Here is a 72,089-nt window from a genome sequence, read left to right as displayed (position 1 = left end):
CTTGAACTATTTGTTTTTTAAAAAAAAAAAAAAGCTTTAGGTACTGAACAATTTAAGTAGTCTTAAATCTATGTTATGTTTAAGATATACTTGACCAACAAAAATGTAGAAATACACTGTGCCATCAATGATCTTCTTAGTGGTACATCATATATATATATATATATATATATATATATATATATATATATATATATATATATATATATATATAGTTGATTTAACTAATTAAATTGTCTGGCGGTTATCTACCTTGACCCAATGACATGAAATAAACAATCTCATAATAACACAAGGGTATAATAGGAAATATTTTTTTTTGTAGAGTTTTGAATCAAACACAAGATTAAGTGGAAAGTAATGAACCAAACACTAGACAAAAAATAATCCTTGCACTACTAATCCCTGCATTACTAATCTCTACATTACTAATCCCTGCATTATCAATGTTTGTACCAAACGACCCCTTAGAATATAAAGACTTATGTGTCCCATTACCTATCAAATATAAGGTATTTGAATCTTTTTTCCAACGTCACCAGTTTTGCGTCAATCTGAGTTCCGAATAGAAAGTTATGACAATTTTAGTAACCTGATACTATGCAGCAACGAATTAGCCAACGGGAAAACATTAAAAATGGTCGTTTTGTCTTCTTACCTCTAGGAAAACCTTTAACGAATTCCTTGACTTGTTAATGGCCCAAACTAATTAGATTTTCATCTCTTGATCCCCTATTCTCTTCTCTCTCAAACCCTAAGGTAAACCCCTAAGGAAAAATCAAAGTTGAAGACTTCCATTCAAGATTCTTTTAATCTTTTTCAAGATTCTTCTTCAAGGTAAGTCCTTATCCAAGAATTTCATTCTTTCCAACTCAAATTCATCCATACAATTATGAATCACTAATGAAAATCATAATTCTTGGCCATAGATATTTCAAGAAACGAATTCAAGAATCTCAAGAAAGATTTTATTGATACGCTCAAATTTCACTTCCCTAAAGAAGTATAAGCGGTCATTGTCAAATAAAGAACCCAACTTGTAGGTTGGGATTGATCCCACAAGGAATATGGTTCAGACTTAAACTTAACTCATGATTATATTCATTTAGTCAAACTATTTCTGAAACAAGTAATTAAAGGCGGGGGGGAGGGGGGTTGTAAGCAAATAACCGATTGTTTTTTAAGTAACAAGTGAGCAAGATTCAAACTTTGAGTTATCAATAAGAAAGAGAAACTAGGGTGTATGTGTTCCCCACAAGCTCTTGACGCAGTAATCCTAATAAGAGTAATTATTTCCTAGTGTTTTACATGCAAAGTTGGTAAGATAGGTATCCCTAAGTAACTGCTCCTCCAAATAGGGAATTTCACCCCGCACCTTTGTCCGGCTACGTATGTATATTTTACTAACTCCTACCTTTACCTCATGTTAGACATCACATCAATGTATGACTAAGTTTTCACCCTCGCACCAATTGACATTATACTATTCGATAGCATCCCACTAAATCTCCGTTGATAATTCGTTTCTCATTAACTACCTCCTTGATTCGGCAAGTAGCAACAAGGTGATATCTAACACGTGCACTCTTTAATAAGACTTCTAAGCGGAAGAATTACCAATACATGCATAAACACTATTCAAGATTTACTTAATTATTAGTCATACATTGTTAATTGTTAATGGTTCTCACAACCCTAGTTGTGGATTTAGCTACTCATGCTTGAAAGAACACAATTCATGTTTTGATAATAAGAAGTTCATGAACTTACGTTTAGAGTAGATGAAACCTGAAATCTCCAATTGAATTTCAAAGCAAAAATCTTATAAACCTAAATCCGAAAATCAAATTGCCAAAGTTTGCAAGTTAACTCCCAAAGAAAATACCAAGAACTAAAAGTAAACAATAATGTCTAACCCCCAAAAAGAGGTTTAGATATCCTATTTATAGAAAAAACATGTCCTAAACAAAAGGAAACAAAATAAGGAAATAAGCAGTCTGGACACGGTTTCTATCGATGACATGACATACAAACTGTGGGTCGACCTACGGTCCATAAGTCACCCTCCGTTGGTCAACACTTAGCAAAATTTTCAGCAGGTACTGGAACCTTCATTCTCTGATCCTTAAGAACAGACGTGCAGGACGGACCGTGAGTCGATCCATGGTTCGTGGGTCCTCTTCCGTGGCTCCACACTTAGAACTTTTCATCAGGTACTGGAACTTTAACTCTCCGAACTTATCGACGGATGTGCAGGACGGCCCGTGGGTCAACCTATGGTACGTCAGTTGCTTCGTAGTTCCACACTTGGTCAGAATTCCCTGATAATCCATCCACGCCTGCCCAACGATGGACCGTCACAAGACATACGGTCCGTAGGTCACTCCGTGGGTGTCTACTTCTGCAGTTCAGTTGTCATCCCCATCAACTGCGTCCCAAGCTTATTTCCTGCAAACACGATACAAAACATATAATTTCTAATACAATATGGCCCTAGACACACACAACTCTTAAGTGAAATGCATCAAAAATACCGTAAACTCACGGTATATCAACATCCTTAACTTAAACATGTTGTTTGTCCTCAAGCAACACATTAGACTCTAAACGACACTTGTGTAGAAGCAGACATACAAACTCAAGCAATCACATGGCCATTTCAATCCATTCCATTTTCTTATTGCAAATATTTTCTTTTAGACTCAACAAACCAACTCATACGGATCCAAATATGACATCGATCGACCAACATACACCATTCACAATCACCAAGGTATCAATTTTCCAACAATTTAACTAGTGCCCTCACTTCAAAAGAAATCTTTTTTCACTCACAGGAGATATGACTTTCAAGTTTTAGGATTTGTTCAACACTCACTCTCATAATTCACTTCAAGTATAGTTAGTGCTCAATACCATAGGTTTGCCCTTATTTTCACTACTTAGACTTTCCAAACTAGTTGTTAGGATCACTATAGGACTTTATTAGCTTGTAACGTAGGCTCAGGGTCAGGTGTGGTACATTTGGGTACTTTTTAGTGATTTTCTTCGCTCCTTGACATTACATTGGCTTTTTTACCTCTTTTCTCAACCTATATTTGGCATCCTTTCATTTTACTTTCTTTCCCTTGACTCTCTTTAACACAGATATGACTTTTAACTTTATGGATCTTATATTTAACTTTATTTTTGTTTATTTCTTTCAGCCCTTTTGTTTATCATCTTTTTACTTCTTTTGCACAAAGTCACATCTTTTTCTTTTCAGTTTCTCTCTTCAACACACAACTCTTTTCATACCCTTCTTCTTTTAGTTTCCTTTTTCACAGCCACCCTCAACTTATGTGTTTAGCATTAGTTGAGGTGCACAATATCCGATGTCAGACGAAGGCCAAGATAAAGGTAACTTTTGAATTAGCCACCCTCCACTTAGTATTTTGGCCTAAGTCAAGGTGCATATGTCCAAGAAGGGACCGGGGCCAAGACAATTATTTTAGGGAAGGTGAGTTAGGTGAATTAAAATAAGCAGTCTATCTTAGGCTCAAATATTTGGATCAAAGGGAACATTGATTTCATTTGGTTGGATCATTTTAGGGTTTAGTGGACTAATTTGAACAAGGGCCTTTGATCACTTCCCAACTACTAGCCTACATTATCTTAGCAGGACCAACTGGTGTTTGCGTAATCAAGACACAACTTCCGATGCAAATGTCTACGATCGTGCAATAGTTTAGTAACCCAACCAAGGGTTGGGATCGTTCCCAAGAGAGTGGTTTTGAGAATTAATAGAAAAATAAAATTTAGTTCTAACTAGTCATAGCTAAAGACATTAATGATTAAAAACATTGTTAATTTAAGGGGGACACAAGAGTGTCAATTAACAATGGGGGGGGGGGGGGGGGGGGATCACTAGTAAGTAAAAACAACAAAATAAATGGTTTCTAAGAAATGAGAGGGGATCCTTGGGATGTGACGGGAATACGGGTTAAGCTAGATTATTGGGTACATGCTTTCGATAGAAGATTCATTATATAATTATGACTAGGCTAGACTTTAAGTGGGATAAGCTCTCTCTTGATCAACTTACCTTGTTTCAAGCGGGTTCCTCTTAGACACCCATTTGCCGCATGAAGAACAACCTCCACCTTAACCCACTCACTCTCTCGAGCTGAACCTCATGTCGACCCACGGTTCATTAATTTAGTGGTCTTAGTTTTACGACCTCTCTCTCGAGCAAGCCGAAAACACATATATGAGATTATATTTGCAACTACAACCTCATTAAGTTCATCAACAACCACTAAACGAAATCACAATTAAACTACGATTAAACTATCATCAAGCAACACCGAACAATTATCTTAACCCATATTCGCTAAATCAAACCCCAAGAATTGGGGGTTTTAGCCACACATGTTTAAGACATAGAAATTTATACCAAATTGAGATTGCATTCAACTGGGTATGAAGATTTAAGTCTTGATACAGGCCAAAATCAGAGAATCCAAGAGACCCAATCCAAATCTTGAAGATGAAACCCTTTGGATCTTCAAGTTTTCAAAACCCTCTCAAGCTTAGAGCAAAAATATAAAAAAGTACTATTCTATATGAAAATTTATAATAATTGTTCGACTCTTAAAACTACAACTCTAACTAGTATTTATAGTTTTCACAGATTTGTGTTGCAGCGGATCATTCGGCGTCGTTAGTCGGAATCGCCGATCAACTCGACGATTCGCCCTTTGGTGTAGTTCATCGCCGTATTGCACCAGCCTTCAACATCGTCATACTCTGGGTCATTCGGTGACATGGTACTGCTTCGTGGAATTTCTCGGCGATGCGCCGACTACTCCCTTTTTCTGCCGACTTGATCCCTTCCTTCAGGGCTCAACACACTGGAACAAAAGGCGAAGTAGGACCCTTCGAAGACTCACCAAGTGGACTAGGCGATCCTCAGGCCTTCATTTCTTCGTTCTTTTCAACCTCTTCATTCCTTTTTGCGACGTAGTGTCCATGCTTTCCTTCATACTTCAAATACCTGAAACTTAAAGGTTTTCATCAGATATTGAGATAAAATAAGCATTTGAGGACACAATTTCTATTAAAATATAGCCTTAAATGCGTCCAATTTGTGGACTCATCAACACCCCCAACTTAAACTTTTGCTTGTCCTCAAGTAAAACTCAAGTTCAGTAGTTCAACAAGGATGTCTCAAACAGTGCTACACAAGACTCAATTATGAATGTACATAACAAGACTCAATTTACTTATGCAAGGATCAATTGTGTACTCAAAGATTCAAGTTATGACACGCCATTACCAAAGATTCTCAAGCTCGCAATACTTGCTTCAAATGCAAGTTCAAGCTCAACAAAAGCCTTCGAATGCCCTCACACAAATGATGATTCCATTTTCACATGCAAAGGTATAATCAATTTAAAGTTCAGGAATCAGATACAACGCTCACACTCACAAAGATGAACACAATGCATGCTTTCACCCATAGGTTTACCCGTATTTTCCAATCAACATTTATTTCAACTTTCTCAAGATCACAAAGGTCTTAACAAGGCTTGTAACGGGGCTAAGTGCAAAGGTATGGTCATTTAGGCTCAATGACTTTTATCCTCATGAAATGTGGTGCTCTCATTAGTGCATCATAGGTCATCCTATTATTTTTCCTTCATCATTTTCATTAGTGCATCATAGGTCATCCTATTATTTGCTTCCCATGGATTGTTCAGAACCCTATTTCTTTGGTACTTTATTCCACAACTTTTTTTTCATTTTCTTTTCCTTTTTTTTTATATATGGAAGGGTTTCATTTTTCTCAACACCATGGGTTAAAGGAGACTTTCCTTGCACTTCTTGACTTTCCCTTTTCTTGTTCACCACACCCCCAACTTAGGCTTTTGGCCTAAGTTGGCTATTCAATTAACCACAATTCAAGAGGATTATAGGTAATGGATTAAGAAAGGTCTAGTTTTCATCAAGTTTCTTCCAAATAAGGGTAAGGCTCAAAGGGTGTTGAAAAGAGAACCACACGCTCACAAGGTAGGTCAGAAAAGAGGTATATGTCAAATTGGTTCACACTCTTCGAAGTTGCCTAAGACCATATCAAGAGAAAGTCTTACTTAGTCAACCGGACTAACAAGGCAAATTCTAGGTGTTGTCATGCATGGTTTCAGGTAATCTTATCATACAAGGCATCGACACTTAGGTCAAAAAAGACTCCACACTTACGCTAGTGTGCAACGATCATCACAAGAGAATCGATTTGATAAATGGCTAATCACAACGAGATGCAAAGAGTTCACATATTGTCTATGCAACTTCATTTGGCCTCATCGTAGCCGTACATTCATGTTCGTTCGATTGTAAGCACTATTCAAGTCATCGGTATTGATCGAAGCTGAGACTCAAATTTTCCAAGGAACAACCACATTCAACACACAAAAGGTGGCAAAAAAAATTCAGACGAGTTCAAAATCAAATTAAAAGGAGCCACAAGCTCAAACATCCACAGAAAAGCAGTATTAACACAATTTTAAATAGAACCCAAATATAAACACAAAACACAAACAAAAGTAGTACACAAAAGGTGTGGGCCTCACCCCACCACAAACAAAAACATTTGTCCTCAAATGCAAATAACAAAATATCCAGAATGTAAATTTAAAAGAAGACAGAGAGGGAGGTAAAGAAGGGATCCTGTCTAAGCAGTCGCTCCATCTGCCTGGGCATCAGTGCCCGATGTGTCACTCTAGATCTCGGCATCAGTGCCCGAAGTCTCTTCAGATGATTCAGCAGCAGCTGACTTACTAAGACTGTCCAAATCATGAGCCGCCAGAAAGGAGTGGATAGCTGTGAAAAATCCACGTCTCGATGAGGGAATAGTGGGTTCTCGGTGATTTGTTTTCTTGCTTGCACTGGGTTTCTTGCCCTCATTATCTATTTTGGGAGGATCTATCACCTTTGTATTTTTCCTGAAATTTTTCGCTCTTGTTTGTCGGGGTGGCATATCTCTTTCAGCTACTTTCGGTCTAGCCATTTCTGCAAAGCTATGAGATATAGTTGTAAAGTATTCAGACAAAAGCAAGGTTGTTTGATTTCAGAATTACTTCACCGAACTATTTGGCGTAGCACTCAGCTACTTAGGCGGTGCACCGACTGTAGCGCACAGAGATAATTTAGGGTGCAGACAAAGGGCGAACAAGTAGTCTTTCGGCGAGGCGCCAAATGCGTTTGGAGACATTATGCGTGTCATTGAAAGTTACAGAATTTAACATTACCTATAGCATTAAAATAACAGCAAAATGGAGATGTTAGGCGAACCGCCGAGCAGTTTGGCGAGCTCGACTTAACTCGCCAAATGGCTCAACGTGCCTAATTTTAACCCATCTTCTTGAATCCAACCCTGTAACTCTCGAAAACAAAATCAAAGCATGCATCAGCACAATTAAGGTAGGACCCATAACGCCCAAACACAAGCCTTCAAATTTTAATCCAGTTTAAGGCATGCAATTATGGGAATTCAACAGTCACAACTACCCTAAGCAAGGATATCAAATTAAATCATGGATGTAAGCAATCTAATCCTCTCAAAGAGGAGTAGAATACTTCAACCAGATCATGCTATGGCAAATGAGTTTAGTTTATGATAAATTAAACTTGGTTGGGGCATAGAGAACTAACCTTTTGTGTCGCTAAGGAGAGCATTGAAATTCTAAGCGGCAACGTAATCAAAGTCCAAGCATAATTCAACAACTAAAATGCTCTAAAAATACAAGAAATACAAAAACTAGAGTGCCAGTGTGAGTTTGGATAGATAAAAAGTGAGGGAAAGTGAATGAAGTTGAAACTTTTAAACCTTTGGCTTGCAAAAATCGTCCAGTTTTCGCCCATTCGATGACATTAGTCAAGCTCGCCTACTCACTTGGCGGAACACCGACTATTTAGTTCTTTGCCAAAAATTATAGGACCTCTAGTTTATGGGGGGGTTCAAACAGTGGTTTCCATCGTGATCGCCGACATGGTCGGCGATTCGCCAATAATTTCCAAAGGTCGCCGAGTTTTACAAACTCCAATGTTGAAGATGTCTTGAGTCAAATGGCAGATAATGTCGGATTCACCGACCCATTTGGCGACTCGCTGACTAGATCTTGTCATCCTTCACTTTTTCAAACACTTCTCATACTTTAACCTGTACAAACAACACACCATTATTTTACCAATAAATAATAATTAAAAATTAAAGGGGTTTTGGGTTGCCTCCCAAACAGCACCTTAGGTAACGTCGTGGCACGACGCAAGTCCACCTTTAAACCTCATTCTTGGGGTTAGCCATAGTATAACTAGGCAAACCCCCTTGCTGTCTCTGATTGAGGTGAGATGAGATATGACCCATTTGGGTCTCCAACTGCTTGAATAAAAAAAAATGGGACGTGACGGTCTGGCTAGGGGTAGAAACATCTTCTTTCATGCCTTTCAGCATTTCGTCTGACCCTTCAACTTTTTTGAGGATACGCGAGAGCATATCCTCAGACCTACCACCTTCTGAATCCTTAGGCTTCTGGCTCTCATGGGGAGGCACATATCTATCTTGCTCCCCATCTTTCCAGTTTGGATTTTGATCCCTCCATTCACGATCTCTCTCCTTCTGGATGTTATCCCGCAGTGACATCATCTTCGAGGAAGGGAAAAATTGCACTTGAAATGTGGTTACCAACTCCTCCTAAGAAGTGATGGATTCATGTGGTAGCTCGGCTAGCCACTTACACGCCTTTCCCATTAATGAAAAAGGGAATAGCCTCAACCAGACCGACTCCTGAGAGATGTTTTTGAACGAGAATGGTCCGCACACATCTACAAAGTTTCTAACATACTCGTGAGGATCCTCATGAGCCAGTCCGCTGAAAAGTCCCTTTAGTTGCAAGAGTTGCAACATGGTGCTCGTTATGTGAAACACTGCATTTGTCTCGACTGGGGGTAAACGGATGGCTCCAACACCTCCCATGAGATGGGGGCCATTGATGTTGGGCTCTTGGACATCGTTGAGATTTCCGATGTCGTCTTGGTGGCCTACCTGGCAACCGTTGCTACCATCAACACTCATGCTTTCTGAAATATTCACACAACAAACAAAACTAAACTAAAAATTAGGTAAGTAGACTACAACTAAGAAGAACAAAAATTCTACTAATCTAAGGATTCTCAAATAACACCACTCCCAGGAAGCGGCGCCATTTTAATGTTTTTGTAATCAAAAACAACTTCCGATGCAAGTGTCTACGATCGTACAATAGTTTAGTAACCCAACCAAGAGTTAGGATCGTTCCCAAGAGAGTGGTTTTGAGAATTAATAGAAAATAAAATTTAGTTCTAACTAGTCATAGCTAAAGACATTAATGATTAAAAACATTGTAAATTAAAGGGGGACACAAGAGTGTCAATTAACAATGGGGGGTTTTGTCACTAGTAAGTAAAAACAGCAAAATAAACAAGGGTTTCTAAGCAATGAGAGGGGATCCTTGGGATGTGACAGGAATACGGGTTAAGCTAGATTATTGGGAATATGCTTTCGATAGAAGATTCATAGAATAATTATGATTACGCTAGAATTTAAGGGGGATAAGCTCACTCTCGATCAACTTACCTCGTTTCAAGCAGGTTTCTCTCGGACACCCACTTGCCGTATGAAGAACATCCTCCGCCTTAACCCACTCACTCTCTCGAGCTGAGTGTTTGGACATGAGACTAGGGTTCACTCTCTCGAGCTGAACCTCATGTCGATCCACTCGCACTGGCCATCAATTTAGTGTTCTTAGTTTTACGACCTCTCTCTCGAGCAAGTCGAAAACACATATATGAGATTATATTTGCAACTACAACCTCATTAAGTTCATCCACAACCACTAAAAGAAATCACAATTAAACTATCAGCAAACAAGACCCAACAATATCTTAATCCATATTCGCTAAATCACACCCCAAAAATTGGGATTTTTAGCCACACATGTTAAGAGATAAAAAATTATACCAAATTAAGATTGCATTCAACTTGGTATGAAGATTTAGTCTTGATATATGCTAAAATCAAAGAATCTAAGAGACCCAAATCCAAATCTTGAAGATGAAACCCTTTGGATCTTTAAGTTTTCCAAACCCTCTCAAGCTTAGAACAAAAATATCAAAAAGTACTATTCTATATGAAAATTATAATAATTGTTCGACTCTTAAAACTACAACACTAACTAGTATTTATAGTTTTCACAGATTTGTGTTGCAGCGGATCATTCGGCATTGTTAGTCTGAATCGCTGATCAACTCGGTGATTCACCCGTTGGTATAGTTCATCGCTATCTTGCACCAACCTTCAGCATCGTCGTGCTTTGGGTCAGTGGGTGACATGGTACTGCTTCGCGGAACTTCTCGGCGATGCGCCAACTGCTCCCTTTTTTCCGCCGACTTGATCCTTTCCTTCAGGGCTCAGCACACTGGAACAAAAGGTGAAGTAGGACCCTTCGGCGACTCACCAAGTGGACTCGATGATCTCAGGCCTTCATTTCTTCGTTCTTTTCAGCCTGTTCATTCTTTTTTGCGACGTAGTGTCCATGCTTTCCTTTAAACGTCAAATACGTAAAACTTAAAGGTTTTCATCAGATATTGAGATAAAATAAGCATTTGAGGACACAATTTCTATTAAAATATAGCCCTTAATGAGTCTAATTTGTGGACTCATCACCAACGAGGCAAGTTTTAGATTGGCACAGACTGTATGAACATTCAAGATTTTCCTCACGCTCACTTGGCAGATTGTTTCATTATCAGATTATTCGACTACGTAGTTCAAGTTTTATCTTAAGTAATGAGGTCAAATCAGTTCCAATCATGTCACATTGAGATCCAACACATTCGACTTATCAAGCCTAAAGTTCTAGCACATTTCATCATTTTTGGACATGGATCATTATTTTCATGTTTTTTGTGCTATCATGCATTCATTTTTCTGCTTACTCCTACACATACATTCCTAAACATGTCGGTTCAACAGTTATTAAAATAGTCTCTTGGGGGAAAAGAACACAGGCAAACCTTAAGAGAGGATTATGAGTTGGGTTACTGAGACTTCACCCTTTCACTCACAATCAATTTACCCCACCCCAAATAAAATAAAGTGCAATTGTCCCCAATGCACAAAAAATAAAAAGTAAAAGATCAGGTGAAGCAAACCTGTGGCGCATATACGCCGAAGACCACTCAAAAAATGGGTGGGTTCGGTTTCCTAGAGCCCGCTGGATCAATAGTCGAAACACCATTAGTAGTGGTCGAATCTCCTATCCCAGCACTCTCAGTAGTGCTCACATTAACTCTCACAGCACCCTCAGTAATACTCACACCGCTGGATGGGCCAACCCCAATCTCCCTGACCCGCTACTGTCACATATCTTCGTCTAGTATCAACAACCTTGTGGTCTCCTCCAACTGTTGGCGCCCTTTCTTCTTTAATCTCTGGGCCTCATCATCATCAGAAGTACGATCGGAGCGGGGGCACTTCCCCGCAGCACGGGAGAAATCTGGTGGCGGCATATAATCATTGAATAAGACCGTCATCACCACCTCATCAACTGGTGTCTTAGGGGAAAACTCTGGCTCAATCTATGTGAGGCTAGAGTGCATCAACATCAGCACGGAGGCTAGCCAACTCCTGATGGAAGGTGGACACATCAATGGTCGGGGCTAACCTCTCCAACACACGCAACTCAAACGCATACAGGCAATTATGAATAGCCTGAGCCTTCTACTCCATCCTTGCCTCGGACTCTTTTACGGACCATTGCATCTATGGCTTCATGTGCTAAAGCAAGGTAGTCATCTGCGTCTCTAGCTTCTGGACTCGATCTAGAGGGAATTTATGCAGCGGGACATCATGGTTATCACATATACGTTGAGGAAACTTAGGCTACATGAGCACCACTACCCCACTCATGAATTGGAGTTGGCGGCGGTATTTTTTGCACTTATAATCTAGAGGCACTACTTCTATAGAGTTCATTATGAGATATTTATTAATCACATAAGTCTTTAATACATCATGAGCTAGAGGTATCTTAATTCAAGGTAGTGTCACTGAATTGAGATTTTGAAGGGCTTTGACCTCTTTATTCTCTACCGTTCGGGCAAGGCGAATGTGGTAGCAAATGCCTTGAGTCGGAAGGTAGTATGTATGGGTAGTCTAGTCTTCTTATCTACTATAGAGACACCTTTAGATTTGGACATTCTATCCTTAGCTAATCGGATGGTACGATTGGATGTCTTAGATTATAGACGTGTCTTAGCCTATGTGGAAATTTAGTCCTCTCTACTTGATTAGATCTGTAGCCAATATTTTGAGGATGAGGCCTTGGTAGTACTTCGATATTGGGTGTTAGCGGGTGATTCCGGTCAGAGTACCTTCAATTCAGACTGGGTTTTGAGGTTTGCAGATCGTATTTGTGTCTTGAGAGTTAGAGGTTTTATTCAGTTAATACTTCGGAAGGCCCATGATTCCAGTTATTATATTCATCCGGGCACCGCAAAGATATATTGTGACTTGAGGCAACATTACTGGTGGGACGACATAAGGAATGATATTAAGGTTTATGTGTCCCATTGGCTGAGCTGTCAGCAGGTGAAGATCGAATATTTGAGGCCTGGTGGTGAGTTCCAAAGATAACCTATTCTAGAGTGTAAGTGGGATTACATCACTATGGACTTGATAGCGGGTTTTCCTTGGATTTCTAGAGGTATTAATAGTATTTGGGTAATCGTGTATCGACAGACCAAATCAGCACACTCCTCCCTCTTCATTCTTCATTCTTCATTCTTCATTCAGTGTCGAGAGGTTAACCCATATCTACATTCATGAGTGGTTCGTCTTCATGATGTGTATGTCTCTATTATTTCAGATCAGCGTGCTCAGTTCACTTTTAGCTTTTGGATCACTTTTTAGGTTAAGTTGAGCACTCACATTGATCTTAGCACAACTTTACACCTGCAGACTGATAGCCAGTTGGAGCGTACTATTTAGGTACTTGAGGACATATTACGGGTTTGTGATTTAGAGTTTAGAGGTCAGTGGGACCAGTTCTTGCCTTTGCCAGAGTTCTCATATAACAATAGCTACCATTCTAGCATCCAGATGGCCCCAATTGAGGCCTTATATGGTAAGTGTTGTCACTCATTGATTGGTTAGTTTAAGTATACAAATCCTAGACCGCATGGAAAAGACTTTATTCGGGATTCTTTGGAGAAACTGAGAGTGAATCAAGACAGACTTCAGACAGCTTAGAGTAGGCACAAGATTTATGTTAATCGTAGGTGGAAACCTTTAAGGTTTTCAGTTCGTTATAGAGTTTTCCTCTGTGTGTCACCAATGAATGGCGTGATGAGATTTAGGAGGCAGGGCAAGCTTAGTCCTAGGTATATTCGGCCTTTTGAGATCATTCGAATAGTTGTAGAGGTTGCTTATGAGTAAGCCTTGACTATGATGTTCTCAGCTATCCACCTAGTCTTTCATATTTTGATGTTGCACCAATATGTTTCTTATGAGTCGCATGTGCTTTAGTATGATGCAGTAAAGTTAGATGAACGATTGACCTTCGTAGAGAAGCTAGTTGTCCTTCTTGCCAGTGATGTGTGGATATGGCACTAGAGAGATATTATATGGTTAAGGTCTATTGGAGGCATCGTCCAATTGAGGAGGCTACCTTGGAAATCGAGCATGATATGCGAGAGAAGTTTCCCAGCTAGTTTGAGCCTCACGTACTTCTTCGCTCTTACTTTCATAGATTAAAGTTCTTTTTAGTAGTGGATGTTGTAATGACCTTCAGGTAATTTCAGTGTTTATGCCTCCTGCTTTTCATTTAGAACATTTCTGTAGCGACCCCAAGTCATTTATGACTTGTTGGGACTAACAGTTCAGTCACATGATTGTTTGCTTGGTGTTTATAAGAGTTTTAGTGTTTTGAGAGCTTATGAACCTTGAATGGTCATTTTTTCTATCATAAGTTCATGAAGATGACCTCAGAATCCAATTCTGACGATTCCATCAGCTCCAAAAGTGTCATTTTAGGCTAGTAGCATAGTTGGCTTGACTTCTAAGGCTTTCAGCATGAGTTTGTATGATTAGTCATATTAACATTCAAGTTGAAGCCTAAGTTTGACTTTAGTCAACATTCTGATTAAACAATCTCGAATGAGAATTCTATTTGCGCGGTTAGCTCCGAAATGTTGAGTTTGGTCTAGAATGACCCTTCGTTTAGGTTTCGAGACTATGGGGCTAATATTGAAGCCTTTTGTTAAATTTGGCCTAAAGTGGAAATTAGGTCTGGGGCACACCTTTCATCAAAATGACCTTCGATGCGAACTTTGATGGTTTCATTAAGTCCATAATATCGTTTTCAATGGGTAGCATATCTCGTTTACGCGTATAGGGTTCCAAACGAGTCTAGGGCACCCCATTGAAGTTTTGAGGGCCTTAGTCCTTATGATGTCAATTGATGCATAGCCGTGTTTATGCCATTTAGCCACATTCCCGGATGGCAGGTGCCACGATAGCCGCATTCGTGCACAGGCGCCACATTTGCGTCGGTTGAGCGTTAGGCCTATTTAAGGTTGATCACAAAGACAACCTTGGCTTAGTTAGTATTTTCACAATTTTTCCTCGTTTTAACTCTGATTTTAATAATTTGAAGTACCACACACTCTTTGTTGTCGGTGTTACATGGTGGAATACTTTGGATTGTGTTTGTTGCACTCTATTCAAGGTAAAAATAGCACAAAACCTGCTACCCTTTCTATCTGAATTAAGTTTTCTAGTGTCCTGTTAGCTGATTTTTTTAGCCTCAAATTTTGTTTAATTTTGGGGCATAAGTTCGACACATAGATTAGGACCTTTTGACAGAGTCAAATCTGGAATTTTCGGCATAGATCCTGCAATTCTGATTTGACTCTAAAAATTGGTTCTTCTTCACTTCAGGTGATTTTGGTATCTAAAGAACCATATTGACGTTGTGATCCTATTTTTGATAGTGTGGCAGCCTTTAGATGTCGTTCAAAAGGGAAAAGCTCCAACCTTGTGATTTAGAGCGCGTGCGATCGGCCTATAGATAGGCTACCACTTTCTTTCTATCTAGATTGAGCATGAATGTCTAAATTCATAATGATGAGCATAAATTCGTGGGGAGGGTGCCTATTTATTTCTTATTTTCTTGATAAAAGCCATGATCCAGGGTTGATGAATACTGTTTTGAGCATAGTGCCACCCTGATAGAAGGTTGTATGTGTAATATAGCATGCTATGTGATTTACTTGTTCGATTATTGGTTTTTGGAGCATTTTTTGGCATTAGTCTAGGATAGACTAGTGTTGTATTAGACCCATATACCTTATAAATATGGTATGTCTCTGATGTCATTTTGAATGGACTAGGGCCTTGTAAACCGGAATAACAGACTTGGGTCTAATAGTATGAGCCTTCGCTTAGGCATTTACGCTGATTGTTAGCTTTCTGTCCCCCTCTCCCTATTTATGTGGCTCCGATGCGTTACCGGAGGTTGTGTGCTTTCTCAGGATTGGAGTAGTTCAATCTAAGAGCCTTTTGTAATATCTTTGGGAGTGGACATTGATCCACAATGGTTTAGAGCCTATTTGAGATCCTTTTTGGAGTGGATACTCTCATGGGCACTCTTGCTGGTTGGGCATTGACGCCCCTGGGAGTGGGCTGGCTATCTAAGATCCTCTACAGAGTTGACACTCCCCCGAGGCACTCTTGCTAGCTTGACGTTTGGTGACTCTAGGAATGGATGGTTGGGCAGCCTGGGTTGATAATCACTCTTGCTAGATGGGATGGGAGTTGACTGGTTGAGTAGATTGTCTCTCTTGCTAGCTGGGCTGAGAGTTGACTGGTTGAATTGATTGTCGTTCTTGTTAGTTGGGTTGAGAGTTGACCGGTTCTTGGATTCGGATTCGGATTACTCTTCTTTCTTGCAGACTTAGCTATTATGTTTACCTGTCGGGCTTGTGGGGGTCCATTCGAGTTTTATTTAGACTTGCACAAGAGTGTACCTTTTGGGCTTAAGGGTCTAGTTAGGTTAAGTTTTGCTATACTTAGATTTACTGTCGGTATGCTAGTGTCATTTCCTCTCGTATCTGATTTGACCTCTATTTCTATCTAGTATCTATCTTTTCTGGTTATTTTTACCTTTCTTGCTCGGTCGGCCTATGATGCCTACTAAGTACCGTGTTTTGGTACTTATGCTACACTCTGCATCTTCTAGTGATGCAAATCCTAGTACCAGCTACAAGCGGTGATGGTTCATGCCATATTTTATAGCTTAGGGATAATTCATGCCATCTATGGACCATAGGAATACCTACAAGCCCTAGACAAGTTCTGAAAAAAGTGTTCCAAAATTAAGGTTTCTAAACTTTTCTACGATTGACCAGAGCAGTCTGTAGAAAATAGGTCCAAACCATAGAAGGGTATGGCAGTATATTTTAAGAGGATTTTAGGTCTTTTCCTAATTGTTTTAAACCAGTACTATCTCATTTTGTCTTCTACCCTAAGCCTTATCTAAAGCGTTGAAGTCCTAAAACAACTCAATTCAAACCCATTCTTCTAATTCCCCAAAACTTAACCAAACCAATTTCCTCTCAACCTCAAGAAAAATAAGAAAATAGGGTTTTGTAATGACCTTTAGATCATTTCTATGTTTATGCCTCCTGTTTGTCATTAATAGCCTTCTTGTAGCGATCCCAAGTCATTTATGACTTGCTGGGATTGACAGTTCGGTCACATAATCATTCGTTTGGTTTTTATGTGAGGTTTTGTGTTTTGGGAGCTTTTGAACCTTGAACGGTCATTTTGGATCAGAAGTTCAGGAGGATAACTTGAGAATCCAATTCTAATGATTTCATCAGCTCCAGATGGGTCATTTTAGGCTAATAGCATAGTCGTCATGACTCCTGAGGCTTTCAATGTGAGTATGTGTAATTAGGCATTTTAACTTTCAATTTGAAGCCTAAGTTTTACTTTAGTCAACACTATGTGCAAATGAGCTCGGAAGAGAATTCCTTTTGCGTGGTAAGTTCTGAAATATTGAGTTTGTCTAGAACGACCCTTCGTTTATGTTCTGAGGATTCCAAGGTAATTCTGAGACCCTTTGTGGAACTTGGATTAAAATAGAAATTAGGTGTAGGACCCACATTTCATCAAAAACAAACTTGGATGGCAATTTTGATTGTTTCTTTGAGTCTGGAATGCCATTTTTGAAGGGGTAGCATATCTCATTTGTGCGGATGAGGTTCCGAACGAGTCCTGAGCACCCCATTAAAATTTTGACGACCTTAGCCCTTTTACTATCAATTAATGCATGGCCGCGTTCGTGGACAACAGGCTCCATGTTCACGGATGGCACACTGGCATGTGCTTTCGCACGGTCGCTCCGCGTTCACGCCAGTCGGTCGTCAGGCGTATTTAAGCTGGCCGCAAAGACAACCTTGGCTCAATTAGTATTTTCGGGATTTCTCCCTCGTTTTAACTCCTATTTTGGTAATTCAAAGTGCCACATGCTCGTTGATTTGGGGCTACATTGTGAAGTGATTGGATTGTGTTGTTCGCACATAGTTCGAGGTAAAAAGAGCACCAAAGCTGCTACCTTTTCCTTTTGAATTGATTTTTTGTTATGTTATTATGTTACCTAATTTTCGAGCCTCAAAATTTGTTATGTTTTGGTACATAAGTTCCAGGCGTAGATTAGAATCTTTTAACGGAGTCAATTCTAGAATTTCTGGCATGGATCCCACTATTATCATTCGTCTCTAAAAATTGGTTCATCTCCATTTTAGGTGATTTTGGTGTCTAAATGACTGTATTGGTGTTGTACTTCTATTTTTGCAAGTGTGGAAGAATTTAAAGGTCGTTCAAAAGGGAAAAGCTCCGGCCTTGTGATTTAGAGCACACGTGGTCGGCCTACAGGAAGGTTACGAATTCCTTTCTATCTAGATTAAGCATGAATGTGTAAATTCATGAAGATGAGTGTGAATTTGGGGGAGGAGGGAGGTACCTAGTTATTTCATATTTTCTTGCTAGAAGCCATGATATAGGATTGATGAATATTGTTCTGAGGGTAGTACCATGAGGGTAGTACCACGCTGATAGAGGGTTGTATGTGTGTTATAAAATGATATGTGATTTACTTATCAGTTACTTAATTTTGGAGCATTTTTCGGCCTTAGTCTAGGATAGACTAGTGTTGCCTTAGACCCATGAACCTTATGAATATGGTATGTCTCCGTGTTGTTTCGAATGGACTATGTCCCTGTAGACTAGAATAGTAGACTTCTGTCTGATAATATGAGGTTTAGCTTAGGCATTTGCACTGCTTGTTAGCTTTCTATCTCCTCTCCCTATTTCTATGGCTCTGATGCGTTACCGGAGGTTGTGTGCTTTCTCGAGACTGGAGTACTTCAGTCTAGGAGCCTTTTGTGATATCCTTGGGAGTGGACATCGATCCATGGTGGTGTGGAGCCTACTTGAGATCCTCTTCGGAGTGGATACGCCCTCGGGCACTCTTGCTAGTTGGGCAGCTGACTCCCCTTAGAGTGGGCTGGGTGGCGGGTGGCCTAGATATCTTAGATCTTCTACAGAATTGACACACCCCCGAGGCACTCTTCCTAGCTAGACGGTTGACGCCCTTGGGAGTGGAGGATAGGGGGCCTGGGTTGATAATCATTCTTGCTAGTTGGGCTGGGATATGACTGGTTGAGTAGATTATCACTCTTTCTAGCTAGGCTGGGATTGACTGGTTTAGTTGATTCTCACTCTTGCTAGCTAGGTTGGGATTGCCTGGTTTAGTTGATTCTCACTCTTGCTAGCTGGGCTGGGAGTTGACTGTTTCTTGGATTCGGATTCGGATTCGGATCCGAATTACTCTTCTTTGTTGTAGACTTTGTTATTCTATGAACCTGTCGGGCTTGTGGTGGTCCATTCAGATTTTAATTAGACTTGTGCACGAGTGTACCTTCTAGGTTTAGGGTCCAATTAGGTTTGGTTTATCTATACTTAGATTTACTGTCGATATGTTTATGTGTCTTCCTTTCATATCCGTTTTGACCTCTGTTTCTATCTTGATTCTATCGTTTCAAATTTTTTTACCTTTCTTTATCAGTCAGCCTATGATGCCTACTAAGTACCTTATTTTGGTACTTATGCTACACTTTGCATCTTCTTGTGATGCCGGTCCTACTACCAGCTACCTGCGGTGATCATTCATGCCATTTTTTGTAGCTTGGAGATATCGGAGACAATGGTGAGCGTTTGGCGTTCTTGATCAACATGTCTCTTGTGTATATATGTTAGCTTGTCTTTTGCCTTTGATACAACTTTTTGTGGTCTACTTTTGGGACTTGTATTTATTCATGTAAGACGCGTTTGTACTTGTGACTTCTAGATTGTGGGAGGGTATCTATTGTATATAGTTTAGGTTTTGTTTTTTTTTTTTGTCTTTTCTTATTGTTAGTATAATTTTTTGCTTAGTTATACCCTTGTTGTCACTCCCCGGGACTACACTCTAGACATAACTGGCACTCAAGAATCATTGTTGGCCCCAAGCCAACCCTTGGCCTGACTCAACTCTCACCGGAAGACTTACTCATCATTATACGAATTCAAAAGTAAAGCTTTAACTCAAATGTCTCAAAATAATAATCTCATAAATGTATAAGAACATTCAACTGGCCAAAACAAGGCAACTCAAGTCTCAAAAATTAACAATGAAAATAAAAAAAGACTCCTCAAAACACTACTGTCTATCTATGAAGCCTCTAAAAACTATGATGGGCGTCAGTACAAGACCCACGACATCCTAACAAAACTAAAAAGTAAATGGAATCCTTCAGAAGCAAGGAGGCTCACCAAAACTAACTCGAAATGCAAGTGGTATCGACGAAGCACCTGTTAATGACTCTGGTCTCTTGTATCTGCATCATGACACGATGTAGGTCAAATGACAGAAGTACATTGAATGTACGAGCATGTAAGAGGAAAACTGAAAATAACATAAAAGCTAGAACTTGGAAAGAATGAAACATACTCACCTCATCTCCACTCAATTGTACCTCAACTCATGGATAATCAACTCAATACAGTATAAAACCAACAGTAAAAATGCATTTTATATAAGGCGTTTAAAACAGTAGATTACAACTCAATATATTTAAAAATATAATAATAACTCTTATTTGGGAGATTCTCTAACACACAACCATCACTATAAGCTATGTGATGATACAACGTCTCGTCCATGTTGCAAGAACTGTCTTATACCTTGCCAGAGTATAAAACATCCTCAACGAAGTGGATCCACTAACATATGCTTAAAAAAGCAATAAGGAATCATCTAAAAAATCTTACTCTTTCTATACACATTGGCAACATGGTTTATGAGGACTTTGAGTTTTTTGAACGCGTCCCCATATCGGTGCTCACTATTACTCCCAATAATATACTCAGCTCATTTATTTAAAAGCATTTCCTCATCCTCAAACTTTGAGATTATTACTCAAAAGGTTTCTCTTAAAAGAGATAGTACTCAAAATCTCCTCATGAACTCTTTTGTAAATCGATGTTTCCTCTCATTTTAAATGTGAAAACATTTACCCTTGGAAATACTTAGTTCTCATATATTCATTTTGAAAAATGAAACCTAACTCTTCTCATCCTCATGCTCAAGTACTCAATTCTTAAAACAACTTTTTAAAGTTTACAAAAGACTTCTCAATTGACTAAAAATAACTCCCTCGAACTCGACTCTTAACTCTATCTTTACTTTAAATTATAGATTCAAGAGTTATGGATTGGATACATAGATTTCTCAATGATTAGATGTAGTTTGGATAGTCATAATCAGTAGGAGAGTAGGATGCATTTTAGAAGGACTTAGACGGAACATATGACTGAAAACGGAGGGGGAAGGCGACCCTGGCGCATCCCTGGCGCAGGGCACCAGCCCCAAACTTTAGAAACCTAATTCTGGTGCACTGTAGGCATGTCATGCCAGACCCTCTGGCACATCTGGAGCGCGTCGTGCCAGCCCCTCCCCAGAATTTCCTAACGACTTTTTCTTCTTGATTCTTGGCCCTATTTCCCCTAGAATCAATCGTTTTCTTCCCAAACCTCTTAGGTTCCTATACCCAACATAAGTAAACAAAAATATAATTAAAAAAACCCTCAAACTCATAACGTTCACCTCAAGAACTCATCGAAACCCCAATAATCAAGATTCAAGAACGAAACTTCAAGAAACTAATCAAGAACCTCAACACATGGATTATCATGGATGAAAATAACTCAAGTAAATCATGATTGGAGTGAGGGTGAACGAATCCATCACTATGAAAGCTTACATACCTTAATTTGGCGAAACAAACCCTCGATTCGCAAGAAATCTTTGTGAACGCTTGAACTCTTCCTTGTTTCCTCCTTTTGAACTCCTTTTAAAACCCTAAGAGAATTTAGGATTTTGAAACAGACCCAAATCAGTTTAGACCCCTAAAATATTACTAAAAATGTTTTAAGCTGAAGGGGTAAGGAAAAGACCGGAATACCCCTCATTAATTTGGGTAAATTTCCTTAACTGAACAGGCTGGCTTCAAATGGGCATATCTACCTCATCCATACTTTAAATTTATAAAACTCAGTGGAGTTGGAAAGAGGACTCAAATATCTTTCATTTGATATCTTATGGACCACCTAACTCATCATGTACTGAAAGTTATGGTCATTTGAAGTTAACCCAAAACTCACAACTTAAGCATAACTTGCAAAATTTTCAATTTGGCTCTTTCCAATTTAGTTCTTTTTAAATTTAGCTCTTTCTAAGGTGGGATGTTACAATATCTCCCCGTTGGGAACATTCATCCTTGAATGATATCACTCTAAGTAGAATAAAGGTGGTAACATCTAGCACCCAGCTCAAACACACAACATGCAAATAATCACAACATAGCATATCAATTTAAAGAGTGTTTTACAAAAGTCATTACCTTGGTCTGGAATTTCTCCAGAAGAAAAGATATGTGGTATCTCTTCTCCGTATCCTCCTCAACCTCCCAAGTAGCATCCTTAACGAACTGGTTCCCCCAAAAGAGCTTGACCGATACAACCTCTTTGGTTCTTAACTTGCGAACCAGTCAATCAAGTATCTCAATGGGTATCTCCACATAAGATAGGCTAGCATTAATACCAATATCTTTCACAGGTATGATATATGAAGGATCACCCATACACTTCTTCAAAATTGAAACGTGGAATACCGGATAGACTGCTGCTAACTCTTGCGGTACTTCCAACTCATAGGCTACATTGTCAATCCTTTTGGATACCCTCTAAGGACCAATATACCGGGGACTAAGCTACCCCTTCTTGCCAAACCTCATAACACCCTTCATTGGTGAAACCTTTAAATAAACCCAAACATCCACCTCAAACTCCAAGTTTCTTCTCCTAACATCAGTATAGGATTTCTAACGACTTTGCATTGTTTTCAACCTTTCTTGAATGATCTTAACTTTCTCCATAGCTTGGTGAACCAAGTCTAGTCCTATCAACCCAGCTTCACCAACTTCAAACCATCAAATAGGAGATCTACATCTTCTCCCATAAATAGCCTTATAAAGAGCCATCTGGATGATAAAGTATTAACTGTTATGGTAAGTAAACTCAATGAGAGGTAAGTGATAAACCCAATTACCCTTGAAATTGATCACACACACCCTCAACATATCCTCTAAATTCTAAATTGTGCGCTTTCCATAACCATCAATCTAAGGATGGAAAACAGTACTCAAATTTACCTCCAAACCCAAACCCTTCTGGAAATATTTCCAAAATTATGCGGTGAATTCCGCACCTCTATTCGAAATGATAGACACTGAAACTCCATGAAGTTTGACTACCTCTTGAATATATAGTTTGGCATAATCTTCTGTTGAAAAAGTAGTCTTTACCGATAAGAAATAGGATGATTTAGTCATCCGATCTAAAATCACCCAAATCGAATCATGTTGCATGCGAGACCGTGGAAAACCAGTAGTAAAATCCATATTGATCATATCCCACTTCCATTCTGGAATATCTATGTTCTGAGCCACACCACTAGGCCTCTGGTGCTCTACCTTGACTTGTTGACAATTTATGCACTTAGCAACGAACTCTGCAATACACCTCTTCATACTACTCCACCAATAGACTTCTCTCAATCACGGTACATCTTTGTAAAACTCGGATGGATAGAGTATCTGGAGCTATGAGCTTCCTCCATGATCCTCTCTTGGAGTTCATCCACTTTTGGTACACATAATCTACCTTGATACCTCAATACACCATCTCCCCTTGTTCAAAAGACATCATTTTTTGCTTATAAACATTTGCCTTCAATCCAAGAAAACATGATCTTGGTCTTGTTTCTCTTTCAATTCAAACACTGGTGATGATTCAGCCCCATTCATGACCACCACTCCACCTTTATTGGAATCCATTAACCGGACTCACAATCGTGCAAGTTTATTCACATCTCTTTCTGACTCCTTCTTTCCTTCCTCAACATGGGAAGTACTACCCATAGACAACCTACTCAAAGCATTAGAAACAACATTAGCCTTACCTGGGTGATAGAGAATATTCATGTCATAATCCTTGAGTAACTCCAACCACCTCCTCTATCTGAGATTAAGTTATTTTTTATTCAATACATACTAAATACTTTTGTGATCGGTGAACACATCAACATGAACACCATAGAGATAGTGACGCCATATTTTCAAAGCAAACACTACAATAGCCAACTCTAGAATATGGGTTGGGTAATTTTTCTCGTGAATCTTAAGGTGTCTTAAGGCATAAGCTATAACTTTGTCATTCTGCATCAAAACACAACCAAGTACAACTCTGGACGCAACACAATACACAACAAAGCCTTGTGTACTCTCCGGTAAGGTCAACACTGGGTAGTAGTCAACCGCGTTTTCAATTCCAGAAAGTTTTTCTCACAATCTTCACACTATTGAAACTTTGTTATTTTCTTAGTCAACTTTGTCAGCGGGAATGAAATAGATTAAAACCCCTCAACAAACCTCTTATAATAACCAGTCAATCCAAGAAACTCTTAATATCAATTGGAGATGTGGGTCTAGCCAGTTCTGCACTGCCTCAATCTTCTAAGTGTTAACTCGAATCCCATCATCAGAAACAATGTGGCCTAAGAACATAACTGACTCAAGCTAAAATTCACACTTGGAAAATTTACCATACAAATCTCTTTCCTTGAGAGTTTGGAGAACTACTCTGAGATTACTAGCATGATCCCCCTCATTCCTTGAATAAATTAGAATGTCATCAATAAACACGATAACAAACATGTCAAGATATGGTTTAAACACTCTATTCATAAGGTCCATGAACGCTTCCGGAGCATTAGTCAAACCAAAATACATAACTAGGAACTCATAATTACCATAGCGGGTCCTGAAAGCTGTCTTTGGAATATCACTCTCTCTTACTCTTAACTGATGACAGCTCGATCTGAGGTCTATCTTAGAAAAGTAAGTGGCACCCTGAAGTTGATCGAAAAGAGCATCAATTCTCGGAAGGGGGTACTTATTCTTTATAGTAACCTTGTTCAATTGGTTGTAATCAATACACATCCTAAGTGAACCATCTTTCTTCTTTACAAATAAGACTAGAGTGCCCCAAGGTGAGACACTTGGTCAAATGAAACCTTTATCAAAAAGGTCTTTCAACTGCTCTGTTAACTCTTTCAACTCAACGGGAGCCATTCTATATGGCGGAATAGAAATAGGTCGAATATTAGGAAGAATATCTATACCAAAGTCTATTTCTCTCACAATAGGGACTCCGGGAAGATCATGTGGAAAGACCTCTAGAAACTCACTTAGAACTGGAACTGACTGAATAGGTGGTGCATCAACACTAGATTCATTAACACGGACTAAGTTATAGATGCACCCTTTGAAACTAACTTTCTAGTCTTAAGGTACGAAATAAAATGACCCTTAGGCACTACTGAACTATTCATCCACTCAATAACTGGCTCATTCGGAAACTGAAACTTTACAACTCGAGTTCTACAATCAACTGAGGTATAACAAGTATGAAGCCAGTCCATATCTAGAATAACATCAAAGTCCACCATATCTAACTCAACTAAGTCAAACATGGTGTCCTTGTGATTGACAGAAATGGTATAATCACGATAAACTCTCTCAGCTAGAATAGAATCACCAACAGGTGTGCAAACACTGAACGGCTCAAGAAGTTGTTCGAGAATAATATCAAACCTCATAGCAACATAAGAGGTCACAAAACATAGACTCACACCTAAATCAAGTAAAGCATAAACATCAAAAGTAATGACTTTGATCATACCAGTGACAACATCTGGTGAATTCTCTTGCTCTTGACGACTGGGGATAGCATACAAATGGTTTTCTCCTCCGTCTGTCCCTAAAGTAGCTCCTCTAGGTGCAGCTATGTCTGGCGGAGCCACTGAAGAAGATTGGGATTTATTTCCCCCATTACCACTGCATTGCCTGTTCTTAGGGCACTCTCTCATGAAGTGACCTATCTGACCACACTTGAAGAAACCAGCGGAGCCATCACGACACGCTCCTTGGTGGTTCCTACAATACTTAACACATGCAGGAGTCCAGTTGGCCCCTTGTGCCACACTACCCTAAGATTGAGTAGGTCTAGCTCTGAAGTTCTGCGAATTTTGATTCCTGAACTCATCTTTATTCTTTGGTGCAGATGCACTAGCAAATGATGGAGCATCTCCATTTGGCTTTTGTTGAAAAGATGACCAGTTTGCATTGCTCTTCTGCTTCCCGGACTCATTTCCTGTTGTCTTGGCCTTCTTGTTCTGGAACTCTTCTCTATCTCTCAGCTTATCCTCCTCAACATGTTGCACATGGATCATAAGCCTTGTTATGTTCAGGTCTCATATCATCATAGTTGTCTTGCCCTTCTTACTTGACAAGAGAGACAACCCAGATACAAAAAAACTCATTATATGCTCCTCATATCAGCAACCATCTCCGGAGCATAATGGGACAGTTGAGTGAACTTGAGGCTTTACTCAAGCACACTCATCAATTCCTGCTTAAGAGTGAGGAATTCTCTTACCTTGGCCTCTCTCAGCTCACGGGGGAAGAAACTCCCCATGAAGGCACCTTTCAAACACTTCCCAGCTCACATTTAGTGCTCCTTCGGTTCTACTCTTCTTCCATTGGTCATATCAGATCCTAGAAACACCCTTGAGTTGGTATACATCTAGTTCCACACGCTCAGCATCAGCAACATGCATTACCTCAAACACTTTCTACAACTCTTCCACAAAGTTTTATTTATCTTGATTGACACTCAAACCGGTGAAGTTTGGAGGATTCATCCTCAAGAACTCACGAATCCTCAAGGTATCATTCACATCTTGTTGATTCCCTCTTTGTTTCCCAACTTGGTTGGTCACAACTTGACTCAACATCCGAATAGCATCCCGGAACTCAGCGTTAGTGACCTCATCTTGGGGTTGCACTTCTAGTGCATTAGGGACCCCTTGATCCTGGGGATCACATTTATCCTAGTAGGATGACCTCGAATAGATCTTCGTGGAGGCATAATGTGAAAGATACACGCAAGCACAAATTAGAAAGAAACTTGTAAGGAGTTGAACTCTATCGGACAAAAAGAGTATGAAAGAAGTGAGATAGTTCATAAATGTCGCAACCTCCTAATTATAGATGTTCCACGCTTCACACCGATAACTATGAGTCCACATACACACTTCATAGACACCCTAGGACTCTTGAACTCTGTGCTTTGATACCATGTTTATCAACCCCCAAGCCTACACCCTGGACATAACTAGAACTTGAGAACCATTGTTGGCCCCAAGCGAACCCTTGGCCTGGCTCAACTCTCAACGGAAGACTTACTCAACTTTAGATGAATTCAAAAGTAAAGCTTTTACTCAAATGTCTCAAAATAATAACCTCATAAATGTATAAGAACATTCAACTGGTAAAAACAAGGCAACTCAAGTCTCAAATATTAACAATGAAAATGAAAAAGACTCCTCAAAAAACTATTGTCTATCTATGAAGCCTTTAACGACTATGATGGACGTCGGGACAAAACCAACGACTATGATGGACGTCGGGACAAAACCAACGACATCCTAACGAAATTGAAAAGTAAATGGAATCCTCCGAAAGCAAAGAGGCTCACCAAAGCTAACTCGAACTGCAAGTTGTATCGACGAAGCACATGTTGATGACCGTGGTCTCCTGTATCTGCATCATGAAATTATGTATGCCAATTGGCATCAGTACATTGAATATACGAGCATGTAAGGGTAACATTGATTATAACATAAAAACTTGAACTTTGAAAGGATAAAACATACTCAACTCATCTCCCTTTAACTCAACCTCAACTCACGGATACTCAACTTAATACAATATATATAAAAACAACAATAAAGATGCAATTTATAGAAAGAGTTTAAAACAATAGATAACAACTCAATGTATTTAAAAATATAATAATAACTTTTATTTGAGAGATTCTCTAACCGACAACCATCACTATGAGTTATGTGATGATACAGAGTCTTGTCCACGCTGCCAGAATTGTCCTATACCTTGCTAGAGTGTAAGACATCCTCAACTAAGTGGATCCACTAATACGCTTAAAAAAACAATAAAGAATCATCTAAAAATTATGACCCTTTCTACCTACGTTGGCTATATGGTTTATGAGGACTTTGAGTTGTTTGAACTCATCCCCATATCGGTGCTCAATACTACTCCCAATAATATACTCAGCTCATATGTTTAAAAACATTTCCTCAACCTCAAACTTTGAGATTATTACTCAAAAGGTTTCTATTAAAAGAGATAGTACTCAAAACTCCTCATGAACTCTTTTGGAAATCAATGTTTTCTCTCATTTTAAATGTGAAAACATTTACTCTTGGGAATACTTAGTTCCCATATATTCATTTTGAAAAATGAAACCTAACTCTCCTCATCCTCATGATCAAGTACTCAAGTCTTAAAACAAGTTTTAAAACTATGCAAGAGACTTCTCAATTGACTCAAAAGAATTCCCTCAAACTCGACTCTTAACTCTGTCTTGAATTTGAATTATGAATTCAAGAGTTATGGATTGGATACATGGATTTCTCAATGATTAGATGTAGTTTGGATAGTCATAATCAGTAGGAGAAAATGGATATATTTTAGAAGAACTTAGACAGAACAAACGTCTGAAAACGGACTAGGGCAGGCGAACCTGGCGCAAGGTGCTAGCCCTAAATTTCAGAAACCCAATTCTGCGCAATGTAGGCACGCCACTCTAGACCTTCTAGCGCATATGTGGCACACCGCACCAGCCCCTACCTAGAACTTCTTGACGAATATTTTTTCTCAATTCTTGGCCCTATTTCGCCCTAGAATCAAATGATTTCTTCCTAACTCTCTTAGGTTCGTATACCCAACATAAGTAAACAAAAATATACTCAAAAACAACCCTTAAACTCATAACAATCACCTCAAGAACTCATCAAAAGCAAGCTCAATAATCATGATTCAAGAAAGAAACTTCAAGAAACTAATCAAGAACCTCAATACATGGATTATCATGGACGAAAATAACTCAAGAAACTCATGATTGGCATGAGGGTGCATCACTATGAAAGCTTACATACCTTAATTTGGCGAAACAAACCCTCGATTCACAAGAAATCTTGTCGAACGCTTGAACTCTTCCTTGTTTCCTCCTCTTGAACTCCTCTCAAAACCCTAAGAGTATTTAGAATTGTGAAAACTGACCCGTATCTGTTTACACCCCTAAAATATTACTAAAACTGCTTAAAGCTGAAGGGGTAAGGAAAAGACCAAAATACCCCTCATTAATTTGAGTAAATTTCCTTAACTGGACAGGATGACTTCAAACGTGCATATCTCCCTCATCCGAACTCAAAATTTAGCAAACTCTGTGGAGTTAGAAAGAGGACTCAAATATCTTTCATTTGATATCTTATAGGCCACCTAAATCATAATGTACCGAAAGTTATGGTATTTTGAAGTTAACCCAAAACGCACAACTTAAGCATAACTTGCAAAATTCTCAAATTTGGCTCTTTCCAATTTAGTTCTTTCTAAATTTAGCTCTTTATAAGGTGGAATGTTACACTTGTACTCACTACTTATCGTTCTAGGTACATGTCGGCTTACCTACTTGTGGATTTTATTATGTGTCATCATGACTCGAAAAGTCGGGTCGTGACAGGTTCAATCCAAGTCTCTAATTCACCATTCATCTTGGGCTTTAAGTAGCAAGGTATGTGGGTATTAACCCATGGAGTCCATTCCTCCATGGAGTTCTTAAGGTTTTCAATTTCTCAATTCAATTTCAATTGATCCAGTTAAGGTTGAAATTCAATCTTTATGGGCTTCATTAAATTATGATTTATTAGTGGTTATTAAGTCTTTAATACATGACATTTAGTTGAAAATATATTGACCCATGCATGATTCATTATGTCCAACTATGAATCTATGATGGACCTAGGAACCATGAACTATGAATTTTGAAGACCTATGTATGTCTTATGAAAATGATGTTTATAATGATAGGGTGATTTTGATGAAAGTATCTATGTTATTGTTAAAGGTTTTCTCACATACGAATATGATCATAATTGTGAAAGGTATTTCTCACATATAGATTCACATTGGTGAAAAGTTTTCTCACTTATGCTTAAATTGTGTTTTAAGGAGCTATTCTATGTTTTGATGTTAATGTAGATTGGAATTGATCATTTCCTTTCCTATGTTATATTTATATTTGACTTTTATCTATTCCGTTGGGATTTAGACTAGGCACGGAGAGGACTTTGAGGTGGAGGCTTGAATATGGTAGTCTCTAGTAGAAACCTCAAGTCCCTAACTACGTGCCCCGATAGGATTTGCTTAAATGAGATAGCTAGTGGGTCCACTTTAGCAAAAGATGATATGTATGGATTATACCTTGCCAAGTAGAATCCTCGTGTTTCTGTATCACGGACCGAATTCCATGATGTAGCTCTCATGGACTTATTGTTGGTAAAAACTTATATCCCACAAAAATGACTATGTTTCTTCAAAGCTTTTCTTATGTCTGTTATTTAAATGTGTTAGACCATATTTCATGATTTATATGTCATTGCCTCTTTAATATTTTAAATGTTCAAATATTGGCCATTCCTTACATGTTTTAAGCCATTCATGCTACTATGTCTATTTTATGCATAATGCCTCATGCTTAGTACATTTCATGTACTAATGCATATGTGTGCCTACATTGTCTCACTAATGTAGGGATTGACGCTCCTACCCTCACTCCCGTAGCTAGTTGAGTATTCTGGATTCAAGAGATTGGTGAGTCATCATGTTCCGAGGACCTAGACACTTTTACTTGCTTTATGTCTTTCTAGTTTTTGGATGATGTATGTGGTGTATGAGTTACGTTCCAACCATTTCTTATGATGTTTAGATGGATTAATTAGACTTATATTAGATTTCTACTTTGTCAAACTCTTTTGAAATATGAAATGCTACTTTTGAAATATTTAATTCATTTATCGTATATGTATGCTAAGTGGATTGTGTAGGCTTCTCGGGGTTCTACATGTCATGTTTGACCTAGGGTATACTTTGGTCATGACACAGGTGTAATTAATCTTTGCATGTAGACTACACACCCGTTCGTGCATTTCTTTATGTTACAAACATTTCTCATTCATGTAGGAATTGTTAGGTATTAGTAAGAATAAATTTGAAATGAAGGGAATATGAAGTTTTCCCCTATGATTTAGTGAAAAGCGTTTCTTTCTCGTTGATGTTGGAAATAATAGTTCAAGTGTTCAAATAATGAAACATTTCTATGTGTTGCTAAAAGGGTTGGAAAGAAGGACTTGTTAATAATTTTCATTTTATGGACTCACATATTAATATATTTGTTCATTATATGATATTGTCATTTAAAGGAGCTCAATTTATGTTAGCACCCTTTTAATCTACCAATGGTTTACACATGGAAGATTTAAGGAAATTAGAAAGTAGATTACTTTAGCTTATAAGTTTTTTATTTTTTATTTTTGTATAGCAGTGTTTGCAATAGATTATTACAGCTTAGTTTTCTTATTTCTATGTAGTAGTTGTTGTAGTAAGGAGGTTATTCCTCCACTTTCTCATTTTAGTTGTAGTGGGAAGTTACTTCCTTGTGTTTTAGATGGATGGTTAATCCACTAGTGTTGTATTTAGTGTTATTTGTATTCAGTGAAATGATAAGCAGAAAATTAGTCAAGTTTTTGAGTACTTCAAACTCAAAAGATTGCAGGTTTTCTCTTAACGAACTAGCACCATAGGTTGAAAAAAGAAAACTTCAAATTTTATCTTGTAGTGTCCCATAACTAGATCCATAACGGGGGACCATAACAATTTATGATCTAATAGAGTATTAAAATACTTAGGCCTAAATTTAAATATCTATTAATATGAGGGTTAATTCAATAAACCCTTTATCTTATGTCTAATGGAGACTTATTGAAAATGTACTTTCTTCAAAAGGTTCCTTTGAGGAAAAGGCACTTCAGAATCCTTAAGAGGATTTTTTCCATAAACAAGAAGACATGATTCTTTTCTCTTTCTCTTCATCTCAGAAAAAGAACATTATAAAGCAATCAAGTTATTGCAATGGAACAAGGTTAGTGTTCTTATAAGAATTGAAATCTCTATCTAATGATTTACTTGTGATGTTGGGCAGATTCTATAAAGAATTCCAATAGGACTTCCTCGCGTTGTCGTCGCTTGGTCGGCTCGACTTTGGCTTTCAAAATTGATCGATCGACAGATTATTTTTGGACAAATTAGTTTTTGTTATTTAACTATTTAATTATTTATTAATTATTAAATTAGTCAACCCGAAGAGGATCTACGTGACTCATTTCTGAACTAGATCCATGTGACCTTGTTCAATTTCTTTCCCAAATGTTGTTTACAAATAGGGAAGTAATGGATTGGTATCATTAGAAAAGTGTGATTATTTAATTAATCATCACATGAGTAAAATGCATAAAAGGAGTATTATCTTATTATTCAAATTTCTATTCCCTAAATTGTTGCATGTTTGCTAACTCATTCCTTAATTAAGTGCATGTTCTCAAAATCTACATACTTAAGGTACTAGTTTCGCATAACTGAAACACAAAACTAGAAATCACAATAGAAACGCAAAAATTCATAGAATTAGAAGTGAAAGTTTCAGCTTACTCAATTTTGTTGGAGGATAAGAGTTTGAACGTCAGAATGTTCTTGTGCCAATTTCTCAATATTGTTGTAGATTTTCAAATGGGTAAATATATATTTTGTTGAAGCTTTATAGGTCGCCATAGAAGATATATTTATTGTTGCAACTTATATTGTCACCACTAATTAATGCAACTAAATGTACTGTTTCTTGTAGTGTTAATTTAATAGACCATTTATCTTTTTCCTTATGTCTAATGGAGACTTATTGAAAAGGTACCTTTCTTGAAACGGTTCCTTTTGGGAAATGACTTTTCAAAATCCTCAAAAGGATTTGGCCCATAATCCATAAGACATAATGTTTTTCTCTTATTCTCCATCTCAACAAAAGAACACTACAAAGCAATCTTCAAGGTTTTAGAAGATCAAGTTATTACAACAGAACAAGGTTAGTGTTCTTATAATTCTTATAAATTGAAATCTTTGTCTAATTATTTACTTGTGATCTTGGGTGGATTCTATAATGAATTCAAACAGGACTCGCTTGCACCGTCATCGCTCGCTTGGTTCGGCTTTGACTTTGAAAAATGATTGATCGAGAGATTATTTTTAGATAAATTATTTTTTGGTAATTTAAATATTTAATTATTAAATTAACCATCCTGAATAGAATCTGTGTGACCCAAATCTGAATTGAATTTGTGCAACCTGGTTCAATTTATTTCCCAAATTTTATTCAAAATTTCCTTCATTTCTTAAGTGACTATTTTGAAAGGTTGCAAACTTTCAGAAACTTTATATGTATCTTAGAAATAATTTAGTAACAATTTTAAACCTTAAAACAGCAATCAAATTTGTCTAGGATTTAGTAGAACGAATATCCTTATATATATACTCCCTCCGTCTCATTTTATGTGACACTTTTTAGATTTCGAGATTCAAACAAGTCTATCTTTGACCGTAAATTTTTCATAGATATTTTAAACATTTTGAATTATCAATTATTGTGACTCATAGTACTTTTTACGTAGTTTAAAAATATATAAATTTTATTTCAAAAAAATAGAAGATTCCATGCGCAAATTTCTGGTCAAACTTAAACTGTTTGACTCTCGAAAAACGAAAAGTGAGCATATAACATAAAACATATAAAAGGCATGACTTATTAGTGCATGATATAGTTTATTTTGATATCGAAACAATTAAACAAGCAAAAGTTGACTAGCTTTGCTCAAGCTAAAATGGGTGCATGTCACCAAGGATTGCAAATGCAGACTGATGAGGTGGGGCTTGCCCTTCAAAGAATCTCTCTGAGATGTCTAAATCAAAGAAGGGAATGGAAAATCTATTGATCATGTGCATAGCGAAAGCTTCATTTGCTAATGATGGCGATGTGATACTATGATTGACATGGTTATTTTCCAAGTTCATGTTATTGCATTCCAAGGAATATTGAAGTGTATTAATGTTCATGTTGTGCATAGGCACTTCACCTTGAAAGCTAGCCATTTGGTTCTCCATAATTTCAATCTCCTCTATGAGGCTAGCTACCTGCAAGAAGAAGATAAGTTTTTCTGAATTTCATAACGAATCATCACGAACATCTCAATAAAAATTAACCTGGTGGTGGAGTGCAAAAATGTGACCAACACATCCATAAATTGGATCATGCATCCTAGCCAAGGCTTCATATGACATGGTTAGAGCCAGTGGCGGATCTATGAAGGGCCTTAGGGGTGCCACGCCACCCCCGAACTTCGACGGAAACTCTATATATACATAGGTATATATACATAATATTTATATAAATATAAAGTGTGCCACCCACAGAACAAAATTGGCTTGTGGTGCCATGGTAGGAGGGCAACTTTAGAAGGTTGAGGTTGCGGGTTCGAATCCCATTTGAACCTATTTTTTTGAAAAAATGCTGCTGACGTTTTTAAGTAAAAAAAAAAAAAGGCCCCAAGCCCCTTTTTTTAAGGAAAACAGCTACACATTATTTTTATTTTTTTATAATTGTTATTGACGTTTTTAAGTAAAAAAAAAAGGCCCCAAGCCCCATTTTTTAAGAACAGCTGCACATTATTTTTATTTTTTTATAATTGTTATTGACTTAAATTAAATTAATTACATTAATCCTTTGACTTAAAAGTGTTCTCTTTCTCTTCAACTATTTCCAAACCCTTCTTCCTCTAAGTTTCAACTTTTCCAAAATTTTCATTACCCCATTCCGAATCCAAATCACTTCTTGTTGTTGCCATCCCCCGCCCGTCTTAGCATTCCGTTCAGCAGCTAAGCCTCATTTGGGTGTTATTGTTTTCACTTTTCTCCATCCATCCACAACTTTTTATAGATTGTAAGTTTGCAATTCTATTTTTGTAAGATTTTTTTTATTTCTATTTCTTGAGTACTTTTAAGTTTTAATCAGTGATGATTGATTTCATATTAGACAAGAGTTTTGATTTTACTTTGATATTCTAAATTTCTAATGAACATTGTAAGACATTATTGGTTAAAAATTGTGTGATATGAATCATGTTAATTTGAATTAACTATGCCTTACACTATTAAATTTGAATTAATTGTGAGTTGAATTGAATTTTAATTTTTGTAGGAAAGTGTTCTAGTTTTGTGAATTGAGATGGAGAAGTTTCTTGTGAAATTTAACCATTCTCAAGCAAGTTCTAGTACGAATGTCAATCCTTCTAGTCTTATAGATGACCTTAATTTAGATTCACTTGAAGCCGATCCAGGAAAAAGGGTACCAATTGCTCACTATAACCCTCAAATAAAAGATGAAGTGAGGAAAAATTATATTCAAAAAGGGCCTTGTCAACCAAAAATGGATTCATATCCTCCAACTGAAATTGGAAAAAGAATGCGTCAATTTTGTAAAATTTGGTTTGAAGGTCCATATTCTAAATGGTTGGAGTATAGCGTGGAGAAAGATTTTGTCTATTGTCTATGTTGTTATTTATTCAAAGATTTTTTTTCCATGGAAGTACAAGTGAGTTTTACACAAAAACGGGTTTTAGGAGTTGGAATAGGGCACTTGAAAGTTTCCGTAAACATGTTGGTGATGTTAATAATATTCATGACAAATGTTTCAACACGATGCTAGATTTGTCAAATCATCATCAATCAATTCAAGTTGTTATTGATAAGCATTCTCAAAAGTTAAAAAATGAGTATCGAATGCGTTTGGAAGCCTCAATTGATGTGTCAAGACTTCTTTTGCAATATGGATTACCTTTTCGAGGTCACGATGAAAGTGAATCTTCAATTAATCAAGGCTTCTTTCTAGGATTTTTGCGATGGCACGGGGACAAACATCCAGATGTTGGAAAAGTGATATTGGAAAATGCCCCACAAAATGATACGTTGACTTGTCCTATGATTCAAAAAGATATTGCCAATGCTTGTGCAAAAGAAACATTGAAAGCAATAATGGGGGACTTGAATGGAGATTACTTTGGTATATTAGTTGATGAGTCAAAAGACATCTCTCACAAAGAACAAATGGCTCTTGTTTTGCGTTTTGTTAATAAGAATGGTGAAGTAGTTGAACGATTTATCAGTCTTGTCCATGTTAGTGATACATCGGCATGTTCATTGAAGAAAGCGATTTATTTTTTGCTTTCCGTTCACTCACTAAGTCCATCCAAAATACGTGGACAAGGTTATGATGGTGCAAGTAATATGAAAGGAGAGATAAATGGGCTCAAAACTTTGATTATGAAAGATAGTCCATCGGCATATTACATTCATTGTTTTGCTCATCAATTGCAACTAACACTAGTGGCTATTGCTAAAAAACATTTGGATGTTGAAGACTTTTTTGATCATGTTAGTAATGTGTTGAATGTTGTTGGAGGATCTTTCAAGCGTAGAGACTTACTTCGTGATCACCAAGCCAAAAAGTTAGAGCAATTATTTGAATCCGGTGAAGTTCAAAAAGGCCAAGGATTACATCAAGAACGTGGGCTTCAAAGACCAGGTGATACTTATTGGGGATCACATTTCAAAACTTTAGATAACTTTATTGTTATTTTCTCATCTATTGTTCATGTTCTTGAAGTGATTGGACTTGAAGGGTCCACATCAAGTGATAGAAATCAAGCGGAGTATCTTTTGACAAAGATTAAAACATTTAAATTTATTTTTGTGCTTCACTTGATGTTGAAAGTGTTGGCAATGTCAAATGATTTGAGTAAGATTTTACAAAAAAAAGATCAAGATATTGTTAATGCCGTGGAGTTTCTTAATATTACAAAGAAAAGATTGCAAGATATGAGGGAAAATGGATGGGAATCTTTGTTGGATGAAGTTTCCTCATTTTGTGATGTGCATGACATCTTGATTCCCAAGTTGGATGAGTCTTATTTTCCCGGAAAGTCAAAACGTAAGTCTTCGGGTGTTAGTTATGCGCACCACTTGCGTGTTGAAGTCTTTTTTGCTGTCATTGATGTGCAAATTCAAGACCTTAATGACCGTTTTGATGTAGTGAGTAGTGATTTGCTTCTTGGGATGGGTAGCTTGAATCCGGTCAATTCTTTCTCTAATTTTGACAAAAGTAAAATCATGACTTTAGTAAAGTGTTATCCAAGTGAGTTTGATGATGGAAAAATTCGAGATTTGAGCTATCAACTCGATACTTTCATTATTCATATGCGAAGTGGTAATCCCAAGTTCTCCAACTTGCAAGGAATTCGTGATTTGGCGAAGGCATTGGTTGAAGCAAATCTTGCGGAGACTTATTCACTTGTTTATTTACTTGTAAAGTTGACTTTGATTTTACCTGTTGCTACGGCAACTGTGGAGAGAGCATTTTCGTCAATAAAGCACATAAAAAATGAAGTGCGGAATAGTATTGGTAATCAATATTTAAATGATTGTCTAGTGTGTTACATAGAGCGTGATGTGTTTATAAATGTTAGTAATGATGTCATTATCGATCGTTTTCAGAATATGAAAACTCGTCGAGGACAATTGTAAATGAATGTTGAATATTTATAATATTAGTAAATAGTAATATTATTGAAAGTTTTAAATTTGTTAACTTCATGCTTTTAGTATGGAGTGTGGATTTGTAATATCTTATTATTTATATTTTATTGATTGCTTTATGATATATATCGAAAAGACGAATAATTTAATCAAATATAAAATTAATTTAATCGATAAGTTTATTTCGCACCCACGGACTCTAAATCCTGGATCTGCCACTGGTTAGAGCAGCATCACTGCGACAGTGCAATGGGAGGTGCAACAGTAGCTTGGAGACGTTGCTTGCTCCGAACACCTTATGAACTGCTGAGAAATCCTTAGATGCCTCCTCATAACTGAAGTAAGGCGCAAAAATGCATTCGGTGGAACACTTTCTTCTCAAAAATTTGCATGCACTGCATGAATAACCAGCAGGTCCTGTCATAATTATTTCTTTTTTTACTTTTATTCTCTTGTCTATATATTTGCCTCTCTTCCTCTGCTATGCATATCCAACTCCTCTTTTATAATAATTACCTTCTAATAGTCTCAGGTGTTTTATTATTATTTTTTTAGTAATGATTGAAGGGACATTCTCCACTTTTTGGTTAAAAGTTAAAAGAATAAATAAATTAGGTATCCATCGTGCCTAACAATGTTATTCACAAATTGGGTAAGCTTTCCTTGTTGGTGTCTTTTTAATTTTAGCTTTATTTCTAGTAAAAAAATAAATTTGGGGGTCTTAATTTGTTTTTTGGGAAGATATGTATATATATAGTTTAGATCTATCAATATGGGCTGGCCCGCCCCATCCGGGCCAACACATACAGGCTTTGAAATTTAACAGGTCAGGTCGGGCTTGCCCATTTTTGTGTGGGTCAGAAAATGGTCGGCACAGCTCATAAGTACATGGGCTACGGGCTTTTTCGGGCCAGCCCTCTTTTTTAAAAGTATATTTTTTATAATTTTTTAAATTAAATTATAATTTAAAAATATTATCATAAATATCGACAAGACAATATTACATGGTGTTAGTGTTACTATTTGTTAATCAAATACACAAATAAAATTATCTTTATAATATTTATTAAGTTTGATTTCAAGTAAAAGCATAAATAGCTAAATAGAAATAGTAACCTAATTGTTTTTCAATGATCATAATAAAATACAAAAACTATGACAATATTCCATAGGCTATGACCTATGTAGTGATGCCCTAGAAATTTTAGGGAATTTTTATTTTATGTAGTACATATTTTATAAATATAATTTGTATTTAAATTGTAATATTTCAAACTTTAAACAGATATTGAGTTTAGACTCTTGTTATTTTTAAGAGCTACTTTCACATATAGTAAACATAAAAATCATATTTGTATGTTATAGTTATAGTTTGCATAATTAAGCTCCATAGCAAACATAAATATGTATATTTCACTATACATATACAAAAGAAAGCAATTGTATAATTTGTTTCAGTATACATATACAAAAGATCAATTATATAATATGTGTTTGTATAAAGCGAGAAAGACAGAAAGACAAAAGAAAACTGGGCAGGGGAAGATCTTATTTGTATAATCATAAGTGTATAGGACGAAAATATATGCATTTGTATTTGTGTATACAATTTTCTCTCACTTTATACAAACACAAACGCAATGTATACATTTGTGTTTGTATAACGTGAGAAAGGCGAGTGAGAGTGGCGAGCGAGATCTGGGAGAGTGGCGAGAGAGATCTGGGAGAGTGGCGAGCGAGATCTGGGAGAGAGGAACGAAAATATATGTATATATACAATTTTCTCTCGCTTTATACAAACACAAATGCATTTTATACATTTGTGTTTGTATAAAAGCGAGAGTGGCGAGCAAGATTCACTAGGAGAGGAGCAAAATAGCAACAATTTGCTATGGGGTACAATTAAATCAAACTATGGTTATAGCATTTAATTTGAATTAATAGTTTGCTATTATATACAATTTTCCCTATTTTTAATACTTTATTTTATTTTTATTTTTATTTGGCCCACAGGCTAGCCCTATCCATATTTGGCAAGCCCCACAAATCGATAGGCTTATTCAAGCCGGGCTAAAAAGCCCTTTTCTTAAATAAGCTTCAAAAATCGTAGCCCAGCCCTATCAATTCACGGGTTAGGCCATGCCGGCCCAACGGGCCCAGCCCATATTGATGACTCTAATATAGTTAAAAGAATTTCATGTATAGATAAATTTGAAAATAATTTTTTGGGTAGAAAATATTAGAGCATAGCTTTTCACTTTATTTAATGTGAGGGTTGTTATAATAATTGAGAATAGAATAGTGTTTAGTTAATTATAGAATCATTTCTTAAGTGGCTACTTAGTTTATTGGCTCATTTATATCCTGACGATTATGAGTGGCGTACACAAGATTTTTTATAAGTAGTGTTAATATTCAAAAATTAATAAATAATTGATATATCAACATTATATTTATACAAACTATCTAAATTGTAAATCAAGTAAATTACTAACTTTCCTCGGTGAGTTATCATATTTTGAAATGTATTCATAATAAATATTCTAGTGCAATTGGTTTATTTTAGCCTAATTTGACTATAAATAGGAGATTGAGGTTCGAATCCCTATAATATTAAAAGTTTTGTAACATCTCGCTAATTGAAAGAACTAGAAAGAGTTAGAATTGGAAATAGTCATTTTAGGAAAGAATGAAAAATCTGGAAATTTGTTAAGCTATGTTAAGTTTGGGTTTCTTGGTCAACTTCAAACGACCATAACTCCTAGCTCAGGATGAGTTAGGGGTGCTTTCAGATACCATAGGAAAGATCCTAGAATTATATTTCCAAAACCGTCAAGTTTGTGCGATTCCGAGTTAATATGAGTGAGATATGCCCATTGGAAGTTGGGTTGTTCAAATAAGGAAAGTGTAATCCGGATTTTTGAAGGGTAGTTTGGTCTTTTCCTTACCAAATTACTTTATTTCTTTTTAGGAGTTTCATTAGGGTCTAAACTGAACTTGGTCAGTTTACGCTTTTGAAAACTAAGTTAGGGTTTTGAGAGAAGAGAAAAAAAGAGGAGAAAAGAGGAGAAGGAGCAAGAATCGTCAAGTTCTTCAAGAATCGCTTGTGGATTTCGTCAAGGGGTGATCCCTACGACGTATGTGAAACTCTCATAACGTTGGGTTCATTTTATTTCAGCGTGAATTCGTCCACAAAGGGTTGAAAGTTTGATGTTCTTGATATGTGTTTATGAATTTGTTTTCGTTCTTGAATTAGGCTGAGATTGAGAAGTTCTTGACCTTATTGCGTAGAATTATGGAGTTGTTTTGAGTTAGGTTCTTAGGTACAATTACTGGGTATCTAAATCTAAAGAGAATTTGGGAAAAAGAATCGAGTTTAGACGAATTGGGGCTAGAAAACGAAAAAGAAAAAAGTCGGGCGAATCTGGGTACCAGGTCCGCGTCGCAGACATGTTCCTCGGGATGGGAAAATTCTCCTCGTGTCACGGAGCGGTCACGGACCATTCTGCCTCAAAAATTATTTTTGCGACCAAATATTTCAGTACATCTCCACGTCGCGGACTAGTTCCTAGACAGTAATTTCTTGATCTTTTCTCATGTTTAACTATCTAAAAACACTCCTAAACATCATGAGATCCTTCATATCACAAATCACAATCCTCGAATCCATAAATTCAAATTCAAGGAAAGTTAAGAGTCAAGTCTAGAAGTTAAGAATCAAGTCAAGAGAAGTTCATAAAGTATTTCAAAATTCTTTCACAAATGTTTTAACTTTGTTTTAAGACTTAAGTTTTGAGTTGAGGAAAGAGTAAGAGTAAAGTTTATTTCTTCAAAGATTATACGGGAACTAAGTATTTTCAAGAGTTAAAAATGTTTTCACATTTGAGAAAGAAAGGAAACACCGATTTCCAAGAGAGCTTTTAAGCTAAGTTTTGAGTAATTATCTCAAATCAAAGAAAGAAGTTTTGTTTTAAAAACATATGAGCTAAGTATATTTTGGGAGTAGTATTGAGCACCGATAGGGGGATGCGAGTTCATAATAACTCAAGTATCCATAAACCATGTAGCCATCATGGGTAGTAAAGGATCATACTTTTTAGATGATTCCTTAAGTGCTTTTTAGCATAGACTAGTGGATCCACTTAGTTAAGGCGTTCTATATGACGAAAAAGTATAGGACAGTTCTGATAGCGTGGGCAAGACGTTGTATCACCACTTAGGCTCATAGTGGTGGTTGACGGTTAGAGAAACTCCCACAGTATTACATTACTTTATTATATGTGTAAGTTGAGTTGTTATTGCATTTCTTTAACAAACTGAGTTGCTTTCTACTGTTTTAAAAGTTTTCTATATATTGCATGTGTATTGTTGATTTATATTGAGTTAAGTTATTCATGAGTTGAGTAAAGCCAAGGTAAGTGTCTCTTTCAGATTCCTTTCAAGCTTATGTTATGTTTAGTATTCCTCTTGCATACTCGGACATTCAATGTACTGATGCCATTTGGCCTGCATCTTTTAATGATGCAGACACAGGTAACCAGGATCAGTATCCAGTGCCTCGTTGATCCAGTTGAGCACTCAGAGTCAGTTAGTGAGCCTCCTTGCTTTCTAGAGGACTCCTTTTTACATTGCTTTCTTGCATTTCAGTTGTTAGGATGATCGGGGATCTTGTCCCGACATCACACTTTGTTTTACAGGCTTCATAAACGAGTAGTTATAGTCCTTTAGTCTTGTATTTCAGATGTTTTGCTATGAGACTTGAGTAGCCATTTTGGCTAGTTTGAATGTTTCCTTAAAGACATTCTAAGTTTAATTCATAAGTTTCTTGGTTGAGATTATTTCTTATGTTTAAGTCTTCCACTGAGCAAGTATGTTAGGCCAAGGGTTCGCTTGGGGCCAGCAATGGTTCTCGAGTGTCAGTCTCGCCCAGGTTGTAGGCTCGGGGCATGACAAATTTTCTCTGACAATGCCCCAAAAATAAAAGGCAAACTTGACCTTACCGAGGCTCAAACTCGGCCACGCCGTAACGAATGACAATTCTGTTCACGCTGCAAACCAATGAGCCAAGAAGCTCAGTTATTCAAGCAGTGTCATTAATGTTATTTGTAGGGATATTTTTATTTTTTCAAATTTTTTTATATATATAATACTAAAAAATTTCAACGAAGTAAAGTCAGTCGACACCCTTGACATGGGTGGGTCCGCCCATGACGTTTATCGTGAACTTACATTAGTATTTTTTAAATTCCCCTTTTACTATTTTTATTCTTTCATTATTAAATATTTCAAAGTCTCCAAATGATAAAATCTTTTTCACTAGGCAAAATCTATTGTTATGTCACTATAAAAAGATCACATTTATTTTTCAGTGTCTTCTTTAAATTTCAAGTATTGTAACAAATTCATTATTATTTTAACATCATTATATCAACTTTTTAAATTCAACACAATAATATTGCGATATCATTATATAAATTTTTTTAAAAATTTAGTCAGATTTCATTTTTCTAACTCTATATTAAAAAAAATTATTAAAAATATACATTGTTTACATTCTTACTTCATAAGATTGGCATACATCCAACCTCCTTTAAATATCACTTGTATAAGTACACTGAGCACGTTATAGTTATTCAATTTATATATAGATCGATAGAAAAAAAATATCTATCTAAAATTTGGTTTTAGAGCACAAACTTATTGAGACGACCGGAAATTAATTACTCAAATTGGACAACGTACATGGTGTACTTATTTCATTGATTTTACTCCATTAATCTGGTATCTTACCTTAACCGTATGAGAGAAGTGCTGCTTATCTCCATCCCCCAACTTATCAATTGTAAAGAAGAATTAAACCCATTACGATAGAAAGAAAAAGACCAAAAGATATTTGCCACACGTGTAATTACTAGTTTAATGTATGTTTTTAGATGTATCTTACATCAATTAATAAAAATATTTATATATGTGAAGAATGAAATTATTAAATAAAAAGTAGCAATTGACTATCTATTTAGATGATATAAACAAATATTGTATCTGAAGTATATTATTGCCTGATAACTGACCTGATTTTTTTTTGACAAATGAATTGTTGGTTTATGATTTTATTTTTTTTGGTCGCTTTGACTGATTTATCATGATAAAATCTTCTTTTGTTAACATTGAATAATTTTCTTTAAAGTACAACATTTATTTATCTATGTGAAACATTTAACCACTAAACAATTAATTAAATTAAATAATTAGAAAATTTATATGATATGAATTTTATAAAAATAACAATCTGAACTGTGTCATTACACCCCAAGATATTATATTAATTTCGGTATAAATTTCAGTATCTTATCTATGTATCACTTTTTTAATGTGATTTGTGTTTTATCATGTATAAGTTTCAAATTAAAAATTAAAATAATTTATATTGTTTATTATTACTATATATTATCGTTGAAACTTATTTATATAATAAAGTTTTTAACTCGTCCTAGTATGTTTATAAATTCATTTCATCATTTAAATTATAACCTTTTCAAAAAATAAGTTATCTCATAAAATAATTTTATTCATCACATTCCCATACCAAACAACCCCAATGTATAACATACATATATAAATTTTTAATATTTAATTATAATTAATTTGTCTTAAAGTTAAACCAAATTTTAAGTTATAAAGTGTATGTAAGAAGGATACATTTAGCCTCAAAATAGTCTAAAAGTTATTTATTGTAAAACAGATTATGAATACCCTTTGAAGTAGTCACATTGAAAGATAACCATTTTATAACTCAAATCACATATACTCCAATGATTTTTTACGATTGTGAATTCTTATGTATTTGTAGTTTTTATAATCCTCTCTTTCACTGATTTTTAAAACTAATTTACTAAAGTTTAAATAATTACTTGGTTATGATCATATAACGAAAAATAAAACTTCTAAATCATACATAAATTCTTACTGCACGAATTTTTTTATTTTCATTTTTTAAAGTAATGTGTTCGCTTTTGCGTCAATACTTAAATACATGCATTTACTTATATATATATATATAAAACTATTTTGTATTAAGTTGATAAGTCGATTTGAGCATGATTATGTCTACCGGTCCTTGTGGTTCTACCATGATCTCATATGTTAGGTGTTATTTTTTGTATACGAATGTTTATGCCTTAATCGCGAGGTATAATCGAGCCCGGACCCGTGTGATCTCCTCTTTCTTCTTCTGATTTCGAGGCTTGTTAATGATTTTGAGAGGTAGTTGCTTGTCATCCCGGCAAACCCTCATGTTCCTTTACTTTTATTCTTTGTTCTATTTTAGAAGCAAAGACTATGAAACCTGTATTTATTTTTTGAATTCTGCATTTTCATTAAGTGACTTGTACACGTGACAATCAGGTTTTGGGGTATTGTTTAAAATTAATAGGTTTTCCATCTTTGTCTTGTTCTTGCTTTATATTTCCTCATTTCTTCCATTTTCGTTGGGTTGAGGCTGACTTATCTTTGTAGGAATAGGCAAGTGCCACCATGTCCATTTTTTTTATCGTGACATCATTGTGTTATAATATTTATGCATTATAACATCACTAATAACCATGAATGATTTGGTAGTGGAGTGCATATTTGGGAAAGCAGTTAAATTGGAACATATAAATTCAAGTAGAAATTAGGAAAGCCGATTAAAGTAAATGATGTATACGCAAGCCGTCTATTACACTAACCATAGAGATATCAAGTGTAATTGAATAAATAAAGCTAAATATGAACTCGAGTTCACCTCAATAAGAGGGTCAAGTATCAGATGTGTAACTACTGAAGTAGTGAATGATGTGGATATTGTGAGTAATAGTATTCTGATATAAACAACAAATTATTTTCACATGTGATTGAATTCCTATGTGTAGCTTGTAAAACCTTAGAGGTAAAGCTTTTGTAGCTCACATGTCACACAAACTATTTTGTCGTTTAAATTAGTGTCTTGTTAATGTTGTAATGGCTCAAATCTTGTCCACTATCTAAGTAGTGGGAGATGTTAGATTTCATGGGTCATGAATTGCCCAGATGTGTTGATGCGATCTTGATTAGTTATACATAGATTATTTATTATGCATTGTTTGATTTTGGGCATTAAAAGTATGTGAGTTGTTTAATATTACACTTTTATTCAAACGTTATTTTTATTACAAGAAAATAAGATATTGATTATCTACTGATTTGAAATATTGCTGGGAAACTGATGAACTCCCTTTTATATCTTAGTTCTTCTTCCACAAGAAATATGAGAGACAAATCAAAAGGGTTGAAACAAAATTCTTCCTATTGACATCAACATCAAATAAACATTTAGTTTGTGAATGAGATAAATATCAAAAACACACCTAAACTATTTATGTTTTTTTGGGTTTCATACCTAAACTATTGAGAGTGTGAGTTTCATACCTAAATTATCATTTATTAGTTTAAGAAACACACATCAGCGGTGTGTGTAATATATTCTCTTTTTTATTTGCAAAATTTTTGTCACATAGATAAAATATTTCATCTTAACAAAAATTAAATAAACTATTAATATTAGTTAAAGATTAAATATTAAAGTAGTACTATCCAATTTGTTTTTTTTTAAAAAAAAATTAAAATATTTTTGTCACCCACTCCACCATCTCCCCCCCCCCCCCCCCGAAAATCTTCCATCCTTTTATTTATTTTTTTTAAAAAAAAACTTTTATAGAATATTTTTAAAAAAATTAGACATCACCCCTCTCCACTCCTTGCTAAAAAAAAATTGATATATTTTTAAAAATAAAATAAAGTTTTACCCCCACCCCGTCTCCTATTTTTTTTTTTTACATTTTTCTTTTGTTTTGTATTAGATGTGTATATATATTTTTAGGAAAATATTTATTTCTACTTGTGATCAAATTTAACAGAAATAAAAAAAATTATTTTAAAAAAAATATCGCCGCAAGTAAAAAATACTTGAAGGGATTTGGAGGGGGGGAGGGGGAGATGAAGTACGAATTTTACTAAAAACTTTTACAAAAGATATTTTTAAAAATATAAACTAAAAGTTTGGGATGAGGGGAGTACAATCAAAGGAAGGGGTGGAATGGGGTAAGAAAAATATTTTATATATTAGTTTATAATATTTTTTTGGAAATACTAATACTTTAATCTTTAATTTTAACTAATACTAATAATTTTTAAATTTTTATCAAGGTAGAATGTTTTGTCCATGTGGAGTGTGATGTGACAAATTTTTTAAAATAAAAGAGAGTGTATTACACAAACCATGATGAGAGTGTAATAAAAGAGAGATATGTGTTTCTCAAACTAATAAGTGATAATTTAGATATGAAACTCACACTCTCAATAATTTAGATATGAAACTAAAAAAGAATGGATAATTTAGGTGTGTTTTTAACCTTTATCTCTAAGTGAATCAAAATCTTTATTTTCTAATGATTCAGAGAGAGAAATTTGAAGCAACTTATATTTTATAAAAAAATGGGATAAGAGTCTGAAAAATATCCCAACTTTGGTCAGATTTGTTGTTGCGATACTAAACTTTCATAAGGACCTATTACCTCCCTAGACTATTTAATACCGGATTTTTTACCCCCTAAACTATTTAATAGTGTATTTTAAAGGTATATATGTGCCCACGTGGACACATTACTATTTATAATTTTGCATTATTTTTTATGTCCACGTGGGCAAATATATATGTTTAAAATACGGTATTAAATAGTCTAGGGAGGTAATAGGTCCTCATGAAAGTTTAGTATCACAACAGCAAATCCGATCAAAGTTAAGATATTTTTCAGACCCTTATCCCTAAAAAAATCAACAACTTTCACTGCAAATATAAGATACATAATATATCCATTTTGCTTGGATTATCTTTCAAAGTTAAAAGAACGAATGCTCTTTATTTGTCATAATAATTTGTCATCCTCCCACTAGTTGTCTTAGCCCCTTAGATATGTGAGTCATTAACTCCCTATTTGTCTCGACATTGTTAAATCTCCATAATTAATTATCAAAGTAATTTTTTAAGACTTGGTCATTATTTGGTTGTTGGCCACTAGAAAAATGAGTTAGTGGTCGTCGTCGGCAATATATGGCCCCGCCTAAAACTGTTATGCTGCTACTAGTAGCATTAGTGAAAGTCCACAGTTAGATAAAAGATATGTGGTCCATTTAATTTTTAAAGTTGTAATAATTTGTACAAAAAAAAAAACTAATTCTGAATAGCATTGTATGTGGCATCGCATAGTTTAACATTTGAATACTAATATATAAGATAAAGTCAATAATATTAATGGGCATCAAAATTTGGAAGGATATTTATAGTTCTGATATTTGTTAATATAATACTTTCTTTATCTCTAATTATTTATCCACTTTTAAATTGACACACTTATTAAAAAAATAATTAATGACATAGTGAGTACCATTTTACCTCTATTAATTATGACGTAGATGAAAAGTTCTAAATTTTTCAAAATAATTAGTCATTTAATTGAGGATATAATAGGTAAAAAGAATTTGTCCTTTCTTGATTTGTCAAAATGGACAAGTAATTAGGGATAATTATAAAAGGAAAAATGGACAAGTAATTAGGACAGAGAAAGAGAAATATAATTTTAATTTAATTGATGAAGAAGAGCAGGATCCGCCTAACATTAAAAAGAGAGAAAAAAGTTTAGAGACAAAATGCCTAAACTATTGTTCAAGGCACAAGAATGAAATGATAAAATGGCACTATCTTTGTGTCTTGTCAAACGTTAGTTTTTGGGATTGAAATGATGCATCACGCATGAGAGAGGGAATGTTGATAACTATGGATAGAAAGGTGTAATAACTCCACTTTCCAGCCTCACGATGTAAATGTCTCTATCTATCATCCATATTTTATTATTATCTTTATTTTTCTAAAACTATGGTAGGCTTGTCACTCTCCTTTACACTTGCTCGCTATTGTTACGCGTACTCTTTCAGTTTCAATTTATATGAGTTAGTTTAACTCGATATAGATAAATGTTTAAAATTTATGGTTTAAAATAAGTCATAGTTGTTTGTGTGACTATAAATCATTTCATTAAAGATACAATGAACATTTTAAAGTTAAATTGTTATTAAATATAAAAATATATCATTCTTTTTCAGACTGACTATCAAATAAAGTAGGCCAAAGGGAGTAGTTATTTTATTTATAATTAAAGTATAGTTTATATTTTTAATATAAAATGTAAACGGAATACGTAGTAATTCATCAATAACAATAAGTTAATAGGAAAAAAAATTAATTTTGTTTCAATTATTCTCTATTTAAGGTCCTAATTTATTACAAATTTTTTTCATTTTATTTGAATTGATGAAGTTAGAAATGTGTTTAGTTATAGTATTTCTTACAATATATGTGGAATAATATTCATTTTTTTTCAATATACTACTATTTTAGAAGTAAGTTAGAAAACAATCTATAGGTAGTTTACTAATTTGGAATACAAGTCCAAATTAAATTTCAATTTTCACAGTCAAACATTGATTTTCAAATAAAATTATATTTATTCCGAAAGAAATGTGAATCATAATATTTATAGACAAAGGAATAACTTAGAAGCGAAAGAAATGATTGCACAAATAATTTTGTCTTTTCCTTGTCAATAAAATGAACACACAATTGTTATAACAAAATTTCCTCAAGTCTTTTGAAATTGGGTAAAAATTATCATTAAAAAATAGTAGAAATATCAAATCCTCCTTTTCATTCACTTTTATTTGACCACTATATCAAACATATTTTCTACTTTTATTTTTCACTTTTAACGTATTAAAATATTTTTTATTTTTTTTTACATATTTTACCGTTAATATTTATTATCTATTCTTCAAATCATTTTTCAAGAACTAAGATTATATATCAAGTAATATTGAAAAATGTGATAAAATATTCATATTGTTAACTTTAAATGAGAGGATAATTAAAAATGAAAAAATATAAATAAACGATATTAATATAAAATATAAATGAAGCACACAAAAAAATGTCATGGATCCCAACATGTGAATAATCAGAAACAAGCATGTTGACAGTTCTTGCTTAGGATTTTTCTCGTTTATAAGTAAGTAAAAAATATTGGTGAAGCTTTGTCTCGTATATATATATTTTAGATATACTTTGTCTCGTATTTGGTGCTTATTTCTTGTTTTGAAGTTCCTTTTGACCGTAGTTATATTTTGTGTGTGTAGGATATGATTTAATAAAAAAATGGACAATTTAATGAAAAAGGAGGCAAAAATATGACTTTGAAGTAGTCCCTATAAGGACACATAAGAAGAAAATGAAAATATATCGTCTTGCAAAGAGAAAAAAAACTGAAAATGATCCTTTTATCTTTGTGCTTAGACTCATAATCATCCATATTTATTTCACTTGAAACACAAATAGTCCATCTTATTTATTATACATATATATATATATATATATAATGGTGCACTTTAAGTAATTTGTCTAACTAGTCGTGAACTTTTAACACACATCCTTTCACTCATATTACATGTAACACCTCCGAAATTGGAAAGTTGAAAGAAAAAGAAAGATTCGGAATTTTGGCACTGAGGCAATGACTACGAATCCTATCTATGGATCGTAGGAAGTCTTATGGGCTGGAGGAGGAAAGTTGTAAGGTTGAGTTGAGGTTTTAGAAAATTTAAGTTTCTGAAGTTTGACTTACGAATAGCCAGGACGAGCTATAGGAAGTTTGATAGGGCGTAGGATGGTTTCATAGAAGAGATTCAGGCTTTGTAGAATTTTGGACATGAACTTGTGATCTACGAATCCGTAGAATGGATAACAGACCGTAGAAATATCTCATGAGAAATGATTGAAGTTTTGGGTTTCTCAAGGTTGTTCTACGGTTAACCAGTACGAGTTGTAGAAAGTTCTACGGACTGTAGGTCCTAACTGTAGGACTGTCCGACAATTATTTCTTAAGAGTATTTAAGTCTTTTCCTATGCATTAAATACCTATATTATGTCGTTTTGACCCTGATTCTAAGTCCTATAAGTACCATTCTATTCCTAATTCCACCCAAAAACCCACACATACTCAAATTCCCAAATCCCATCTACATTCAACTTCTCCAATTCTCTCTCAAGTTCAAAAAGGAAGTTAGGGTTTAAACTTCTAAAGAAGAAACATACTAGTAGAAAATGGTATCAGAGCTATGGATGAAACGAAATATAAGAAGAAACATACTAGTAGAAAGTTAAGAGAAATAAGAAGAAAATTAAACAAATTATATCTAGAATATAAACAACTCAATATCACAAAAACTGATAACGACAAATTAGATCAATTAATAAATATATCTAAAATAGAATATAAATATATTCAATATTTAAAGATACAATAAATAACGAGAATAACGAATATAGACAAAAACTTACTGAAATAATTATAGCAAAAAGGCAAGAATTAAGACATAAGCAAAATAGACTTAACAGTAATATATTTGCAGGAATTTGTAAAAAATCTATAGTAGCACAAAGAAAAACTATTTTATATCTACAAATACAAATAGAAAACTTAGAATATAAACTACAACACAATTTATAAATGAATAAAGAAGAATACGCAATAGATGAAGAAACATATGAAAACTATGACGGACTAAAAATAAAGATAATATTTTCTAATCTAGGAAGAAGATATAAGAAAATAGGTGACAATCTAAGTTTAATGTTAGAAAAAGAAACAGTAAAATTAGAAGATAGTTTAACTGCTATGATAAGAATAACAAAGGAAAATGAAGAAACAGATAGAAAAACGGAAATTGAAAAAATAAAACAACAAGCAAAAAAGGAAGTGCAACAATTAGAAAAAGTAAAAAATACTAAAATAATAGAACTAGAAAAAGAGCTGGCAATATTGAAAGAAATGTATGAAATTAAACAAAAAGAAAAAGAACAAAAAACAAAATTAGCAAATGAGATAAATAAATTTAAAGAAAAATTACAATTAGAAGAACTAGAAGAAAAAGAAGAAAACCAAGATAATCTACCTGAAATAGGAATTGATGAAATAAATAATGATGATCTAGAAGAACAACATTCAGAAACAAGCGAAACATAAATGGAACTTTTAGCAAACATAGATACAAAGAATTTAGAAGTAAATACAGGAGACGTAGACATGGATGAAAAACCAAATACATCAGGAGTAAAGAATCAAAAAAATCCAAGATACTATAATACAAACTATGAACAATATGACAGAGAAAAAACTATGTGGGATAAAAGATTGAATAAAAAATGGACACCTAAACCAATAACTGAACAACATAATTTTTTAGATTTAGACTGTGTAGTAGATATAAATAAAACAATCCAATTATGGATGAGATATATTACAAAACAATTAATAGATAACAAAATAGGAATGACAGAAACACCAGGATATATAGAAAGAACACTAATAGGAACAAAAAAATTATGGGTACAAAATTTATCAGACGAAAGTTTAAAAACTTTAAGAAGTAATAAAATTTTTTATAGTGAAATAGCTGCTACAACTATGGAAATATTATATAAATACGAAGTAGCTATAAGAAACGAATTTAGTAGTATGACAACAGAAGTAGAAGAACAAAATAAAGAAAAAATCATAAACCGGAATCTAATGACAAAATTAGCAATATGTAACATGTGTTATATAGATGAATATACATGTGCATTTAGAGAATACTATTATAAATGAACATATAGCATAGAAGAAAGTAAAGAAATAAGAAAATTATATTTTACAAAATTACCAGAACCTTTTAATTCAAAAGTAATAAAAAGTTGGAATGATGCAGGATTAACAGATACCTTAGGAACTAGAATGAAATTCTTACAACGATGGTTTATAGAACTATGTGAAAAACATAAAGAAGAAATAAAAATGGAAAAAATATTGGTAAAAAACTTAGCATGTTACAAAAATAAAACAACACCCCAATTCGGTTGTACAGACAGATACTATAAAAAGAAATATAATAAAAAATACAGATCAAAATATAAATATAAAAAATCAAGAAGAGGATACTATGTAAAAAACTATAAAACTAAAAGACCATATAGACCAAAGAAAAAATTAACAAATGTACTTGTTACAATTGTGAAAAATTAGGACATATAACTAAAAATTGTACATTACCTAAAAGTCCAAAGAAAAAACAAATATCGAAAATACTGGTAGACAATGAAAAATATACACAAATAGAGTACGTAGATTATGAATTAGAAAGTGAAGATAGTATATATGAATTATCAGAAAATGAAACAGACGAAATGAAAAATAATTCAGTAATAGAATCAGATAATGAATACTATATAAATGGCTGAAACAAATATACAAATAATAACTAAAGAAAATATCAAGATGAAGAATCGGCAGAACAAAAAATAATATTTGATAATAATATATTTGAACAAATAAAAGGAAAAGAATTAGACTTAAGCGTAGAAAAAATATTCGAAATACCAACAATAAGAAATTGGTTTAAACGACAAAAAGAAGAATACTATGTAGTAAGTCAAATAGAACATATCATAGATTGCAAATACACCAAAGGAAAGGCTAAAATACCAATAATAAACAAACGAATAATAAATAAATAAATACAAGATATTAAGGCTAAAAATCCAATTAAATATGTACATTTAGGAGGAACAGAAATACTAATAAAACATGTTTTAGAGAAGGAATAGATATACCCATAGAAATATACTTAGCGGATGATAGAATTATACAACCCATAGAAAGAAGTATAATAAGTGTAGTAAAAGGTAACCTCATATACCAAAAATTTAAATTCATAATAAGTGTTAACTACTCAGTAGCAATAAATGACAGGAATATAGATAAATCACTAGTATTATATTGGAAAATGTCAGGGATAGAACTAGCCCCAGGAAGTAAAATATTTACAGCTAGATGTAAAAACTTATATGTTTTAACAACAAAACATAAAATAACAGCAAAAAAATAAAAATAGAAAATCCTTTTGAAAGGATAGTTACAGTCATAGATAATAATGATTATAGTTATAATGAGATTGATATAGAAGAAGATTTAGAAATAGTAAAAGAAAGATTAAGCACATCAAAAAGAATAAACTATGAAATCCCCCAAATATCATAAAAAATGAGTACCTCAAGAAGAATAGATAAAACTCCACAAAAATCAATAGAAGAAGAAAAAAAATCATATCATTACTACATAACGGGAGTAATGGAACAACGAAAATAATATTGATAAATACAGGACAAGAAGAAAACTATATTACAAGAGAACTAGTAACAGAAGATGAAATAATTACTACTGAACAATTATGTCCTGAACTACCAAATGCATTAATATATACCGAAGAAACTACGGAAAAGGAAATAATCATTGGAGGAGTACCAATAGTAATAAAGTTTAAAGTATATCAAGGAGATAAAAATTTCACTTTAGAAATAAAATGGTTAGAACAAGTAAAACCATATAATTTAGAAGACAAACAGTTAACAATTAATTATAATAATAAAAGATAATAATAAAAAGAACTTTCTTATAATAAAAACATGAAAATATATATACTTGCAAAGATTATAATAGAAGGATATTACAACAGATATTATACACCAATGATAGACACAGGAGCAGAAGCTAATATATGTAAATACAATTGCTTACCAGGAGATAAATGGGAAAAATCAAAAACACCAATAGTAGTAACAAGATTTAATAATAAAGGAAGCATGATCACATATAAGGCAAAAAATATAAAAATACAAATATGGGATAAGATATTAACTATAGAAGAAATGTAATATTCGAACTTACAACAAAAGATATGCTGTTAGGAATGCCATTTTTAGAAAAATTATACCACATATAATAACACCACACTGGTGGTTCACAACACCATGTAAACAAAAAATAGGAGCAAAAAGAGTAAATAACAAAAAACGAAAAACAACAGAATGGATAAAAGGAAGTGAAAAACTTACACAAAAATTAGAAAATATAAAAGAAGAAGACCCTAAAATAGAATTAATTATATTCTCTATAGATAAAGTAAAAATAATCCAAGATAAGTTAGAATTATTATATAGTGAAGATCCTTTACAAGGATGTGAAAAACATAAAACAAAAGTAAAAATTGAGCTAATTGATAATAATAGTATTTAACAGAATTTAAGATACATATAAGTGAATTACTAGAAAAAGGATATATACAAGAAAGCAATAGTAAGCATACCAGCCCAGCATTCATAGTAAATAAACATAGTGAACAAAAAAGAGGAAAAAGTAGAATGGTTATTGATTATAGAAATTAAATGCAAAAACTAAAACATACAATTACCCAATACCTAATAAAATATTAAAGATAAGACAAATACAAGGATATAATTACTTTAGTAAATTTGACTGCAAATCAGGATTTTACCACTTAAAGTAAGAAAAAGAATCTAAAAAACTTTCAGCATTTACAGTACCACAAGAATTTTATGAATGGAATGTATTATCATTTGGATATAAAAATGCCCCAGGTAGATATCAACACTTTATGGATAACTACTTTAAACAACTAGAAAATTGTGTAGTATATATTGATGATATATTACCATATTCTAAAACCCAAGATGAACACATAAGATTATTAGAAAAATTCATACATATTATAGAATATTCAGGCATAAGCCTAAGTAAAAAGAAAGCAGACATAATGAAAAGCCAAATAGAATTCTTAGGAATACAGATGATAAAAATGGAATAAAAATGCAAACGCATATAGTACAAAAAATAATTAACTCAAATGAACAATTAGATACAAAAAAGAAATTATAATCATTCTTAGGACTAGTAAATCAAGTAAGAGAATACATACCAAAATTAATAGAGAATTTAAAACCATTACAACAAAAATTAAAGAAAGATGTAGAATACCAGTTTGATAAAAAGACTAAACACAAATACAAAAAGTAAAATTATTATGTAAGAACCTACCTAAACTATATTTTCCGGATGAAAAAAAAAAATTACTTATATAGTAGAATCAGACGCCAGTGAAAAAAGTTATGGAGGAGTCTTAAAATACAAGTATGATAAATAAAAAAATAAAACATCATTGTAGATATTATTCAGGAACATTTACTAATGCAGAAATAAGATGAAAATAAATAGGAAAGAATTATACTTAGTGTATAAATGTTTACTATCATTTGAACCACATATTGTATATAATAAATTTATTATAAGGACATATAACACACAAGTAAAATGGTGGCTAACAAGAAAAATACAGGATTCAGTAACTACAAAAGAAATGAGAAGATTGGTATTAAATATATTAAATTTTACATTTACTATTGAAGTAATAAAAACTGACAAGAATGTTATTGTAGATTACTTATCAAGACAAAACTACTCAAACTGAGAAAGAAAATACAATCGAAGTGATACTCAAAGTCATCACTACACTTTGTATCAAATTGGACAGTATGGACAATGAGATACAAAAGCTAAAGACTAATGAAGATAATCTGAAGTCTAAAGCTAGTACAAGTCAGCAACATGAATATAAAAATGCGGAGCTAAGTCGATCGAAAGACTTTAAAAATCCAGAGCTAAGAGGTGACGTTGGGAAACACCTTAAAACCCATAATGTTTGTTTAAATACAGCTGCAGGTACAAGTAAACAAGTTAGTGAAAAACAGCATAAGAATGCAAACTTAAACCAGCTATTTGAAAAATCATTTACCCCAAGAACGTCAAGAAACACATTGACTATGGAACCACAAACCTCTACATATACAAATAGTCTACAGAACGAGAAAAAATTATATAACCATGTTACGAGAACCTATATTGAAAATATATACAAAATCCAAACTTATTTGAACCTTAACCCTAGATCCACTACAACCAAAGAACCAAATCAAGACTACCTAACCCAAAAATTACAAGGTTATAACAAGTTAATCGCACAATAAAAACTAACGCCAATTTAGTAAGAACATGTTACAATTATTAATTACCGTATATACATACGATGGAGAAGAGATAAGTGGAATACCAGAACTACACAAAGCATCTGTCACATATAAAAGAGTTACCAAAGGAAACTTATTTTATATAAAGTTTTATACAACACCAGCGGAGATATTATACGAAGAGATAAAACTTCCGATTCAAGGTATTAAGATCGGACTAACCAAAGACATGATTATACCTGAAGATATTGGACAACAGGAAGAAATACGAAAAATGGAGATATCAAGTTTTTATGCCAATAAAAGAATAATTGGTATATCAACTATTATACAAGAGTTAGCAAACAATTATTTAAACAGAAATGCTATATGGAGTTACTACTCTAGAGACCAGTTAATGATATATTCAAATTCAAGAGAACTAAGGAAAGTAGATATGGATGAAGTCCAGAAATGGATTTTATCATTATTAAAACCCGAAGAAAGACCTACGACAAGAGCACTCAAAACAGGATTTATTTCGCCATAACTATTAACCAGATATTGCAAGCTAATTGGACACAAATACCCTGACCATATATGTTCAAAATGTAATGGAGAAGATAATGTGATTTTCGATGTCCAGCTGGAATGATCAAATAAGATAGAGACGAAAGAAGATAAGAAGAAGACAAGAAGAAGAAGACAAAAATAAAAAGACACATGAAGTAAAATGCGCAAAGAAAGTCGTAGATAAAGAGCTAAGGCAAAGAAGACATATGGCCAAAAGCAAATAGTATAAAGTAAATAGTACCATGTAAAAAAGTCATAAAGTAAATAGTACTATGTAAAAAAGTCATGAAGTAGGTGCATTATTGTGCATTATAAGTGCATTATTGTGCATTATTGTAGGGTAAGTAGTATAGTACATGCATTATTGTGCATTATTGTAGTATAGTACGTGCATTATTGTGCATTACTGTAAAATAGTCATAGGATAGAAATTCCTTTCTATATAAAGGAATGTACATGTAACATAATAGGCAAGTCTTCAATAAACGAAGCAAGCTTCGTTAGAAACACTATCTCAAATATTTAAATACTTAATAGATAATGGAACAACCTTCAGATAACATGGATAAGCAAGAGGCAAAGGTATATTGTTCAAAAAATATGCAGAACTAATTTCATATATTCCTGAATATCATATATATGATTGAATAAATTTATGTTAGTTATTATGTATTAGGATTATTTGAATCATGATTTCTAGTTTATTAGCACACTGGAAACAGGGAGAAAACTTCTATACTATGTCATCCTAATGTTGAAACCGGTCGGCAAGGAAAGCTGTTTAGGGGAGTAAACAAAGTTGAGGCGCTGATAAGAAAGAAGTATCCGCTAAAGTACGATGCTAGTAGTGACAGGAGAACATGATAAACAAATAATCTAGTTCATAATGAGCTAATATGAATTTAATCAATTATAAATATGATAGGAAGGAATAATTGGAAATAAAAACCTGCATGATAAAGAACATGACTACATACATGCATGATGAAATAATAAAAAAACTATGAAACTTTAATCCTATATATACTTAAAGGTATAGATATAATTGAATTAAGAAGAATCATATGGGAAAAAATATTTAATGATAACGAATCAGAAGATATATTAAACCAACAATGGTATGAAATAGACCTACATGATTTAGACCTCGAAAGAATAGAATGGTATGATTTAGAAATAAATTCAGATTAAAATGAACTACGAATATTTACAATATTGGACAGAAGCTATGGAAAATATAAAACGTTTAGAACAATTAATGGAAAATAATTTATATATGTATCTAAGAACCTAAGATATGTTATATCTAGAATATATCATAAATAATATTAAAGAGATATCAAGATTAAGACACTTAGCAAAAGAATATTATAATAAAATCTTTAAAATGGATTCCTCACCTACCAAAAATGGTACACCTACCAAAAATGTCATGAATTCCTCACCTCCCACACTACCAAAAATATCATGAATCCCTCAACTACCAAACATAGTATATCATGAATTTATCACCTACCAATAAGATGAATTTTGCATCGAAAAATGGTATATTATTTGATTTTGATCTTTTATGATTGTTTTGACTCGATTACATACTTTCCAATTGATTTCATGCATTATTCGTGATTTTGATGAACTCTTAAAGACACAAATTTATGAAGAAGCTATGAATTTATGAATGATGAAAGCTATGCTTGATTTATGAAAAAATGTTTTATGAAATAAGGTTGCTTTTAAGATAAGCATCAATGAAATTGTAAAAGGTTTTCTCACATTTGCATGAAATTGTGAAAGGTTTTCTCACATATGTATGAAATTGTTAAAGATTTTCTCACATATGCATGAATTGTGAAAGGTTTTATCACATATTAAGAAATCATGATTACTGAAAGGTTTTCTCACACATGTATGAATCATGATTTAAGGATCTACTCTACGATTTTTTAAGCCTCAATTAGTGATTTAATTGTGCTTTTCCATGTATGATAATATGTTTATGAATATTAATATTTCGTTGGGATTTTTACTTAGCACCGAGAGGATATTGAGATGAAGATTCTCTCTTAGAAAGATATAGCTAATGGATCCACCTAAGCTAGAAGTTCATGGTCCTTACCTTGGCAAGTAGGACATCTCTTTTCTGTGTGGGAGTAAGACACCAAATTTCATGTTATAGCTCACATAGTCTATGTCGGTTAACAATAAATATCCCACAAAATGAATTAAGTTACTTTCAAGAATTTTATGAAGCTTTCATTATGAATTTAAGATGCATTGACCATGTTCATGATTTATGATTGTTCTTTAAGGGTTTTTCACTATGTTTTAGCTTGGTCGCGCATATCATGCTTTCCTTTAGATCCTCTTATGATCATGTTTTATGTTTTATTGCATATCCCTCATACTTAGTACATTTCATGTACTAGTGAATACTTGTGCCTACATTGTCTAATAATATAGGGTGTGACGCTTCCTCTCCTCCCGCTCGTGGCTAGTTGATCGTTCAAGGTTCAAGACGTGATGAGTCCTTATGTTTCGAGGAATATTTCATCTTTATTTTGATTTTCTTATGTCTTTAGTTTTTGGATGTTGTACGTGGTGTGCCAGTAACGCCCTGACTACTTCTTTGATGTATTAGATTGACTTGTCAAAACTATGAGTATAATTATGCTTTTATGTCAAACTCTTCTATTGATATGAGATTCTCTACTTTAGTCTATTATATTGTGTATATGTGTGTCAAGTGGTTTATGTAAGGCCTCTCGGGATCTCATACACCATGTCACGCCTAGGGTGTACTTTGGTTCGTGACATTGCAACAACAATTTCACAACCAATTTTAGCCATTTGAGCACCAACTCCAACCAATATGGCATCATTTGAGTAGCACATTATTTGCAACATAATCAGTGATTTCAATTTTAAAAACTCAATAAAACATGAGGATCGTTCATAAATTTGTTCAAAAAATTGAACTGAACTACTTTTTTCTCTGTTTTTAGCACTTTGGTTACGAAGATTACCGCAGTCTAGGTTTATGGATGGATTCAGTCAGCGAAAGTCCCTCCAACTCAATTAATATTTTGATTTGGTGAAAGTCATAGTTAAGAAAACATAGAAAAAGAAGAAATATACTATCAATTACTATGTTTTTTGTTAACTGGATAATATTATTAGCAAAGAAGCATAAGTAACATTACCAAATAAGGGAATTGTACTATTCCATGTATATATTGTAGTATTAGTTGCTATCAAATTACTGTTGGAAAATATTGGAAATCACAGAAACCTCTTAGTTTGAGGCCTGCCTATGACACTGTCCTTGAGGATATTTTACCGGTTAAGACATATCCCCCAGGATTCAACAAGTTCTTCTAATATTAAAACAAGAATCCAGAATCTAACAAAGAAGATATTTTACTAAAAAAAAGCCAACAAAGAAACTAAGGGTGTGTTTGGTATGGAGGAAAATGTTTTCCAATTTTCCCATGTTTGGTTGACTTAAATGTTTGAAAAATGTTATAAGGAAAATGACCTTCCATCCAAAATTGAGGAAAACATTTTCCAAACTCCACTTCATCCTTTAATTTTTTTTCTTACCCTACCAATAACCCGTACCCGAACCTCCTCATTAATTTTGTTTTTTAATTAAATTAAAATGTACATATTTTAATTTTTCAATCAATATTATACCTTTTTTGGGAGGTTGAAATCTCTAATTGTTTTTTTGTTTCTAATCTTGTCAAAATAATGTTGTTATCTTTTTTGTAATACTACAAAAATAATGCATAAAATAATATATTATATATATAAAATAATAATATATAAACATAAAATAAATTATAAAAAATTATTATGTAAAATAAAAAGAAAAATTCTTAAATGAAATTTAACTAAACTTATGAAATGTGCTAATTAATTAATAATAAATATATTGGTAAATATGTATATATGAAAAGAATATTTTGGTCTTGAGTAAAATAATTTTTTTTTCTGCTTTTTTAAAAAAGTAGAAACTTTTAGCTTCTTTCAACAACAGAAAAACTGCTTCTGCTTCCATTTAAAAACACTTTTACTATGCCTAACACTTAATTTTTCATCAAAAATAGTTTTTTCTCAAAATAAGTGTTTCTAGCCTCCCAACAACAATAACAAACAAACAATTAATGCCATAAATGTCTGTAGAATAACTGTCATATATTCTTCCAGTATGTGGCAATAAGGCACAATCAATATGTCATAAAGGCAATTAACCCCTACCACAATTACTCAAAAAAACCGTGGCCTTATTTGTAGAAATCTTAATATAATATCAATAAGGAAAAAGTAATACATGCAATAATATGTAATAAATTCTTTTGTCCATCTTTAATAATAAGTATAAATAATTTCAAATATTATTTTTATACTTTTTAAGCTAACAAAAATATTTTATCAACAATCCCCCATATATCTTAAAAAGAATATTAAGAACAATTTAATAATAAAAATATATAAAAGATAATTATCACCGGGATTTTCAAAAGAAAGAATAATGCGTCGAATTTGGTGTCTCGTAGACTATGAACCAGACCTAGATAAAATAAGATTAAACTTATAGAATAATTGTGAAGTTTAAAACTTCTATGAACCGAAAATTCTGTTGTAAGCTCAGAGTCTTATTCTATCACATTATACTTGCATAATCTTTGTCGTTATCACAATTTTGCACTCAGAGGCCATACGTGTGTCCTGGTATTCATGAATGCTTTAGAAATTTGTCACAATTTCATAGAAGCGACACCATTCCACGCTCAAATAACTCCACCCATCAAGTGTATTCTGTAGAGCAATACACCACCTATAAAGGATATGATTATGTATTAAGAGTTCACAACTCAACCTCAAATTCTTTGCATATTTGCACTATATGCACACCATAATAGATCACATATGGGACAACAATTTATACCGTATAAGATCAAACAATGAGTTTTTATTACCCATATGAACCTAATTCATGGGATCTCCAATCACATCGATTGGGTTACCATCATGTTTGATATACAACTTGACAATAGTCCCATTCTCGTTGAAGCTTCATTTATTAATTCTTCCCAAAATTTCAGTCAGAAAATTGGCCATATTCACTTATGACTTCACACGGTTTATATATTTCTTAACAATGTGGTATTACTCTTTGTCTCAAGCTCATGTAATCACCATATAGATGTTTGTTGATTTTATATCAACATAAATACTCGTTAAGAATTTACTTAACCGCTTAACATCATTATCAGTCATTTCATTATATTTAGCTGATTTTTAAATCATCAACAAAATAGATAAACACATATTGAATTTTGAATAACAAAACCAAATAAAATACGTTACCCCTATATTTCCAAAAGTTTTAACTTAGAAAATGATATAAATAACTTAGAATATAAACTACAACATAATTTATAAATGAATAAAGAAGAATACGCAATAGATGAAAAACATATGAAAATTATGACGGATTAAAAATAAAGATAATATTTTCTAATCTAGGAAGAAGATATAGTTTTATCGTTTCTTTCTCTAACATTAAACTTATATTGTCACCTATTTTCTTATATCTTCTTCCTAGATTAGAAAATATTATCTTTATTTTTAATCCGTCATAATTTTCATATGTTTTTTCATCTATTGCGTATTCTTCTTTATTCATTTATAAATTATGTTGTAGTTTATATTCTAAGTTATTTATTTGTATTTCTAGATATAAAATAGTCTTTCTTTGTGCTATTATAGATTTATGACAAATTCCTGCGAATATATTATTGTTAAGTCTATTTTGCCTATATTCTAATTCTTGTCGTTTTGCTATAATTATTTCATTAAGTTTTTGTCTATAGTTGTTATTCTTGTTATTCATTGTATTTTTAAGTATTGAATATATTTATATTCTATTTTAGATATATTATCTATTATTTGATCTAATTTTTCGTTATCAGTCTTTGTGATATTAAGTTGTTTATATTCCGGATATAATTTATTTAATTTTCTTTTTATTTTTCTTAATTTTCTACTTGTATGTTTCTTACCGTGTTTCTTATTATCCATTGTTTATTCTTTTCGATGTGGATAATAAGAAACACGGTAAGAAACATACAAGTAGAAAATTAAGAAAAATAAAAAGAAAATTAAATAAATTATATCCGTAATATAAACAACATAATATCACAAAGACTTATAACGAAAAATTAGATCAAATAATAGATAATATATCTAAAATAGAATATAAATATATTCAATACTTAAAAATACAATGAATAACAAGAATAACGACTATAGACAAAAACTTAATGAAATAATTATAGCAAAACGACAAGAATTAGAACATAGGCAAAATAGACTTAACAATAATATATTCGCAGGAATTTGTCATAAATCTATAATAGCACAAAGAAAGACTATTTTATATCTAGAAATACAAATAAATACATTAGAATATAAACTACAACATAATTTATAAATGAATAAAGAAGAATACGCAATAGATGAAAAAACATATGAAAATTATGACAGATTAAAAATAAAGATAATATTTTCTAATATAGGAAGAAGATATAAGAAAATATGTGACAATATAAGTTTAATGTTAGAGAAAGAAATGATAAAAGTAGAAGATAATTTAACTGCTATGATAAGAATAACAAAAGAAAATGAAGAAATAGATAGAAAAACGGAAATTGAAAAAATAAAACAACAAGCAAAAAAGGAAGTACAACAATTAGAAGAAGTAAAAAATACATGGATAATAAGAAACACGGTAAGAAGCATACAAGTAGAAAATTAAGAAAAATAAAAAGAAAATTAAATAAATTATATCCGGAATATAAACAACTTAATATCACGAAGACTGATAACGAAAAATTAGATCAAATAATAGATAATATATCTAAAATAGAATATAAATATATTCAATACTTAAAAATACAATGAATAACAAGAATAACAACTATAGACAAAAACTTAATGAAATAATTATAGCAAAACGACAAGAATTAGAACATAGGCAAAATAGACTTAACAATAATATATTCACAGGAATTTGTCATAAATCTATAATAGCACAAAGAAAGACTATTTTATATCTAGAAATACAAATAAATAACTTAGAATATAAACTACAACATAATTTATAAATGAATAAAGAGGAATACGCAATAGATGAAAAAACATATGAAAATTATGACAGATTAAAAATAAAGATAATACTTTCTAATCTAGGAAGAAGATATAAGAAAATAGGTGACAATATAAGTTTAATGTTAGAGAAAGAAACGATAAAACTAGAAGATAATTTAACTGCTATGATAAGAATAACAAAAGAAAATGAAGAAATAGATAGAAAAACGGAAATTGAAAAAATAAAACAACAAGCAAAAAGGAAGTACAACAATTAGAAGAAGTAAAAAATACCAAAATAATAGAGCTAGAAAAAGAGCTAGCAATATTAAAAGAAATGTATGAAATAAAACAAAAAGAAAAAGAACAAAAAATGAAATTAACAAATGAGATAATTAAATTTAAAGAAAAATTGCAACTAGAAGATGAAATAGAAGAAAAAGAAGAAAATGATAATCTACCCGAAGTAAGAGTTGATGAAATAAACGACGATGATCTAGAACAACATTCGGAAACAAGCAAAACATATACGGAACTTTTAGCAAACATAGATAATACAAAGAATTTAGAAGTAAATACAGAAGACGTAGACATGGACGAAAAACCTAGCACATCAGGAGTAAAAAACCCAAAAAATTTTAATCCAAAATATTATAATGAAAATTATGAACAATATGATAAAGAAAAAACTACATGGGATAAAAGATTAAGTAGAAAATGGACGCCTAAACCAATAACTGGACAACATGATTTTTTAGATTTAGACTGTGTAGCAGATATAAATAAAACAATCCAATTATGGATAGGATACATATCAAAACAATTAATAGATAACAAGATAGTAATAGCAGAGGCACCAGGATAGATAGAAAGAGCAATTATAGGAACAGTAAAATTATGGCTACAAAATTTAACAAGTGAAAGCTTAACAACTTTAAGAAATAATAAAAAATTTGATGGTGGAATAGTCACTACAACTATGGAAATATTATATAAATGCGAAATAGATATAAGAAATGAATTTAGTAGTATGACAACAGAGGTAGAAGAACAAAATAAAGAAAAAATCATAAATCGGAATCTAATGACAAAATTAGCAATATGTAATATGTGTTACATAGATGAATATACATGTGCATTTAGAGAATACTATTATAAAGGAACATATAGCACAGAAGAAAGTAAAGAAATAAGAAAATTATAATTGTACAAAATTACCAGAACCTTTTAATTCAAAAATAATAAAAAGTTGGAATGAAACAGAATTAACAGACACCTTAGGAGCTAGAATGAAATTCTTGCAACGATGGTTTATGGAACTATGTGAAAAACCTAAAGAAGAAATAAAAATGGAAAAAATATTAATAAAAAACTTAGCATGTTGCAAAAATAAAACAGCACCTCAAATTGGTTGTACGGATAGGTATTATAAAAATAGAAAGAAATATAATAAAAAATATGTATCAAAATATAAATATAAAAAATCAAGAAGAAGATACTATGTAAAAAACTACAAAACCAAAAGACCATATAGACCAAAAAGAAAACTAACAGAATGTACTTGTTATAATTGTGGAAAATTAGGACATATAGCTAGAGATTGTAAATTATCTAAAAATCCAAAGAAAAAACAAATATCAGAAATAATAATAGACGATGAAAAATATACACAAATAGAGTACATAGATTATGAATTAGAAAGTGAAGATAGCATATATGAAATATCAGAAAATGAAATAGATAGTAACATAGAAATAGAATCAGATAATGAATTCTATAATATAACAAATGACTGAAGCAGACATACAAATAATAAATAAAGAAGAACATCAAGACGAAGAATATTTAGAACAAAAAATAATATTCGATAATAGTATATTTGAACAAATAAAAGGAAAAGAATTAGACCTAAGTGTAGCAAAAATATTCGAAATACCAACAAGAAGAAACTGGTTTAAACGACAAAAAGAAGAATATTATGTAGTAAGTCAAAGAGAACATATCATAGATTGCAAATACACTAAAGGAAAGGCCAAAATACCAATAATAAATAAACGAATAATAAATAAACGAATAATAAATAAAGAAATACAAGATATTAAGGCTAAAAATCCAATTAAATATGTACATTTAGGAGGAACAGAAATATTAATAAAAGCATGTTTTAGAGAACGAATAGATACACCCATAGAAATATACTTAGCGGATGATAGAATTATACAACTCATAGAAAAAAGTATAATAAGTGCAGTAAGAGGTAACCTCATTGTCACACCCCAAATCCGGATGTGATGGCACGTGTCCATTTCCATCGGACACGTCAGCCTAACCCAACCACAACGATAGAGAAGTAGAAATACGAGAATAAAAGATAATAAATAAGCGGAAGACTTTAATTAAGACTCAACACTACCCAGAATTTGGTTGTCACATGTACAAACCACTAAATACAGAATTCGAATAAAAATATACAAGTCTCAGAGTATAGTTCTCGAATAGAACAAAACTAAAAGTAAGGATAACTCAAGGGCACGTCTGGAATGAACTGCTACCTCTCGAGTATGTCCCGAAGCTCAATCTGCTAAAGAAAATACTAAGCCGAATATGAGAGAGAGCTGTCAACCTACACAATTGTGTAGAAGCAAGGGTGAGTACCGAAAACCACAGGTACTCGCAAGTAACTCTAAACTAAGCAAAACTAGCAGCTACAAACAACTCCTTTCAATCCCAACCGAACCACCGAAACTTCAATCTAACAGCAAACCAACCAACCTATACTAAACAGATCATATTCAACAGCTAGAACCAACAGTATATCCTCATCAACCTCAGATCAACAAATAAGAGCAAGTAGATCAAATTCCACATAAGAAGGGTAAACCGATACAATCCACATATCACAGACAAAGATAAGGCAAATGCGATGCAAAATGTAATAATGATGTCATGTAGTCGTGATGCATGTCTGTCCTACGATACACATCTGTTGACGTAATCAGTCCGCGCTGAATACTCAAATCAGAACCCATGGGGCCACACATGGACCATGTATCACCGCTGGAACCAGATCCCATCGGCATCCAAATCGCTAGCCGGAGCTAGTCCATCTCGTATATCTCTAGCCGGAGCTAGTCTCAACTGTGTCTCATATCCATCCATCCTCATATCAGTGTCTCAGAACTCATGCAATAGATAGTTCACACATGGGATGAATAATGAATATGCACATATCATCAATCACAATCATATCACGATCACATCATAGTATTACACATCATCTGTCTCAATCACAACCATATCACGACCACATCATAGTATTACACATCACTTGTCTCAATCACAACCATATCACGACCACATCATAGTATTACACATCATCTGTCTCAATCACAACCATATCACGGCCACATCAAGTATTACACATCACCTGTCTCAATCACAACCATATCACTGCCACATCATAGTATTACACATCACATGTCTCAATCACAACCATATCACGACCATAGTATTACACATCATCTGTCTCAACGTCAATGTCTGTATCAATCATAGCCTACTCATGCTCTTCTATCCCTTCAATATCAGTTATCACATGACTTATTCAACAAATTCAAGTCACATATAACACATTTAGCTCGTTTTATTCCCCCATCTTTCATTTACAACAATTTCAATCAACAAATAAAACCCATCCTCAATCCCCACTACTCCCCAACACAATTAGGAAGGTAGTCAAGTGTAGTCTAAGAGTTTTACAAAGTTTGGAAACCACTTGCCTTAAAACAAACTCCAAAAGTTACTTGACTTGAGCCTTTCCTTTTCGAGTATAATTCGGATCACGATAATCTATTCAAACAATAATTCACAAACTCAATTTGAAGGAAAATTCACGTTCTTGAAGAAGCCTAAAATATTCGGATCCGAAATCCCGACTCGAAAATGAAATATCTCTTGAAAAACATCTTACCCATGCTTAGATAAGTTCAAATACGAAATTTCATCAAAAACGGAGTTAAGATCGACCTTGAAATTCTCAATTTATCAAACTTTAACTTTACCGGGAAAGTCCAAATTGTACGTGGTTAATATGATGAAAATAATCAATGAATCAATAATTTTATGTTAAAATCAGTTTACCCATCACATAAGGATCGTAAATATACTTTTTTCATCAAAAAGGGAGTCCAAATCGATAAAACCCCAATTTTTCCCAAGAGATTTAAGGATAGGAAAAAAAACCAGATAAAGAAATTATGAGAAAATGTCGAATTGAAGATTGAATACTAACCCTCATATTAATTCAAGAAGAAACCCGTAAGAATCACTCCATTCCGATCTCTAGAACTCCCGATATGCTCAAAATACCAAATGAACACAGTCTGAGATTTTTATAACAGTACATGGTTGTTAAGCACCAGAAAAACAGCAGTTAATCTTTCACTAAAAAGGCCATAATTTCCTCATACGATAGTGAAATGACCCGATTCTTTTTTTGTAAATGTCTTAAATAATGATACGGACCTGCTCGTTCAATCGGAGCTCAATTTCATGCTCGTTGCCCAGTCAAATATCATTTCTACTCGGTAAACAATTATTTCTTATTTGCGATAAAAGTCCAATCTCGGGTTAGCGAAAATGCACCAAAATTTGCAGATAAGTCCTATAATTCATGCTCAAAATTTCAGAACCTTCGGAATAATTTTTCGACCTTTAAAACTAATAATGAACCCTTTAGTTGCCACAATTTGCTGAAATAGTGTCAAAGCATCCAAGAAGCTTAAAAGCTCACCCAAAACTCATTTGGCACTTCCCGAACACAAACCAAATATGCTACTAGCTTGAAAATGACATTTCGGACTCAATGAAATCGTCGGAATTTGAATTCGAGGTCTCCTTGACCCGGTATCCGATAAGGCGTCAAGAAACTAACTTTAGGCTCAAAAACTCGAAACGCACTCGGGGCCTCTAAAAATTCAACCAAGACTCATTCTAGACTTAGAATCACCCCCTGAATCCAATGGTGCCCTCGAAATTCCATTTTGAGCACCGGAACCTCGTTTGTTGACCAAAGTCAACTCTTGATCAAAATTTCACAATTTTTGCAACTTAGGACCTCAAATCTTCGTTTTAACTCCAAATTCAACTCCGTAAATTCTCATAGACCCGTTTCGACATTCTAAAACTGCTGGAATCGACGAAAATCTGATTCGAGTCTCGAAACTCCAAATGACTCGAAATAGCACTTTTAACCAAACTTTAACTCTTAAAAACTCAACTTTCCAAAAACTCAACTTTTCATCAATTTTCCTTCAAATCAACTTCGAAAATACAATAATTAGGACTCGGGGCAACTATCGGGAGGGGTAAAACGGTCATTTTATGAAAATTTCCAAAAATAACCTTTAGGGTCATTACACTCATATACCAAAAATTTAAGTTTATAATAAGTGCTAACTACTCAGTAGTAATAAATGACAGATATATAAATAAATCACCAGTATTATACTGGCAAATGTCAGGGATAGAACTAGCCCCAGGAAGTAAAATATTTACAGCTAGATGTAAAAATTTATATGTTCTAACAACAAAACATAAAATAACAGCAAAAAATAAAATAGATAAAATAAAAATAGAAGATCCCTTTGAAAGAATAGTTACAGTTATAGATAAAAACGATTATAGTTATAATAAAATTGATATAGAAGAAGATTTAGAAATAGTAAAAGAAAGACTCAGCACATCGAAAAGAATAAACAATGAGATACCCCAAATATCATCAAAAATGAGTACCTCAAGGAGAATAGATAAAACCCCACAAAAATCAATGGAAGAAGATATAAAACCACATCATTACTACATAACGGGAATAATGGAACAACGAAAATATTTAATATTAATAGATACAAGATGAGAAGAAAACTATATTACAAGAGAATTAGTGACGGAAGATGAAATAATAACTATTGAACAATCATGACCCGAACTACCAAAAGCATTAATGTATACCGAAGAAACAACATAAAAGGAAATAATCATTGGAGGAGTACCAATAGTGATAAAATTCAAAATATATCAAGGAAATGAAAATATCATTTTAGGAATAAAATGGCTAGAACAAGTAAAACCATATAATCTAGAAGACAAATAGTTAATAATAAATTATGAAAATAAGAGGGTAATAATAAAAAGGACTTTAGTATGATAAAAATATGAAAATATATACTTGCAAAGATAATAATAGAAGGATATTACAACCGCTATTATACACCAATGATAGATACGGGAGCAGAAGCTAATAGATGTAAATATAATTGTTTACCAGGAGATAAGTGAAAAAAATTAAAAATACTGATAGTAGTAACATGATTTAATAATGAAGTAAGCATGATCACATATAAGGCAAAAAATAGAAAAATACAAATATGGGATAAGATATTAACTATAGAAGAAATATATAACTTTGAATTAACTACAAAAGATATGCTATTAGGAATGTCATTTTTAGAAAAATTATACCCACATATAATAACAAAAACACACTGGTGGTTCACGACACCGTGTAAACAAAAAATAGGAGCAAAAAGAGTAAATAATAAAAAATGAAAAACAACAGAATGGATAAAAGGAAGTGAAAAAATTACACAAAAATTAGAAAATATAAAAGAAGAAGACCCTAAAATAGAATTAATTATATTCTCTATAGATAAAGTAAAAATAATTCAAGATAAGTTAGAATTATTATATAGTGAGGATCCTTTACAAGGATGGGAGAAACATAAAATAAAAATAAAAATTGAGCTAATTGATAATAATAGTATGATAACCCAAAAACCATTAAAGTATAATTTTAATGATTTAACAGAATTTAAGATACATATAGATGAATTACTATAAAAAGGATATATACAAGAAAGCAATAGTAAGCATACAAGCCCGGCATTTATCGTAAATAAACATAGTGAACAAAAAAGAGGAAAAAGCAGAATGGTTATTGATTATAGAAATTTAAATGCAAAAACTAAAACATATAATTATTCGATACCAAATAAAATACTAAAGATAAGACGAATACAAGGATATAATTATTTTAGCAAATTTGATTGTAAATCAGGATTTTATCACTTAAAACTAGAAGAAGAATCTAAAAAACTAACAGCATTCACTGTGCCACAAGGATTTTATGAATGAAATGTATTACCATTTGAATATAAAACGCACCAGGTAGATATCAACACTTTATGGACAATTACTTTAAACAAATAGAAAATTGTGTAGTGTACATAGATGATATATTATTATATTCCAAAACACAAGATGAACATATAAGATTATTAGAAAAATTTATACACATCATAGAATATTTAGGTATAAGTTTAAGTAAAAAGAAAGCAGATATAATGAAAAATCAAATAGAATTCTTAGGAATACAAATTGATAAAAACGGATAAAAATGCAAACACATATAGTACAAAAAATAATTAACTCAAATGAACAACTAGACACAAAAAAGAAATTACAATCATTCTTAGGACTAGTAAATCAAGTAAGAGAATACATACCAAAATTAGTAGAGAATTTAAAATCATTACAACAAAAATTAAAGAAAGATATAGAATATCAGTTTGATAAAAAAGACCAAATACAAATACAAAAGGTAAAATTATTATTTAAAAACTTACCTAAACTATATTTTCCGGATGAAAACAAAAAATTTACTTATATAGTAGAATCAGATGCGAGTAAAAAAAGTTATGGAGGAATATTAAAATACCGATATAATGGCAATACGATAGAACATCATTGTAGGAACATTTAATAATACAGAAATAAAATGGGAAATAAATAGAAAAGAACTATATTCAGTGTATAAGTGTTTATTATCATTTGAACCATATATTGTATATAACGAATTTATTATAAGAACAGA

This window comes from Solanum verrucosum, unplaced genomic scaffold, assembly GCF_900185275.1.
Source record: "Solanum verrucosum unplaced genomic scaffold, falcon-dt-bn FXZP01000156.1, whole genome shotgun sequence".
NCBI lineage: Eukaryota > Viridiplantae > Streptophyta > Magnoliopsida > Solanales > Solanaceae > Solanum > Solanum verrucosum.
Note: the sequence above shows the minus strand (reverse complement) of the source record.